This window comes from Euphorbia lathyris, chromosome 1 (genome assembly GCF_963576675.1).
Source record: "Euphorbia lathyris chromosome 1, ddEupLath1.1, whole genome shotgun sequence".
Lineage (NCBI taxonomy): Eukaryota > Viridiplantae > Streptophyta > Magnoliopsida > Malpighiales > Euphorbiaceae > Euphorbia > Euphorbia lathyris.
Window position 1 is genome coordinate 106,278,134 of NC_088910.1, and position 72,089 is coordinate 106,350,222.

General features: G+C 37.1%; 3 protein-coding genes across 5 annotated transcripts in view; all 3 read left to right on the forward strand.

The window, feature by feature from the left end:
* The first annotated feature begins 27,498 nt into the window (after positions 1-27,498).
* On the forward strand, positions 27,499-31,656 carry LOC136210514 (probable ribose-5-phosphate isomerase 4, chloroplastic). Of its 3 annotated transcripts, none has more exons than XM_066001798.1 (10): positions 27,499-27,791; positions 28,025-28,152; positions 28,315-28,384; positions 28,659-28,763; positions 28,924-29,019; positions 29,114-29,170; positions 29,965-30,082; positions 30,186-30,252; positions 30,831-30,960; positions 31,258-31,656. In XM_066001798.1, the coding sequence occupies exons 1-9, from the start codon at positions 27,618-27,620 to the stop codon at positions 30,916-30,918; spliced, it is 903 nt and encodes a 300-aa protein (XP_065857870.1). In that variant the 5' UTR covers positions 27,499-27,617; the 3' UTR covers positions 30,919-30,960; positions 31,258-31,656. The 3 variants fall into 3 exon arrangements, with proteins under 3 accessions (XP_065857870.1, XP_065857869.1, XP_065857867.1); XM_066001795.1 differs by having other exon boundaries at positions 27,500-27,791; positions 31,231-31,656; XM_066001797.1 differs by lacking the exon at positions 31,258-31,656 and having other exon boundaries at positions 30,831-31,057.
* A 12,207-nt stretch (positions 31,657-43,863) lies between these two features.
* LOC136210515 (beta-amyrin 28-monooxygenase-like) lies at positions 43,864-46,546 on the forward strand. The gene is made up of 3 exons (XM_066001799.1): positions 43,864-44,880; positions 45,796-45,980; positions 46,059-46,546. The coding sequence occupies exons 1-3, from the start codon at positions 43,953-43,955 to the stop codon at positions 46,368-46,370; spliced, it is 1,425 nt and encodes a 474-aa protein (XP_065857871.1). The 5' UTR covers positions 43,864-43,952; the 3' UTR covers positions 46,371-46,546.
* Positions 46,547-65,267: 18,721 nt separating this feature from the next.
* The window catches only part of LOC136210516 (protein transport protein SEC16B homolog), a 10,127-nt gene continuing 3,305 nt past the window's right edge, over positions 65,268-72,089 (forward strand). Inside the window, exons 1-7 of the mRNA XM_066001800.1 lie at positions 65,268-67,491; positions 67,707-68,036; positions 69,374-69,502; positions 69,580-69,702; positions 69,836-70,000; positions 70,436-70,561; positions 70,640-70,774. Coding sequence (XP_065857872.1) covers positions 65,740-67,491; positions 67,707-68,036; positions 69,374-69,502; positions 69,580-69,702; positions 69,836-70,000; positions 70,436-70,561; positions 70,640-70,774 — 2,760 coding nt within the window. The 5' untranslated portion in view covers positions 65,268-65,739. The remainder of the gene's footprint in view (positions 67,492-67,706; positions 68,037-69,373; positions 69,503-69,579; positions 69,703-69,835; positions 70,001-70,435; positions 70,562-70,639; positions 70,775-72,089) is intronic.

The following is a 72,089-nucleotide window of genomic DNA, read 5'->3' on the forward strand; positions in this document are numbered from 1 at the left end:
GGAAGAATCGACTCCTTAGTACCTCTTGATTCTTGGCCCAAGAGTGTACTTTGATCATTTTTCTCATTAGGCTAGTTGAAGGACCAGCCTGGTCAGAGGATTTAAGAGTTGGAGAGAAATAACTTTCGTTATAAGACATTTTTGAAGTTTTGAAGCTCTTTGGAAAATTTAGAAGCTTTCTTAGGGTTCAATGTATATGTGACGAGGGTAGTGGGTTAGTATTTACTATTTATAGATTTTATGGTTTAGGGTTCCGTTTGAATTTTATCCAGTTTTGCTCTGGGTTGTCCAATCGGCAGAAACCCTGACACTTATGACACTATTAAGACGTTATTCGACGCATGCGCAGTACAGGTGTCACTTCGCGTGTAGTGATATTAAATGCTAATAAGTGCTTTTACTTAGCGTTTGTTGATATAAACGTTTCATATTCTAAGTAGTCAATGCATTCTTTAAGGATGGTTTTTAGTTCAAGTTCGAAAACTAATTTACTCAGTGTGCAAGATTACTCAGTATTGTATATTCAGTCAGTTTCAATGACATACTCAGCAAACAATGAATCATTCAGCATGTAATTCATTTAGCATTCAATAATCATTTATGCACATAAATTTACTGAAGAGGATTAAACATACCAATTGCTTCTCTCAGTATGCTAAATTGCTCTCGTGCTAGAGGCTTTGTAAAGATATCAGCAAGCTGCTCGTCTGTTGGCACATAAGTCAGCTTGATTTCTTTCTTGAGTACATGATCTCTGATGAAGTGATGTCTTATGCTGACATGTTTCATCCTGCTGTGCTGGATTGGGTTCTTTGAGAGGTTAATTGCACTCTTGTTGTCGCATTTGACTTCAATTGTCTTTGTTTGAACACCATAATCTTCAAGCTGTTGCTTAATCCAAAGGACTTGAGCAACACAGCTTCCAGCAGCAATGTACTCAGCTTCAGTTGTGGACAGGTCTACTGACGCCTGCTTCTTGCTGAACCAAGATACAAGACAGCTTCCTAGGAATTGGCATCCTCCAGAGGTGCTTTTTCTTTCCAGCTTGTCTCGTCCATAGTCAGCGTCAGTGTATCCGATGAGTGTAAAGTCATGAGTATTTGGATACCACAGACCTGCATTTACTGAGCTTTGCAAATATCTAAGGATCCTTTTTACAGCTATGTAATGGGATTCCTTAGGGTTAGCTTGATATCTAGCACAATAACATACTGAGAACTGAATGTCCGGTCTACTTGCTGTTAAGTAAAGTAAAGAGCCAATCATACCTCGGTATAACTTGCTGTCTACTGACTTACCATTTTCATCGGCACAAAGGACAGTGTCAGTGCCCATAGGAGTGGATATTGGCTTACAATGTTCTAGTTCATATTTCTTCAATATCTCCTTGGCATATTTAGCTTGACTTATGAATATGCCATTCTTTCCTTGCTTAATTTGAAGTCCGAGGAAGAAGTTGAGTTCTCCCATCATTGACATTTCGAATTCAGTCTGCATTTGTTTGCTGAATTCCTTGCACATAGATTCATTAGTAGCACCAAATATAATATCATCCACATATATTTGTGCCAGCAGGGTATCTTTACCCTTTCTCTTAATGAATAAGGTTGTATCAGCTTGACCCCTGACGTAACCTCTAGTCAGTAAGAAGTTGGTCAGCCTCTCATACCAAGCACGTGGTGCTTGCTTGAGTCCGTACAGAGCCTTTTTGAGTTTGTAAACATGATTTGGGAACTTAGGGTCCTCAAACCCTGGAGGCTGATTTACATAGACCTCCTCGTCTATTACTCCATTAAGAAAGGCACTTTTGACATCCATTTGAAACAGTTTAAAGTTCATGTAAGATGCATATGCACATAAAATCCTAATAGCTTCTAGCCTTGCCACTGGGGCAAAGGTCTCACCGTAGTCTATACCTTCTTGCTGACTGTAGCCCTGAGCTACAAGTCTTGCCTTGTTTCTGACTACGTTTCCTTGCTCATCTAGCTTGTTCCTGAAGACCCATCTTGTTCCAATGGTCTTTTGGCTCCTAGGATGTGGCACTAGCTCCCATACATTATTCCTCCTGAACTGATTGAGTTCCTCTTGCATGGCATTCATCCAGAATTCGTCATCCTCAGCTTCGGCAAAGTTCTTCGGCTCAAGTACTGAGACAAAAGCTACATTGCCGAGATATTTCCTTAGTTGATTTCTTGTCATCAGCGTATTTCCAGCTGAGTCAAGAATTGCATTTTCTGAATGCCCTCTTGGGACTCTTATCTCCTTTGGTAGACTTATGTCTTGATCTAACTGTGTTTCAACATTCTCTGCAGAAGTAGATGGGTCAGTGAAAGTAATTTTAGGTTCACTCTTACTTTTGGTCAGCCGTTTTATGAAGGACTCAGTGGCTGGTTCTTGATCAGTAGGTGCTGAGTTTAGTTTATCTTCTGTCAGCGGCTGGTATCTTCCTGCAGGGTTAGTTTCATCGAATTGCACATGTATAGATTCTTCTAATACTTGAGTTCTCTTATTAAAAACTCTGTATGCTTTGCAGTTTGTTGAGTAGCCTAGAAAGATAGCCTCATCAGCTTTTGAATCAAATTTGGCTAAGCTATCTTTGGTATTTAAAATAAAACACCTACAGCCAAAGGCACGAAAGTATCCAATGTTGGGCTTTCGTCCTTTCCAAAGTTCATATGGGGTTTTCTTAAGTATAGGTCTAACTAAAGCCCTATTCAGAATATAGCATGCTGTGTTGACAGCTTCTCCCCAAAAATACTTTGGAAGCCTATGCTCATCCAGCATTGTCCTAGCAATCTCAACCAGAGTTCTGTTCTTCCTTTCAACAACCCCATTTTGCTGAGGCGTTCGAGGAGCAGAGAAATTGTGGTCAATGCCGCTGGCTTCACAGAATTCAACAAACTTTTGGTTCTTGAATTCTCCACCATTATCACTACGGATATGAGCTAATTTTAGGTCTTTCTCATTTTCAATTTTTCTAACCAAGTTTGAAAATGTCTCAAAAGTCTCATCCTTACTGGTCAGCAGGATAACCCATGTGTACCAAGAGAAATCATCTACAACAACCAAGGAAAACCTTCTTCCACCCAGACTCAGCGGCTGGACTGGACCAAAGAGATCCAAGTGTAGCATTTCTAACGGACGTTTAGTTGAGACAATGTTTTTACTTTGAAAAGATTGCTTGGTTTGTTTTCTAGCTTGGCAGGCATGGCATAATTGATCTCTTTGAAATTTAAGTTCAGGCAGTCCCTCAACCAATTGCTTTCTTGCTAATTTGGCTAGGAGGTCCATGCTTACATGACCAAGTCTCCTGTGCCATAGCCAGGAATTTTCTTCCTTTGTGACTAAGCATACAGTTTTTGAAAACTTCTTTTCGAGGTTTAGCATAAAGACATTGTCTATCCGAGGGGCAGTTAAAATTAACTCATTTGATTTTCCCTCATATATTTTACATCCAGTTTCGTCAAATATAACTTTTCTTCCATTATCACATAGCTGAGCTACGCTGAGTAAGTTATATTTGAGTCCGCTGACTAGAGAGACAGATTCAATAGTGGGATTACCTCCAACGGTGCCTGATCCTACTATTTTACCCTTTTTGTTGTCTCCAAAACTTACGCTTCCTCCTCGTTTACGTTCGAACGTGATGAATTGAGTTTCATCACCCGTCATTTGCCTTGAGCATGCGCTGTCAATATACCACATTTTTGACTTCTCGGCACATCTCAGGCTTACCTGCATTGTAATCAGTTTCCTTTAGGTACCCAATTCTTTTTGGGTCCTGACTTGTTAGGTTCAACAGGTAAAGCATCATATTTTATTTTATGGCGGCATACATGGACAGTATGGCCATTCTTTCCACAGAAGTCACAACTGACCTTCTGTTTAGGATTTTTTACTGACTTGTCAGCACCCCAGTGCTGAGCGTGCCAGCACACTTTAGTAGTGTGTCCTAACTTCCCACAAAAATCACATTGGACTTTTCGCTGGGGATTTCTTCTCTGCTGAGTACCTTGGTACTGTGTACCTTGATACTGAGTTCTCAGCGGAAAATTGTTTTTGTTTGGAACCTTTAATTGGTTCTGAATGGTTGTGACATCCTTCCTCAGTTTCTTTGAAACTGACTGGACTTCAGAGACAGACTCATGAATGATTTTCATATTTTCATGCAAAACTGAGTTGTCTTGAAGAAGGTATCTGAGGTCACTCAGTTTGACCTCTTCTACTTCATCACAACGCCGGCTGAGTGCTTTAATCTTCCTATTACACGTTTTAACAAGTGTATAGAGATCACTCAGGGCGTTACCCATTTCATTTCTGAGTTGAGAGAGTGAGATTACCTCATTAGATTGATCCTCATTATCTGACTCATCAGATTGGTCAGCATGCTCAGAAATGCATGGCTCAGTAAGTTCGTTAGCCATAAAGCATATCTTCGCTGACTCGGTGGCCTCAGTTTCTGTTGATGAAGATTCATCACTGTCACTCCAAATAGCCACCATTGCCTTCTTCCCACTTTTCTTGTCTTTCCTCAGCGTGGGGGAGTTTGACTTAATATGGCCATCTTGGTGGCACTCAAAGCATGTAATGGGCTTTGAGCTGTCCTTTCTGTATTTGCTGTCGCTTGAGTCAGCCTTATACTTATCAAACTTTTTGTAAGGCTTTTTGGAATATTTGTCGTTCTTCCTGAACAGCCTCTTCATCTTTCTTGTGAACATAGCCATCTCCTCATCATCAGTTGAACTCCCGTCAGTGGAGTCAGCCTTCATGACAAGTGACTTCTGCTTCTTGTCATCAGATTTTTCCTTCACCTCAAAGTTCTTCATTGATATCTCATGGGTAAGCAATGAACCGATGAGTTCGTCATATTTGTAGGTGGTTAAATCCTGAGCTTCCTCAACTGCTGTCTTCTTTGCTTGCCAGTCTTTTGGAAGACTCCTGAGTATCTTTTTGACTTGTTCTTCCTCAGTGAAGATTTTCCCAAGTATCTTGAGCTCATTAATGATGTTGGTGAACCTTGCGTTCATGTCTGAAATGCCCTCATCATTGTTCATCTCGAACAGCTCGTACAGTCTCATCTGCTGATTCACCTTGGATTCTTTTACTTTGTTTGTTCCCTCGTAGGTGACTTCCAGCTTTTTCCAGATCTCTTGTGCCGACTCACAACCTGAGATTTTGTTATATTCTGCAGCATCGAGCGCACAGTGAAGCATATTGATAGCCGAAGCATGGTTTTGAAACTTCTTAAGATCATCCTCTGTCCATTCAACCTCAGCTTTAACAACTGACTGGCCAGCAACAACTTTCACAGGTACAAACGGGCCTTGGACTATAGATAGCCAGGCACTCATGTTTGTAGCTTGAATGAAGTTTTTCATCCTATTCTTCCAAAAGGTATAGTTTGACCCAAAGAATAGGGGAGGCCTGGTAATGGACAACCCCTCAGGTAATATCTGAGTTGTCTGGTTTCCAGGGAGAAACCGAGTGCTGTTTTCGCCCATGGTATGGATCAACTCAAGGTTGTTAGACCTTTAGTAATGAGCTTTTAGGCTCTGATACCACTTGTTGGTCCCTTGTAAGGTTGCAAATATAGTTCCAAGGGGGGGTTAGGAACTATTTTACCTTCTTAAAATAATTTAGGCAGATTTCTTTTCTTTAAGAAAAGTTTATCTAACAGCGGCGCTTAGCACTCAGCAAGACACTGGCTTAGTCAACTAGTGACTAGGACAGCTTCGTTGCTTAAGTCAGGAAATAGCACTTAGAGTCTATTCCTGAACCTTCTCGTTGGTAGCGCACAACTCAGCTTGACCTCTTTTACTTGGTCAGTTTTAGTCTGTTTTAAGCAAGCAATGTAAATAAGGAGTTAAGGTTTAGAAATACTTCACTCAGCAGATTTATCCAGGTTCGGCTTCTTCTAAGCCTACGTCCTGTCCCCGGAACACTTCCGAGATTTCAAATCCTCTACTGAGCTCTTTAAAGGTAGAGCCTCAAACCTTTTACAATATCAGCAATTGAGTATGACAAGAGTACCTTCCTCTATACTTCTACTCAATCCTAATCTCTCCGCTGAGTACTTAAAACCGAGTACTCAGCCTCTCCTTTCTACTTCTAGAAATGATAAAGATTTTGTCCTAAACAACAATTGCTAGAACACCTTAGATGATTGAAAAGCAATCACTCTAGACTTTTACACAAATGAATAGACTTTGTAGTGTAAGAATTTTGCTTTGCTTTTGATGGAGAACTTTTATATACGTTTGGTCAGCGTAACGGCTTTTGCTCGAAGTTCTCTATGGAATGTGGATTCTGAATGGACTATTTATAGAGAGCTGTGAGAGCTTCTGGTTATTTCGAATTTCGAAATAACCGTTGGAGGGAAACGGCTACAAGTCGCTTTCACTGAGTCTGCCAGCAGTTCTCTTTAGCCAATCAGATTCCAGCGTCTTCTGTTCTTCGGTCAGTGTGTCAGTATGTTCCACCATTTTGGGTAACGTCAACCAGACAGCTTGTTGTGTCTTCTGATCTTTACTAAATGGGGAAATACTTTGTCTGGAAGCTGTCTTATAGTCAGCAGCTGTCTTGCGTGTTTTGTCGAGACAGCTCAGCAGCTTCATATCGAAGTTGTCTACGTGGATCTTCTCGATCCTTCTTTACTCAGCATGCGTTTCATCACTTCAACGGCGACGTTTTGGAGATACGCGGGCTGAGTGGTCTTTGGCTTGTTTGACTTGGGCCTTGATTTCCATATAGGGCTTGAGCCTTATGATCTTTATGTCTTATGATAAATTATAAACTCAATATTGAACAAACACATTAGTAACACTAAATCAAAGCATTTAAACTTAGTGTGTTGTAGAATATTTACTTTCACTTAATTAATTTTGTCAAATCAAAATCTTGTGGAAAGGTGTTTCAACAGTTAGCACCTACAAGGCTAGGTTGGTAGCGAAAGGATATCGTCAGAAACAAGGTGTTGATTATGACAAAACCTTCTCTCCTGTTGCTATGTCCAAATCAATCAGAATCATGCTTGCAATTGCCGCTCATTTTGATTATGAGATTTGGCAAATGGATGTGAAAACAGCTTTCCTAAATGGAAATCTGCTTGAGGATGTATACATGATGCAGCCTGAAGGTTTCATATCAAATGATGCAAATAAAGTTTGCAAACTTCAGAGATCCATTTATGGACTCAAGCAAGCATCTAGAAGCTGGAACAAGCGTTTTGACGAAACCATAAAACAATTTGGTTTCGAACAAAATTGCGAAGAAGCTTGCATTTACAAGAAAGCAAGTGGGAGCTCTATAGCATTTCTCATACTATATGTGGACGATATACTGTTAATGGGAAATGACATTGCTCTATTACAATCGGTGAAAGTATGGTTATCCGGTAACTTCTCAATGAAAGACCTTGGTGAAGCAGCCTATATACTTGGTATAAAGATCTACAGGGATAGATCGCGTAGACTGCTTCGTCTTTCACAGGCTACATACATTGAAAAGATGCTAAATCGGTTTAGCATGCTTGAATCGAAACGAGGTAACTTACCCATGGTACATGGAGTAAAGTTAAACAATCATCAATGTCCTAAAACTGATGATGACAAATGACGCATGGATGTAGTCCCGTATGCCAGCGCGATCGGTTCGATTATGTATGCTATGCTATGCACTAGACCTGACATAGCGTTCGCGTTATCTGTAATGAGTCGTTACCAAGGGAATCCGGGAGACGAGCATTGGATTGCCGTCAAGAACATTCTTAAGTACTTGAGAAGGACTAAAGATATGTTCCTAGTGTACGGAGAAGGAGATCTAAAAATTGAAGGATTTTCAGACGCTAGTCATCTCACAGATGAGAATGATTTTAAATCCCAATCAGGATACCTGTTTATCTTGAATGGGGGCGCGGTCAGTTGGAAAAGTTCCAAGCAGGGAAGCGTAGTTTTCTCTACGACTGAGTCAGAGTACATCGCTGCTGCGGAAGCAGCAAAGGAAGCAGTTTGGATTAGAAAGTTCATTACAGAACTAGGAGTGGTGCCTGACATTGTCAATCCCATTACTCTGTACTGTGATAACAATGGAGCCATTGCGCAAGCAAAGGAACCACGGTCTCATAATGCATCCAAGCACTACCTAAAGCGATACCACATCATAAGAGAGATTGTGGCTAGAGGAGATGTGAGAATAGAAAGAGTACCTACAGAGGACAACGTTGCAGATCCATTGACAAAGCCTTTAACCCAGAAAGTACATGATCGTCATTTAACTTCTACTGGGATAAGTTTTAGAAACAATTGGCTTTAGTCCAAGTGGGATTATGTTGGGGTTTAGTGTCCTATAGACAATTGTTGCAGGATACAAACTTAATGTAAATGAATTGTTCTTTATGTCATTTGTTTTAATGAGATATATGTTTTATAACTATATAAAGACAATCCCTTTTAAGCACTAAATAAAGTTTAATAAAAGGAAATCCGTAAGTTTGTTTAAAGTGATTATAAAGTGTTCATACAAGCATGAAGTGAGACAAAACTTTATAATAAACTAATAAACTTAAAACCACCCCAAGTCAAGTGATATGTTTAGGATTGATATATCACTGTTGAGACTTGTATGTAACAATGTCTTCTGTCCGACAGAAAGCTGATCTCACAAGCTTCATATATATAGATATCTGGACAGTTACATAGATCCGATGAAACGTCGTTCATTAGGATTGGGGATCCGATTTGAGATAACAGGATGGGTAGATTCATCCTTGTCGCCTGTTCATCTCATTGGTATTAATAGGTATAAGTAATCCTCAGACTCAAAGGAATGTTAATTGGTCATCCTGAATTACTGAATGTGAGACTTTGATCCTATGGTCCCACGATCCTTAACAGAGATGACTCTGGGGTGTGAACTGCAAAGGTTGGGTGTCACAGGAAGTAATGTCAGGGTAGTTATACATTGGATTGAGCATTTATCACTCCCGATTAATGGGAGATATATCCAAGGATCGCTTGTGGAAGACTCGACTCTAAATCCTTGCAAGGTGATAGCTTAAGAGTAGAAATACAGATTTCACTTAACCTATCTATTTGAGTTGACTCGGCCTGTACAAGTAAAACGAACGTCTCGCTATATGTGACTTGACATCACCCATAGTGATAAGATTCAGTTCAAGGATATAGTTGATAAAGGATCGAATTATACTGTAACTAATACGGAAGGGTTAACGACAGAATCAACCTGTCTTCTTAACGGACTCTGGGGGAATGATGACAGACTTGCATATAACATACTCAGTACTGTTATGGGTCCCGCCCATATTTAAAGTCCATTTATTATTAATTTTGGCTTCTTTGAGAAGCTATATTAATGTGTATTTATTGGAATGAGTTGTATTCATTTAATATAAGTGAAGGAAGAAGAAAAGACACACACAAAAGAGATTTTCGGATTTGGCCTTTCTCTCTTTAGGTCAGTTCACGTTTTTGTCGATTCCCGGAGATTGAATCGTCGGATCGTCACGATTTTTGGACAGAAGCTTCTAGACATATTGTTCCATGTTCCGACCATTGAGATTGCCGTTCGGAGGTCGGGAAGGTCTGTTCGGAGTTGGGGCAGATTGTAGACTGATTTCTTCTCTTTCTTGGTATTTGTCTACTTCTTGAAATCTGTTATTGTTTCATGATTGTTGGTGGGTTATATACCTTTTGTAAGACTTTATTGGGTTTGTTTTGCCCTCAATTTTATCATAATAAGAGAAGTAGGGTGGACTCCTCAAAGGTCCCGTGGTTTTTACTCTTCACACCGAAGAGGTTTTCCACGTATAAATCTTGTGTTGTTGATTGTGGTTTTGGATTTCCATTCTTGTGGTTATAGTTGCTATTTTGATTTGGACTTGGGTTGTGTTTTGGTTGATTGTTTGTTAGATTGATCTTTGTGGTGTTGTTATTGGTATTCCGCGTATTTGATTGTTGTTATTGGTAACCCGCATTTTGGGTCCTTCAAGTACATCATTCCGTTATGCAAGGATTAAATATAATTCTTGAAGAAATTAATTTAATAGTTGCATACGGCCAGAAGTAGTAAGAACCTAATGGATCACACATAAGACTTGGAACCAAAAGAGAGATGGATATGATTAATAGATGGAAGCCCAATTGAGCCCAGTAAGGCCCATTTATATAGAGGGGGGTCGAAATTTATATATAGTAAATAAGGAATTATTTTAATTCCATTAATCCTAATTTGATTAGGTTTGTGAATTAAATTAATTAAGAGATAATTAACTTAGGAGCTTTAATTAGATTAATATACTCCTATTATTATCCAATTAGGTTATTTATTATTATCCTAAATGTATTTGATATATTATAAAATAATAATTAAGAATCCTATTCCGAATGGAATTCCTATTAAGTAACCTATTCCTATCTAACTAGGGTTTAGATACAAGCGACTATATATACCCCCTCCCTATGAGAATTTCGACTAAGCTAATCCCCTCCCCTTATTGTGATTTTCGAAACCTACATTAAGTAAGAGAGAGTGAATTCGCATCCCCTAGTTCGTGGACAAGAATTCATACGGCTTCCGTCAATTGATTAATCTCATCCATCTCTTTTTCTCTTTGATCTTGTGTTGGTTAATTAGAGGCAATCTAATTTGGTTGCATCTCATAAGGGTTGATTCTAACTTAATCTCACCGTGTTCACGAAAGAAGGAAAAACAATCAAAAGGGAGAAATTCGTTTTTCTTCGCCTACATCAGGTCAGTTCACTATTTCGCGGATTCCCGGAGATTGAACCGTCGGATCGTCGCGATCTTTGGACAGTAGCTTCTAGACATATTCTTCCACGTTTCCACCGAAGGGATTGTCGTTAGGAGGTCTGGAAGGTCTATTTCGGATAGGGGCAGATTGGTAAACAGTTTACATCTCCTTTGAAGTCGTGGGCACTTCGTTTGCAAGGGTAGATTGATCATCGAAAGGTATTTCTTCTTATCCCTCTTTATATGAAATAACGATTAACGGATCCTATGGTTAAAAGGAAGTAGGCTAAAATTTTTATATTTCCGCTGCTATACCTTAGCCTTAATTTCCTTCACAACTTACCAGAGACTGGTAAACAAGATTTTTGGGGATGTTATTAGGGATAAGGTGGAAGTATATGTTAATTATATGATCGTTAAAAGAAAGTCAGTAGAAGACCATGTAGTGGATTTAGCTAAAGTTTTTGCTACATTACAAAAGCATAACTTGAAACTAAATCCCGAGAAGTGTACTTTTGGTGTATCATCAGGAAAGTTTTTGGGTTTCATGATTTCGCAGAGGGGAATCGAGGCAGATCCAGACAAAATTCAGGCGATTATCAACTTGGAGCCACCTAAAAAGATTAACGACGTTCAAAAGTTGAATGGAAAGATAAATGCTTTGGGACGCTTTATTTCTTGTTCGGCAAGAAGATGTATGTCGTTCTACAAAAGTTTAAATGGGATGAAGAATTTCAAGTGGACCAGCAAATGCCAGGCATCTTTTGAAAAGTTAAAAGAATTTTTGGCAACACCACCACTTCTGAGCAGGCCCTTGCCGAATGAAACATTATATATATATATTAGTGTTTCAGAGGAGGCAGTTGGCATGGTTCTGGTTAGAGAGGAGGGATCAGAGCAATTTCCTATTTATTATGTAAGTAGGGTTTTAAGGTCGGCTGAGGTTCGGTATCTGAAGGTAGAAAAATTAGCATTAGGGGTGGTATTTACGGCTCAAAAATTAAGGCACTATTTTCAGGGCCATTCCATTGTGGTACGAACAGATATGCCACTTCAGAAGGTTTTACAAAGCCCCGAAGCCTCGGGAAGAATTGCTGAATGGGCTCTAAAACTCACTGAGTTCGATATCCGGTACGAACCAAGAAAGGCTTTCAAGGCTCAGGCCCTGGAGGATTTTTTGGTAGAAATATCGGAGGATACGAATTTAATTCCTGATCAGGCGAAGATTTGGGAAATTTATGTTGATGGCAGTTCGAATAAGGACGGATCGGGAATTGGTGTTTATGTACGAGAACCTCAGGGAATTAGGTTATGGTATGCGACCTCTTTGAATTTTGCGGCTTCTAATAATGTGGCAGAGTACGAAGCTTTGTTGTAGGGATTTCAAATCTTGAACATTATCAAGCCGGATAGAGCAGTTTTGAAAAGTGATTCGCAATTAGTAGTTTGCCAGTTAATAGAAAATTTTGACACTCGCACTGAGTCAATGAAAAAATATTTGGTGTTGGTCAAACATTTGCTGGTGGAATGTAAGGCCGAAGGTCGAAGTCTTGAGGTACAAAGAATTCCAAGGGAAGAAAATGAGGAGGCAGAATACTTAGCGAAGCTTGCTTCGACCCCAGATGGGTCCAAAGGTTGTGCTTGTAAAGTTGAACGAATCCTTGCACCGAGTATCAATCAAGTTGAAGCCATAGCCATTGATGAGTCTTCTGAATGGTATTATCCTATCCTTACTTATTTGGTTACATGTGTTTTACCTGATGATAAGTTGGAGAGTGTAAAGATTCAGAGAAAGTCGGGAAGGTATTCGGTTATTGATGGCATTTTATACCGAAGGTCGTTCGACCGACCATGGTTAAAATGTGTTGGGTTCGGTGAAGGAAAGCTTATTCTGCAAGAAATTCATAAAGGAATATGCGGAGCACATGAAGGAAGCGATGTTTTGGCAAGAAAGGCACAGCTACATGGGTTTTATTGGCCTCAAATGGTTGCGGACGCTGTGGATTTGGTTAAAAAATGTGAGTAGTGTCAACAATTTGCACCAATCGTTCAATCACCAGAAGCGGCTATGAGGGTGATTTAGCCAGTATGGCCATTTGCAACTTGGGGAATTGATATTGTTGGAGCCTTTCCAAAAGCTAAAAATCAGAAGAAATTCTTGATGGTAGCGGTTGATCATTTCACAAAATGGGCAGAGGTCGGAGCAGTAGCTTCCATCACTTCAACACAAGTTCTAACTTTCGTGGAAAAAATGATTTTTTGCAGGTTCGGTGTCCCTCATACTATCATAACGGATGATGGCAAATAGTTCGATTATAAGGTATTTTGGGAATTTTGCAAATCTTTTCATATTAAACTTCGGTTCACTTCATTAACCCATCCATAGAGTAATGGGATGACTGAAGTAATGAACCGAACCATTGTCCACTGATTGAAGAAATGTTTGGGCAAGACGAAAGTTTCGTGGGTGGAAGAATTACAACACGTCCTATGGGCATATAAAACAACTCCACGGGCAGCAACGGGAGAAACACCTTTCTCTCTAACATATGGAGCTGAGGCCTTCGTCCCAGTAGAAATTGGGAGTCTAAGCCCAAGAGCAACGTATCATTCCGAAGAAGACAACGAAGTAAGAATGAGGATGAAACTTGACTATCTGAAGGAAAGAAGGGAGCAAGCAACTATTAAAACAACGGTTTATAAACAGAAAATCAAGGCAACCCATGACAAACGGGTTCGGTCTAGGCAGTTCTTCCAGGGAGATTTGGTAATGAGAAATGTCGAAGCTTTGCAATCTAGACAAGATAAAGGAGAGCTGGGGAGAAACTGAGAAGGTCCATTTCGGATTGAGGAATGTGTAGGTACTCATGCCTACAGGCTTTGGGAACTGAATGGAAAGTCTATTCCTAGAACCTGGAATGCAGTGACATTAAGAAAGTTTTATCAGTAAACCTATCGGAAAGATAGTTTGATTCAGGCTTCATTTAAATGTACTTATCTTTGTAAGTTCAATAAATATTGTCAAATCCTACCTTTTCAAGTAGTCGATTCAATAAGAATATTCTTTCTATTAATTTTAAGCATCCATAATTAGAGTTACTTAATGATTAAATCAGAAAAAGCTAATCCTATGCATGCTAAAAGGATTCTAGCAACAATCATTAAGCAAAAAACATTCTAATTAAGGGTAACAAAATTATAAAGAGTTTGAACGAAACAAAAATACAAGTACACATTAAAGATCATGAGGATTAGGAAATTCATCAGGATCGGGAACTTCGGGAACATCTTTATGATCCTCTAAAGGAAACACATTCACCTATAAGTCAAAATTAGCATCAAGATATATTTCACGAAGTTGGCGAAGAAAATGGACTCTGAACTTCATGGATAGACTAACTGCTAGATCTCGGGCTAGAGCAAGGACTTCAAGTATATCCTGATTCAATCTAGTAATTGATTGAGCAAAGAGAGCAGTATGGAGTAGTCGATCTTCTTTGAGCAATTCAATTCTAGCACGAAGTGCCGAATTGGATTCTCTGGCAAGGTTAATACCTTCCTTCAAAAGTTCAGTTCGTCCTTTCTTGGCATCCGTTTCCTCGTGTGCCTTGGAAAGTAGATGTTCCAAATTTCCACACTTTTCGGACAAGGTATCTAAATCAAGGTTGAGTTCGGCAACTTTATCCTGAGCAGTATTCCTTTCCTTCAGAACTCCATCATAATCTGCTTGAAGGGTTTGGAGATTGTGCAGTTGCTTTCGGATAAGCTCATCCCTTTGTCGAAGAAGATTATCGAGGTCATCTACATCTTTTGCTTTCTACAAGGCGAGTTTTTCCCTCTTCTCGGTAGTGGCTTTTTCCACCCTAGCTTCGTCCAGCTCTTTCTTCAAGACGAAGACCTCTGCACCTTGCTTTTGGTTAATTCGATGAAGTTCGCTATACTTTTCAGCAGTGGTCCAGTATTGGTCCACTAAAATAGTAGTAGCAGCTTGATCCTAGAAGGAAAGGAAAAGTTAAAGACTTAAAGTAAAAATAAGAAAGAGGAAAGAAAAGTAAAGGGAGTTACCAAAGCTTTTCTTTTCAAAACCTCTTCGCAGGCGGAGAGAACATTGATCTGTTCAAAGTACTCCGTGTCTTGGGGCATAACCGAAAGATGGGAAATGTCTCTAACCACCCCAAGAATATCAAGTGACACTTGATTCTCAAAAAGATTCTTCCAGAGCTGCGAAAAAGTTGATTTATTACAAAGGTTTATTTTTAGCAGGTAAGGAATGTGAAAAGAATGGATAGCTTACCTCAGGTCGATCATACCATTGAAATTCAAACAGTTCATTCAAATCAACAGTATCAGAAGTCTGATTTACTGTTCGGTAATTTATTCCTTTCACTTTTCTTGGCAGAGGGCTCATCGGTAGAGATAGAAATTTCCCTTTTTGTGGGTTTTGTTATCATACCTTCCAGAATGGCACTTTGCTCCATTTCCCTTTCGGTGAACCGCTCCAACCGAACGGTTTTTTCAGTATCAAAGACATCAGAATCAGTATCTGAACAAATACCTTCGTTTGAGGCAGGTTTTGGAGCCTGGAAAGAGGAATCAAAGTCCTTCTTCAAAAGTTAAGGTTGGAATTTTGAAGGCTGAAGGTTGACCTTCGGGGAGGGGGCAATTGGACTTGAATGATCAGGTAGTTGAGTAGAAATCACCATTTCTACTTCAGCTTCAACCTCCGGAATTTGGGGAGTAGCACCGAAGGAGGTCCAGGCTTCGGAGGAGCGGGTTTCTTCGCTTTATTGGAGGGTGCGGCTTCGACTGCCTTCGTAGGCTTAACCTTCACGGTTTGCGGAAGAGTTCTTATTGAAGTGGGAATAGGTGCATCCAAGATTAGAGGTTGATTTTCAGTGGCAGGAGGTAAATTTTTCTTAGCAGCTTCTTCTCATTTTTGCGCCTTCCTCATTCGATCTAATATGATCGCACGAGTAGACATGGTCAGAATAACCTGCAAGATAAAAATAAAAAGAGAATTAAGAATTGAATTGAGAAGATCACCTTCGGTGTCAATAAACATTGGAGTTTTGGGGTATATAATCTCGAATCGCCGAGAGTAAAAGCAAGTTTGGCCTCGGGTCTGAAGAACTTTCAGCATATCTATGTATTTCCAATCATATTGGTATTCTTCGATAAGAGGGCAAGAATTTTCTTCGGCAGCACATAGAGGTCGTTCGGGTTTCCACGATGTGGAAGAGGTGGGATTAGCATTCCATTTGGTGGAGAATGGATATCCACGAACAGCGTAGGGGTTTCTGTTGAGGTCCAGACCATTGGGTTCAATCCAAAACCATTTCGGTTTGAAATCCTTATGGCTCAAAACTTTGTCTTTAATAAAAGCTCCATGTCTGGTATGATATTTCCAGTATATCATATCATCGATCACCTTTTTTATAGGCTTCCAGTAAAAACGAAATAGGGGGCCAGTAAGATTCAAACCCAAAATCAAGACAAAACTCATTAAAACTTAGCAGCTCCAACCAGGCATTTGGGGTAATTTGGGAATGACTAAGATTAAATTCATTTAGTACGGAGACTACACCATCAACAAGGGGAAATGTCATTTCCCATTCTAAAAATTGAGAAAAAATTCCTAATTTCAAAGAAGATGGGGGGAAATTGGCTCTTTCATTAGGAGATGGGAGAGATAAAGTCATGGTGTTTAACCATTCATAACATTCTTTCAAAAGTGCTAGATCATTTTCGGTAAGGATGGATGGTTGGTCTGGAACCCTAGGGTTGATTTTTTGGATTTCTTAGGCATATCAGGACTTTCTTTATCCATCTCTTCTACATGAGGATTCAGAGGAAGAGGTAAGGTTTTAGGTTCACGAACCTTTTTCGTAACAGCTCTAGGTGCCATGGAAATAAAAAAAGGAGAAGAAGAACTTACAGTTAAATCACAGAGATGGAAGAGGAGAGCTTTTTTCTGTTTTTTCTTTCTCAAGCGATAAACGAAGAGTTCTTGACAATGGCGTTTCTTCAGTGTTTGTACGAGTTCTAAGATGGCGGCAGTAATGATGATAAGGCATCAAATTTGTCTTTTTCCAACACGGATGACGTAAGTAGAGTGGGTGCATTAATGACGAATCAGTAAAAGTAAATCCTAAAGGATATTTTTGAATTAAGTTTTTTTTGGGGGGGGACTCCTGATATGGTAAAATATATCGAATAGGCCTCCGGAAGGCCTATAATCTGTCCTTGGGGCCGGCCCAGTTAGGGTCCCCGAAAGGATCCAATAGCGGAATGAAGCTTTAGACCTCATAAACACGCTAAGCTCAATTAGAGAGGGAATTTAGGTTCCGGACTAAAAATATGCTGATACATGTACATGAGAGGAAGCTCAAAATGCTATAAATAGAGGTTGAACATAAGGAGAAAGGTACACATTATTTCTACATTACATTACTCATAATTTCCATCTTAAGCTCATTATTCCCATATTGACTTAAGCTTCGGAGAGGGTTCACCGGTTACTGGCTCCCTGTCTGACGGTGTTTTGTTTTACATGTTGTAAAGTGTGGTGATTCAATACTACGACATCACCAGGATTTATCCATTAAGTGATTGTGAGGTGGACCTTTGCACTCATTAGGCACACAATCCGATTTTCTATAAATACAAGGTACATTGCATACTAAAAGGTATTCAATTCATTTTTATTGCTCACTTAAGCTTTACATACTACTTAGTAATTGTTCCCTTCATTGACTTGGGCATTGGAACGGGATCGTCGATCCTCAGCCCTTCCCTGATTCTTTTTCTATCTCATTTCAAGCACTAAAAGGTTCCATCAAACTTAACTCAGATTGTATCACATTACCTAGATACAACAGAAAAGAGATCAATTGAGGGGCCGGAGACCTACTCTGATGCTAAAGTTAAAGGAGTATAGGAAAGGTGAGCACGAAGCAATCATGTTAGGTTCGTCTCCTTAAATATTAGTCATTATATTTCAATATTAAATTGTACCATAGCTTCTAGATAATTAACGAATTAATTGGGTACATGGATAGAGTTTAGTGGCTAATTCCATACTTTTAGAAGTAATTAAGAGTTTAAGTAAATTTAAAAAAAAGTTAGATTTTGCAGGATCAAAATGGATAGCTAAGTAAGCAGTCGTGGCCAGTGCAACCCTGTCGCCAACGATCTCTTCGTATAGGGGTGTTCATCGGTCGGTTCGGTCTGAAAATTGAACCGAACCGAAATAACCAAAAACCGAATAGCCTCAAAAATAAAAACCGAACATAACCAAATAATAATAAATAACTGAACTGAACCGGCCGAATTATTTCTGTTGGTTCGGTTCAGTTATTCGGTTTTCTTATATTAAAATTTTTCATTAACAATTATTTTTATGTAAGGTTAATATTACACCTTTAATGATGTTGTTCGGTATTTACTTATATGTACAACAATTTTTATTTTTCTTTTTGGATTAAAAGAAAAAAATAATAGAAAGAAAAAAAACATAGAAATTTTATGCAAAAATGAAATCAATCTTAATTTCAAATATGAATTAGTGTATAATTGTACTAAATTGGTAGACAAACATTAAATAGACCAATAATATAATCAGTTACAGGCAACCCAAAAACTATCATGCTTAATAAAGATTCTAATAATATAATTCTAAATCAAATATAACTTAGAATAATAAATATCATACACTAATTATATAATAAATATAATTTCTAATTATATTTAATTTATTTCGGTCTGTTCGGTTAATTCGGTAGTTTTGATTTAAAAATCGAACCGACCGAAATTACCGAAATATTATAAAAATAAAACCGAAACCGAACCTAATAGACCGAACATCGAACCGGAAAAACCGAAATTGATCGGTTCGGTCGGTTATTTCGGTTCGGTTCGATTTTTGAACACCCCTATCTTCGTAGAATCCATTCATCACATAGCCATCACCGACGATCAGGTTTTCATCCTAGCAGACGAAGACGCACAACTAAGCGGCTATCGAGCACCCATCATCCAATACATACTTCATGGGACATTGCCTTTTGACAAAGTAGAGGCCCTCTACACCATCCACAGATCATGGCCATACTCAATTCATCACGGAGCACTCTATAAAAAATCGATCACCCACCCCTGAATAAAATGCATGTTCCCAAAAAAAATGAGATCACTGCCTCCACAAAATCCATAAGGGTGTATGCGGCTCGCACCAGGATGGTAGAACCATAACACGCAAGGCCCGCCTTCAAGGGATATACTAGCCGACCATGGACAAAGACGCTTAAGCCGTCGTCCGCAAGGGCCACAACTTCCAGATATACGCGCACACACATATAGTGTCTGCAACCACCTTTAAAAGAATAATCTCTCCATGGCCTTTCGCGTTTTGGGGGGTCGACATCTTAGGACCATTCTTTAAAGTGACCGGACAAAGACAATACGTAGTAGTCGCAATTGACCATTTCACAAAAAGGGTAGCAGGACAGCTTCTCGCGACCATAATATCGGCCGATATCATCTATTTTCTCCACGGGCACATCCTCGACAAATTTGGGATCCCTCACTCTTTTCTCATGGACAACGGCAGACAATTCGACTGCGCCCCCTTTTGGGACTTCTGAGCCAGTTGGGGAATACAACAATGATTCACCTCTATAGCCCACCCCTAGAGTAACGGGCTCACAAAAGTCACGAATCACACCATCCTAAGGGGAATTAAGGCATGCCTCGATGCACAACGGTAAAGCTGGGTAGACCATCTCCCATCCACATTCTCACCCTACCGAACAACGCCACACTCGGCTGCACGACAAACACCTTTTTTCCTATGTTATGGCATCGAATCCATGCCCCCAACTGAGGTCATCACACGATCACCATGAGTCTAAAAAATACGATAAGGACACCAACATCAACGCCTTCTACCTCCATCTGGACTCCAGATGTCGGTCGGACCCGGACCCTCAGAGAAAACCCTTCAGGAAAGCACCCACACCCAAGGGTATTAGGGTCATTTACCTCCCACGCATGGAAAACCTATAAATATACCCAGAGCAGTTTAAACAATGGGTAACTCTTTCTCTCTCCAACTCTTGCACTTTCTCTCTTTTAAAGTGTAATTATACTAACTTAATCATCAAAGTATCTTAAGGGGGCCACTCAAGATAAAGGAAGAGCTTCTGGCCGGCTACATGATCGAATCCTCAACATCCCTTGAACTTTTTTAAGTGATCTATTGACCTCCTAAACTTGCTTAAAATATAAGTATTTTAACTTTTCCAAAAAAAAAAATCATTACTCCACCACGTGGATTTTAGGATATTAATAGACCACTTAAACAAGTTAAAGGGATAAATTGAACATTTTAAAAATATAAGAGGACAATTAATGTTTTTGGACAAGTATGGAGGATTAGGGATGTATTAAGCCGTGTATTTTTCATTTCAGCTCTATTTAAAATTATATTTTAACAATTCAAAAGTAATTTTTTTTATACATCACCGGGTTATTTTAAAAGTAAAACTTTAATTTCCAATTTTAGAAAATGCAATCTCAAATGTAAATGAAATGAAACTGAGTTATATACTTTATAAAATGATAAGGTATAACCTTATGGTTATTGGAGGGATTTAGTAAAACAATGTAATTTTAAAATGGGTAATTAATTTATTAGTCCCTATATTTTGACAAAACACACTGTTTAGTCCCTGTATTTTAAAAAACACATGGTAAGGTCCCTAACATTTTTCTCAATGAACTGTTTAGTCCTTCCGTCTGTTTGTTAGATTTTTTTTTTACCGTTTATGACTTCGGAAATGACTAAATTACCCTTTACTATTTACCTTCAAACTTTAGAAGAGGAAATCCAATTTAAAAGAAGAACCTATTTGTATGGAGAACAAGAAAAAAAAAGACCCAATGCTTACGAATTTGAACGATTAAGAAGAAAATCAAGAAGAAGAACACTAAAGTTGATTTCAGATGCATTAGAGTTTAAAGCAAAGGAAAAGAAGAACGCAAATCCAAATTGACTAACAAAATCTTCATGAGAGTCTAACGGCAGGGACTAAAAAGTTCATTGAGAAAAACGTTAGGGACTAAACAGTTCATCGCGAAAAAGGTTAGGGATTTTATCATGTGTTTTTGAAAATACAGGGACTAAACAGTGTGTTTTGTCAAAATATATGGACTAATAAATTAATTACCCTTTTAAAATTAACATTTACTACTGTAATTTCAAACCTTATTAATCTAAGATGATTTTTTTTCCTTCTTTTAACCTCAAGCATTTTCACCACTAATAAAAGCTTGAAATTGCATATTGTTATTTTGCTTGGGATAGAGAATTTTGATGCTAAATTATGCAGCCTAGAACTTGGAGGAGACCCTAGGAGATAAGCAAAAACTGGGCTCGAATTTAAGTTGACTTTGGGCCGAGAAAGACACTATTTTGGGGGCTTTGAGACTTATTTTAGTTTAGTGGTAGATTTGTGATTTCCCTTTTAATTTTTGAAAATTTTGGAACAAATTTTCTTCTAAGGACTTTATTTTTATTTGTTTGTGCCTTACAATTCTAGGGTATCTCTTGGATGTTTTGGAGAAGTATTGGGATTTTTGGAGAAAAATGTGTGATTTTGTAGACAGAGTATATTCCCTCACAATATTTCTGCTTCTGTTTATTTCCATTTTGCAGAGAAAATAATTTTTGGTGGAAAGCTTCATAATGGGCCAATTCAAATATGCTTAATTCTCGGGTCAAATACATAAATATCATAATTAAGCATAAAATTACAACTAAGTCATATCACCAAACTTAATTCTTATTATGTCATTATTTTCTATATATTAGATTTTACACCATAATTTAAAAATTCTAGACTCAAATTCATAAATCATAAACCCTAAAAGATATATTCAAGACTTCTAATTTATAAATTCTAATCTTTAAAGTACCGATTTTACTAATTTAACATAATCTAAAATTATGACTTGATATAATTGTAAATAGTTTTTAAAAGATGAATTTCTGTGTAATTTTCTCCTAATTCTCCTTAATTTCGATAGTTTGCTCTTTTGAAAATTAGACTGTATTGGACATGTTTATTGCTCGGTATCGCTTGGCAAAAGCTGTTAGATCTAGGACTGTTCGTGGTGAGTGGGCTTGTCCACCACCTTTTATCATTGATATTTTGTGTGATGATTTGAGTTAATAAAATTGGTAAATTTAAAAAAAAAAAAAAAGTTTGTCTAATCCTTTTTTTTTTGATGTCATGTACATGACAATCATAAATAATAATATTATTGTTTTATAAATTTTGATAGTTTAATTCTTTAAAGTTATCTTATACATCCCAGTCTAACTCTTTTAAATGGTTAATTGGTGAATTGACGGAACGTACATTTTTTTTAACTGTCAAGAATTTTTAGGCATGATATTATTAAAATTAGTGATTGATAAAACTGTAGATAAGTTTTAAATTTTGAATGTCCTTATAAATTTTCCTCTTTTTTTCAATCGGATTTGAGATCTATAAAATTAGCATGGACTGGGCCAATTTGGATCGTCTATTAATATTATATATATATATATATATTATAAAATAAGTTTATAAATTATATATATATATATTTAAAATTAAAATGATAATCTATATAATTTTTAAGTATAATTTTATTATATATATAAAGGTGAGTTTATATGAGTTGGATTTAAAATTTCATTTTCGAACCTGATAGAGAACAAGCTAATCTACTGGATCAGAATACTAATGGGCCCATGGAATTGAAGGTTTATATCCGTAAGAAGGTCCAAACATCAGCAAGAGAGGAAGAGAGATAAGGTAGGTTGTTTTTTCGTATATTCATCTGCCTTGGCAGGGCTCTGCTTTTCAGTAGAGAGGGGAGTGAGTTTCCCTGCGGATTGTAATCTCCCATTTCTTCCTTTCCATCTTATTATCAATATCAGTATATCCTTTCTTCCATTATTCTTGTGTTTCAAGGTTTACTTGTTAGTTCATATCAGAACCCGAATTCGTCTAAATTCATAACAGATTGGATTGATTTTGGGGTGAATATTGTCTTTTTAAATCTATTATGTCCAGTCCAACTCAATCCATAAACTAGCCTAGACTATGCATCAAGTTACTTTTTGTAGAGTAGATTACTCATAAGGTTTGCAACATAAGAAATTGAACTTCATTCTTGTATTATCGGTTACGCAACACAATGTCAAATTGCTTAGGGAGGAGATGTAATAAGTTTAGAAACTATAAGAGCAACTTGAGAGAGTTTTAGAGAGAGAATTCGGCAAGCTCAGACAACTAGCTTTAGGCACAACACCCCTTTTGATTAGTAGTGCTTTCTACGTATATGAGGATTTATGTCTTAACCTAATTACAAGAGCATTTAATTCTACCATCTCTCGTTGATTTAAGTTAATTTATATCGAGTTTGCTACATGTCCATAACTCATATAAAATAAAAGTGATAGACTTAGAGGAAACTGGATTAAGAACATAAGTAGTTGTAAGCAAGGTTTCTCCCTAATAAAAGATTGGTAAATTTTGTTCATCTACCGTAGACATAACTATATCAAGTAGAGTTCTATTTTTCCTCTCGCATCAACATTTTGTTGCAGAGTGCAATGAATTGACAACCGATGGTCAATTTGTTTTTGCCACATAAAACTTTAAATTCATCTTAAAAATATTTCGGATAACTATCAGTTCTCAAAAGTTTGATTTTTCTATCTAATTAATTTTCATCAAAGTTTATAAACATTTTAAAGTATTTTAAAGTTTTAGATTTACGTAGAGATGAAATTAAGGTGACCAAACCTAATATAGTCATCAATAATCATTTTTTTAGTAACTATAAATTTATCCATAATATATAAAATGGTGTATTTTTTTTTAAACAAGATCAATTTTAATCAATTTTAATCATATATAACAGAAAATTTAAACACTCTTGTTATTTAAATATGGGAAAATTATAAAACTGGGTCAAATGGGAGGCTCATTTACATATTTAACCCATTTACTTAACCTACTACATATCTAGACTGATTTTGTGTGACTTTCCCATAATACCCTCAATATTTACGCGCGGCTCACCCCATCCCGTCTGACTTCGCATATTCGACCATATACGAAGCCTGCGAACCTAATGTTTGGATTTACTTAATGAATTTAGTTCGCATATGCGAAGCCTGCGAAGCTGAAGTTTGTTTTGCTTGATGAATTTAGTTCGCATATGCGAATGCAGGATATGATTTGAAGCTAATTCGCGAAGTGGTATATAACAAAAAATGGCAAACAACAACGGATTTTAACATTAAAATCATAACATTATCAAAATTTACAAGAAGATTGCCACAATAACAACATTCAAATCATAACATTATCAAAATTTACAACAAGATTGCCACAATGAACTCTACTAACGAATTATTTCAAAGTGAACCTAACTAATCCAGTACCAATTTTGAAACGGATGAGTAATCTTGGTGTGCACCATGTGACACATCCATCCCAAAAGGTCTAGACTTCCATTTCTCATCCCAGAAGGTCTGGACTTCCAGACCTTTTGGGATGGACGTGTTCCACGGTGCACACCAAGATTATTCATCCGATTTAAAATTGGTACCGGATTAGTTAGGTTCACTTTGAAGATTGGCACCATGGGATGGACGTGTCCCATGGTGCACCCCAAGATTGACACAACCTCTCCTAACCAACCACTTTAGGAGTGAATGTGTCAATCTTGGGGAAGTTCATCCCTATACAGGAAGGAAAATCATCTCCCTGCAGCCCAGTACACCGCCTTCCAGAAAGGGATGTTACGTATTCAACCATCTATAGAAAAAATTAATCGTGTTAGGCAGGGAAAAAGATGATTTTAGCTTCGCAAAATGAAGATTAGTGAAGCATGCGAATGTAAATGTGCAGGGAAAGAGGTGATTTTACTTCGCATATTGATGCTTTCGCGAAGTCTGCGAGGTCTGAAATGTGACTATCTACGTCGCATATCGATGCTTTCGCGAAGTCTGCGAGGTCTGAAACGTGAGGATCTATTCGCAGACTTCGCGAACTAATCGATTCGCGAGGTAGATCCATACGTTTCAGACTCTTTCTCTTCGCAGATCTTCGTGAAATCATCGATTCACGAAGTAGATCATCACTTTTCCAGGCTCGTTCTCTTCGCAAAGCTTCGCGAAACCATCGATTGCGAATTGAATTCATGAAAAAACGCAGAAAAAAAACAGGTACTTACATTTTTCGCCCCTTTCACCCCAAAAAGCGACAATAATAATATGATAACATGGGAATGTTGAAACACCTTTCCACATAATTTTGATTTGACAAAATTGTTTAAGTATAATTGAAATACATATTCTAAACACACTAAGTTTAAATGCTTTGATTTATTATACTAATGTGTTTGTTCAATGTTGAGTTAAATTGTTTATAAGACACAAGAATTAAAAGGCCCAAGCCCAATACGGAAGTCAAGGCCCAAATCAAACAACTCAGTACAACTCGGCCCGCGTTTGTTAAAACGTTGTCGCTTTGGACAAAACGCAACTCAGCAAGAGAAGGATCTAGAAGACCTTCGGGAACAACTTCAAGATGAAGCTGCTGAGTAGTCTCGACAAAGCGTACAAGACATCAGCTGGCTAATGAAAACTTCCAGACAAAGTATTTCTACTTTGGGTAAAGTTCAGACGACACAGTATGCTGTCCAGTTGACTTTACCATAAAAGGAGAGACAGTCTGCTGAGCTGACCGAGGACAGAAGATACACAATTCTGATTGGCCGAGAGCTCTGAGCAAGTCAGGATGACAACGACAGGTAGCCGTTTCCCTCCAACGGTTATTTCGAAATTCGAAATAACCGATGCCCAGACGTCTCTATAAATAGTGCCATCAGAAGCTTCATTCAACACAGAACTTGATCAAGCCATTACGCTGACCAAATTTCTACACAAGTTCTGCAAGCAAAGAAGCAAAGCAAATCTTACACTACAATTCTTATATCTGTGTAAAAGTCTAGAGTGATTATTTCAATCGTCTAAAGTGTCTTAGCAAATCTTTGTATAGGACAAACACTTATCATTTCTAGAAGATAGAAAGGAGAGGCTGAGTACTCGGTTATAGTACTCAGCGTGAGATTAGGATTGAGTAGAGGTATAGAGGAAGGTACTCTTGTTATACTCAGTTGCTAAGATTGTAAAAGGTTTGAGGCTCTACCTTTAAAGAGCTCAGTAGAGGATTCGAAATCTCGGAACGTGTTCCGGGGACAGGACGTAGGCTTAGAAGAAGCCGAACCTGGATAAATCTGCTGAGTAAAGTATTTCTTACCTTTAACTCCTTATATATATTGCTTGCTTAAAATAACCAAAAACTGACCAAGTAAAGAGGTCAAGTTGAGTTGTGCGCGTTAAACGTCTGAGCTCAGGAATAGACTCTAAGTGCTATTTCCTGACTCAAGCTAAGAAACTGACCTAGTCACCAGTTGACTAAGCCAGTATCTTGCTGTTTACTCAGCGCCGCTGTTAAAACCTTTTTCCTTAGAAAAAGAAGTCTGCCCTAATTGCGAAAAAGTTTAAATAGTTCCTAACCCCCCCCCCCCCTTGGAACTATACTTGCAACCTTACAGGGGACCAACAGGGAAGAACGAAGGAAATAACGTAGAAAAACCATTTCTTTGATGGTAACAAGAAGAAAGAAACCAAGCAACGAACAGGAAAATGAAAAACCATGGCTTCGTTTTCTAGGGTTGGGAAGTTGCAGAATCAAGAGATGAAGAGAGGAAAAAGAGAAATTCATTGTGATTTTGACTAAATGGTGCAGATTTCGTGGAATTTAAAGGAAGAAAGGAAGATCAAAAGTCTTGAAATCATTAATGCAGGAACAACTTTTTGCATAACCAAGGAGATAAGGGGAGCGGCGGTTCGCGAGTGGTGGAAGTGGGAAGGTTAGGGGTATTATGGGAAAGTCACACAAAATCAATCTAGATATGTAGTAGGATGAGTAAATGGGTTAAATATGTAAATGGACCTCCCATTTGATCCAGTTTTGTAATTTTCCCTTTAAATATTTATTTTAAAATTGATTTTGTTTAACACAGTTAAGCATGAAATGGCAACATTTCATATTTGTTAAATCGCATTTTCAGATAAGGCTTAATACATCATTTGCCCCCTGAACTTGTCCAAAAAGCTTGATTGGCCCCCTGAATTTTCAAAGTGTCCCGATAGCCTTCTGAACTTGCATAAAATGTTCAGTTAGTCCCCTGAACTTGCATTAAATGTAATCAACTGATCACTCGGTTGCAAAAAATAAGTTAAATACGGAAGATATATTGCACGAGTCTTGAAAAAAGTAAAACGACCCAAATCGGAGTATACGGTGCTTAGAATAGAGAAGACAAGTTGTATAGTTGAGCAAGCAATAACTTCATTTTTAATCTATTTTTGAATTATATAATAACATTCTAAGATGCGTAGAATACATCTTCCGTATTTAACTTACTTTTTTGCGACCGATTGATCAATTGATTATATTTTACGCAAATTCAATGGGCTAACTGAATATTTTATGTAAGTTCAGGGAGCTAAGCTTTTTGGACAAGTTCAAGGGACAAATGATGTATTAAGCCTTCAGAAAACGATAGGATCTCATTTTTACTATGTATGAAGCATAAAACATAAAAGTCATGGAGGAGAACGAATTCTCTCTCATATTCTGTTTGTTTTTATGTGAACATTTTGATTTGAAAGAAGGAGAAAGGGATAACAGAAAAGGAATTAGGAAAGCCAACCAAGAATGGCAACCTTAACGTCAGAATTTGTAAATTCTACATCTCTTACTAACTTCAAACCAGCCTCAATTTCGATTTCAAGCTCAAGCTCCGGGAGACCAACAAGAATTTCTTTTCCACTTACTCGGGTTAAAGCTCTTGCTCAGACCTCTGCTTCGCTCGACACAGCCAGGCATACTGTGCGTGTGGATTCCCTCAAATTTCTTCTACTTTTGCCACTTGCTATATCATACTCTCATTTTGGGGTTTCCTTCTTTAATCTACACTTGGGATGCTACATTCCTGATTTCGGGATTTTAGATAAGGGTTTTGCTGGATTTAAGATTAGTCTCTCTTATATTGCACACTTAAACTTTTCTTCTTTATACATGGTTATTGATGGTGGTTAATTTCTGTAAAACTGATTTTCTAGGTCGATACGTACATAAAAAGTGGCATGGTTATTGGATTAGGGTGTGGACAAGCTTCTGGTATGGCAATACAGTATTTAGGTGGGCAACTTCGTGCAGGTGTTTTAAAAGATATAATAGGCATACCCATGTGAGTTTGCATTCTCCAATGATGATTTTCTCTACCTTATTATCTGGAATCATTCAAAAAGATAGTGTGCCGCTTGATAAACATTTCAAACCTTTCTTGTAAATATTTCAGGTTTTCTTGAATTCCTCCCATAATTGGATGGTTGGTTTCACATTTATGTAGGTCAATAGAAAGTGCAAATGCAGCAGCAAAGGCAGGCATCCCTTTGGATCAATACAAAGATGGTTCACAAGTGTGCTTAAATTTTGATTATATTTTGAAGTTTCTTGTATTTCAGCATTATAAGGTCTATGTATATTTTCATGTTTATGTGAAACAAGCAGCATGCTCACAGATTGCAAATAAATAATCTGGAACCAAATGCTAAATTGGATGGACAGGATTTTGGAGCTCTCTATAATCAGATAGGATGATTTTGTGGTTCTGTGCTATATTTATCTTTCCAGAAATAAAAGCATGTCCTTTAAAATTCTTTTGAACATAACCATCTTGTTGCCATTTTATAGATTGATTTTGCATTTCATGATGCTGATGTGGTAGAAGAAGAAACACTACTTGCTGTCGTTGGTCGTCAAAAATTGTTAGGTGTGGAGTCGATCATACAAGAAAAGGTGAGTCTGTTGTCATTGTATTTCATTTTCCTTGCTTCCATTGAGTTTCTAGGACTCCAAACCCTTGAATGGACTTTGGTAGTCAAATATTTCATGTATGAATATTCTGCATTGGTGTCTGAAATTAAGTTTTTTTTTTCCTTCTTATTCCTTCGTGCAGTCAATTCTAAATACTGCCAATAAGCTTGTTTTCATGATCACAGACAAAGAGTACAAAAGCAATCTAGACGGTTCCATTCCAGTGTTGGTTCACTCTGTAAGCAACACCATTTATACTGAAACTGTTCAGCAGCCAGAAAATAATCATGAGTAGCAGAATATCAGTTTCTAAATTCTTTTTCTCATTTCAGTTTAACTGGATGGAAAGTGCTGAAAAGATTGATGATCTGTTTATAGGTGATGCAGAGGTATGAATATCACATTGCCATTTGCACGATAAATGTTGGAGCCCCTGTTAATGCTGAGATACTTCTTTTATGAAAATTGATAACCATAATAAAAAAAAAAAAAGGGCGGCCCGGTCGCATTACGCGTCCCCGCTGAGCGAGGGTCCGGGGAGGGGTCCCACCATAATATATTTTGAAAATTAGAAAGGACCTTAGATATTTGCTGATATTAGTGGCATCCAGTCTAAGTAAAAAGTTCTGTTTATGAGGACCTAGTTGGAGAATAATGTCTGAACAATGTTGTATAAAACTAAATAAGAGACCTGATTTATTGAGGTTCAACCATCCAGTGTGATATGCAAAGAGACAGTTTTTTTTTTTTTTTTTATAGAAAATGCAATCTCATTAAACAACCAAAGGAGTACATTTTTCAGAACAAATGAGATTAACAAGAAAACTAGGAACTTCTTCTACAAGAATAACTGTCTCTTGAAGAGATTCACCCCATTTTGCCAAAAAGACTGTTGCTTGGTTGTGAATCTTGTAATTTTGTTTTGGTAAGATCCTTAGTGGAAGCAAACTGTTGCATTTCTTTCCGTATTTGTATTTGATCCAGTACTCTGTCCTTAGATGACTGTAGGTAAAGTGTCTGTCTAGAAAGCATAAATAGAGTTCCTTTGCACTTGCCTGCTTAACAACCTGTTGTAATTATTTTAACAAAATATCAAGTATATATACGGAACAGATGTTTCATTAAGCCATTTGAATTCTGACGCTCAATTTTTGTGCTTTATCCTTTTGTTGATAATTAAAAGGTATGGAGAAGATCATCTATGGGACAAGCAAGTCCAACAGGGGGTGACTTTCCCCTTATGACTAAAGAGGGCTATAACGTTCTTGACATCATCTTTACATCTCCTATAACACGTCTCGGTTGGTTTAATGATCATGAAATTTCATGTTTTAGTATCTTTATTCCATTGAGGTCGTCATTTGTGCTTACTGCGTTCTATGACACTTATAATTGTTCCTGCAGCTGAAGTAGCTGAAATCCTTGATAAAATTGATGGGGTCGTTGATCATGGAATCGTTTCCAAGTTCCCGTTAGTTTCAATGCTTCCTTTGGAATTCTTGAGTAATTTTGATATAATAATGTAGGATAGAATAGATCAAAGTTATAAAATAGCAGGCTGAAAAACTTACCAGGTTGGAGGTTCTTTCTAAGGTTTGATTGATAGATAATTTGGTAGTATTGATTGCAAATCCATCACTTGGGTTGAAAGAATTAGCATATGATGTTAATGTTGGTGTAGTGCTTAACATATATAATTGCTGAAATTTGTGGTTGCGACATGGATCAATGTCAAGTTCATTAAGAAATGCTACTACCTAGTGTAGACAACTAACCTGATAAGTTTGTAACTTCAAAGGCAAATACAAGGAATAATGGGTCAATTTTCCCCACAGTGACCTTTTAGTTTTTAATTTAGCCCCTCAACTTAGCATTTTCGGTCAAATTAGTCCATAATGGCATGTAAATTTTCGCCTTAATTCTGAAGCTTGCTTGGTAGTAGTGAGTCTGTATGTGTACAAGCTTTCTATAATTCTATTGTTTCCTCATAAAATAATAACTGTAATATGTAACTTATGTTGTTTATTGTATTGTTCGTTGAGAGCACAGGTGCACGACGGTGATTGCTTCGGATGATGGGATTCGCATTGTCAATATTCCTCCAACAGTTGCAGAGGCAGAGGGGGCTGTCTTGTGAATTACAACTTTGTAAACATGACCATTTGTATTTGTGAAGAGAGTAAGTAGATACAAATTTAATACTGGTGGATTCTCTTCTTTTGTATACTCTGTTTCTCTTCTTTTTAATTGAGTAGTTATAGCTGTTGGTTATAGTATACATATAATTTTCTGTTATGTTGAGCTGACAGTATACTAGCATATAATTAGTTGTTGTAATTGTATATAATTCTCAGATATAACACGTGAATGAATACAACAAAATCATTCTTCATTTTCACTTTTCTCTTCCTTCTCATTCTAGCTTGTTGATTCTTTGATCCTGTTGCAGTTAGTAAGCTGTTTATTATGGTATCAGAGCCGTGGTTTGCTCATTAATGCTGAGGAGGAGCTATTTGCATGCGTTGCAAGTATTTGATGAAGAAAAGCAAGATTCTGCTCGAAATCCAGGAATTGGTTCATCCACTAACATCGATGGACTCGTAGATTCTAAGATTGAGAAGTTAGATTCGTGATTACATCTAGAAATCGAGGTCAAGCCAAAAAATGGAGAATATATGAGGTTTTGAACGAGGAGATTCACATACTAGAGATTTTTCTCAAGTCTTGATGTATGCACAATATGATAATCCTAGATTTGTTTTGGTGAGCACTTCGTTAAATGCAAACAATGACTTGTCTTGAAGGAGAGGTATGATTCTCACTTTTGAAGTCAGAGATAAAATCAATTACATAACCAAAGATGATATTTTATGCCTGATAATTTTTCCCCTTAGTATGCAAAAAATGGAGGAAACGGGTAGCTTGGTTATTTCCTCCATTCTAAACTCGAATTGCTTGAGATTTGGTTTAGTCTTTCATCTATGCTAACTAGCTAGATTGTTTTGGTGTGATATTGAACATAATTTTGGGAAAAATAATGGACAATTCGTGTATCAAATTAAAAGAGAGTAAATCATTAGTTTAAGGTGAATCATCAGTTCTTTTGTCTTATAAACCTTTCTTAAAGCTGTTGCTACTTTCTGGGATTCTATTCTTATGTTCTCATATTTGGGCATCAAGAGCTTTGTCCGTTTTTTGAGGAATTTGAAGCTATAATATGTGCCATTCCATTTTGTATCCTAAAGTGTCCATCTCACAACTGCAACTCAAGTATCATTCTCATGGTATAATTGAGTATGCTCAGAATCTGTACTCGAAAATATGACAATTGGAGCAGGAGTACCTGTTTTGTCCTGCTGAGCCACTATTTGCTAATTTCTCCTTCTGGACTCTAGTAGTGGAGATTACCATATTCTAGGTATGGTTGAGCAGATGGAGAGAGATGTCAATCCTTTTCCTACTATTAATAGAGATACTGCTTGGGCTTGATAGCTAGTGTCGGGCACAGGACCAGTGCGTCTGGCAGGGAATCCTTTGCAATATTGTAGGTAAGCCAAAATCTTCTTTTTTCCCCCCACTTTTTTCTCCTGAATTGCGACTCGATTAATCGAGTCGGATCTCTCTTTTCTTCTCTAACTCTCCTTTTGCATGAATTTCCCCTCCCTCTTTATTCTCTAACATTCCTTTTGCCTAAGTTTCCCTTAACGGTTTTCAATTGCATAATATATATTTTTAGATTTGGATGCATGAGAAGCTTAAGATTGTGCCTGCTCCTACTACTTCTCTTTTGATAAGGAGATTCCCTGTGACTTTTATCAACCATAGTGGTTTATCCATAGTAGCGGTGATCGAGAGTGATATGAGTTTATTATGGGACAGACTCTGCATCCCCAAGGCTCAAGGTGGAATTGGCTTTCGTAAGCTTCACCAATTTAATTTGGCACTTAGCCAAGCAAGGTTGGCAGCTCCTGTCCTATCCTAACTCTCTTGTTGCTCAAGTCTATCAAGCTCGGTATTATCGTAATGGCTCATTTCTGGAGGGGGAGTTGAAAAACAATCCTAGTTATTCATGGATGAGTATCTTAGCTGCCAAACACTTAATTCTAGTGGGTGCAAGGTGAATGGTTGGGTCGGGCTCCAAGATTTGGTCAGGCCCCTGGCTACCCGACTGGAAAATTCTGTATGTTGAAAGTCCTATTCTGGAGGAGCAACTGCTAGAGTATGTCTCGGATTTAATGCAGCATCCAGGTAATAACTGGAACCCTTCGATCCTCAACAGAATACTTCACAGAGAGGGATCACAGTTTAATTAAGCAGATTCCGTTGAGCATCCGGGCTGTTACAGATGGATGGTACTGGTTATTCGACAAAAGAGGAAGGTTCTCGTCCGGAGCAGTTACCATTTTCTCCAGAGTCAATCTCATCCCATTTTGCCGACTACGGACTCAGTATGGAAGCGGATATGGCACCTGGGTGTTCCACCAAAAGTTAGGAATTTTATCTGGCGATGTTTGAGTAAGTGCCTGTTTACCCTTGCTGTAAACTCGGGACACATTCAATTACCGAACTCTTGCCTAGTGTGTACCTCCCATGAGGAAACTGACATCCACATTCTAGTGGAATGTCCTATCGCAAGACAGCCTTGGCAACTCTTAACCGTTGGAGATATCAACACCAATTTAGCACCTTACGGAATTCTGGCAGTTGCTGCTCAAACATAAAACAAGCAAAGAAGTGAACCAAGCTGCAAAGTTGTGCTGGTATCTCTAGTACAACCGGAATCAGCGAGTCTGGAATAAAAAATCTGAGTTAGCTGCTTGCATTTTCAATAAGGCCTCGACCATGCTTGCTCAACGGAAGGCAGCTGTCCCCATTCAACCTCGGGTATCTACGTCGAATGCGCAGTCGCCAGCCTGGTCTCCCCTATCAAACGGCAACCGAAAGTGTAATGTTGATGCTTTGATCTTCACCAATAACTCTCTTGCAGGGTTTGGTTTTATCATCAGAGACAATTGTGGCCAGTTTATCACTGCCAAGAATGGTTTCATCCCCTTCTCCTCGGATCGAACTACAGTGGAAGGGCTTAGCATCCGAGAGTCCCTAACTTGGCTTAAAGATAATACTTATCTAAACCTGCTAGTTGAATCTGACTCACAATAGTTCAAGCAATCAACGGTTCAGATGAGCATGATTCTCTGTTTAATATCATTATCTCATATTATAATTCCTAACTAATGTTTTTTTTTTGTGGGAAAAGATCTGCGAACCAGCTGCTCATATATCCTTGCTAAGGGCTATTAGTTCTATGACAGATCATAGGTTAATTTGCCTCCCTTTCTTATATCTCATTGGAGTTCAGTTTAATGAAATCATCTCTGTCAAAAATTTTTTTTGCTTCAGGTTGCTTTTTCACGATTGGAAGACTGAAGAGTTTCCTATTACGATTGGAGTGCATCAAGGTTCCGCACTAAGCCCATTTCTTTTTGCCATCGTTATGGATGAACTAACAAGTTCACTTCAAGATGGTATACCATGGTGCATGCTGTTTGCAGATGATATTGTGTTGGTTGATGAGACGAAAGAAGGAGTGGAGAGGAAGTTGGAACTATGGAGACAAACTCTAGAATCTAGAGGCTTTAAGTTGAGCCGAAGTAAGACAGAATATTTGGAGTGTAAGTTTAGCGGCCATAGGAGTAGGGAGGCAGGGTCGATCACCCTAGATGGGAAAGTTGTTCAGGCCTCGGATTGCTTCCGGTATTTAGGATCTATTATCCAAGTAGATGGAGATGTTGCTCATAGGATTAAAGCTGGTTGGTCGAAGTGGAAGAGTGCTACGGGTTTCCTTTGTGACCCCGGCATGCCTAATAGATTGAAGGGAAAATTCTACCGGACGGCAATTAGACCAGCATTGTTATATGGTACGGAGTGTTGGGCAGTGAAACACTGCCACATCCATAAGATGTCGGTGACGGAGATGCGTATGTTGAGATGGATGTGTGGTCATACGAGAAAGGATCGGGTGAGTAATGAAATAATTAGGACAAAAGTAGGGGTCACATCTATTGAGAATAAAATGAGAGAAAACCGACTAAGGTGGTTTGGCCATGTGAAACGTAGAGCGCTTGATGCGCCGGTTAGGAGAACCGAAGAGTGGCAAAGGGATATAGTGGTGAGGGATAGGGGAAGACCTAAGCAAACTTGGAGGAGGGTGATCGAGAGTGATATGAGTTTACTGGGAATTGAGGAAAATATGGTAGTGGATAGGACGGAGTGGAGGGAGCGAATTTGTGTCGCTGACACGACTTGATTTCACGGTTTTATATGATGGTTCATGTTAGCCGACCCCGAATCATTTCGGGACTAAGGCTTTGTTGTTGTTGTTGCTGCTTTTTCACGACTCACTAACTCCTAAGATCTTCTACCTTTCTTTCTCAATTTGTCAACTTCTTTTAACTCTTTGCTTCCACATTTCGAACACTAAAAAGGGCATATTAACCTTCTTCTTTTCTTTCTAGAATGTGTTAATTAATAAACTAATAAAACAAATAAATTAGGTTATGAAATATCTCTGATTACAAATTAGGTTTCTATGTGAAATGATATTTTTATCTTTCTCCTGAACAAAATATTGATACCGAGCTTGTCAATTTTCTAATGAGCTTACATGAAAAGATAATTCGACTTGGCTTGGTTGGTTTACAACTCTAAAATTAAAACATCAATGGAAAGAAACTTTGTTCCATCACTGTATTAATTCGGATATTTTTTAATTTAATATATTTTAATTACTTATAGTCGTAGGTTTTTGGTTACTTGTGGGTTGTATAGGGGGACAATTTTTGTAATGACATACTTGGCGCAACGGTAAACGTTGTTGTCGTGTGACTGAGAGGTCATGAGTTTGAGTCTTAGGAGCGGTCTCTTGCCAAAAAATTGGCAAGGGAAGGCTTGCTCCCAGTACATCCTTGTGGTGAGACCCCTCCCCGGACCCTCGCTTTAAGCAGGGACGCGTAGTGCACCGGGCCGCCCTTTTTCTTTTTTAATACTAAATGTAATGGGTTTGAGTGACTATATATATACTAGGGGAGAGGTATCATGTAATGGGTGAGATGAGTATGCAACAGGGGTGAGTGGTGAATGAAACATTATAACTGTCACGGGTTGTAGGTCTCGAGTTAGTATAAGAAACACTATAGAGGAGAGTGTCTAGTCATCCTAACATGTCACTAGGGTTGGTCAATGTTTTCTTCATCTTTAGTAGTGCCCTCTACTACAACTAATGGAGCTTTAAGGATATCATTGATCATCCGATCATGTATCCTTTATATGTTGTTTGTTGTTACATGTGAATGTTTTTTTTTTTTTTTGAAGCAAGAATCAATGAATTAATTAATGATTGAGGTTACATCCTTATGAATGAATTGCCAAATGGGAGCTGGACAGTCCTCTATAAACACCATAGAGTCCTGAAGGTCCTTAGCCCAATGAGCAATGAAATGTGCAACTTGATTTCCTGTTCTAGCTACAAATTGAATTGACGAAAATTGAAAAATTGAAAACCAAGTGGCAACGTCCTCATAAAGAAATTGCAATTCTGATGAAGGAAGTGTGTTTGATTGAAGGGTCTTTACTACCACCTGAGCATCCGTTTCAATGATAATCTTATTGAAGGAGCAATCTCTTGCTAGTAGCAGACCTTCCAGAATCGCCTGAAGCTCTGCTTCTTCAACCGAGTCGCAATATCTCAACGGTACCCCTGCTGAAGCCATCACCTCCCCTTTGTCATTCCTTGCAATTAATCCAGCTTTACACGCATGGCCATTTTCTCCAAATTTGGCATCACAATTTATTTTTATGACGCCGCTCGGGGGAGGATACCATACTCTTGTAATGCCCGAATTAATATGACTAGGAATGTTACCTTGTTGCGGGGTCGATGGTTCAGAGATGGCACAGTCGTCAATTTCCTTTAGGTAGTTGATCGCCTTCTGGATCATCACTTCAGTCTCGGGCCATATTTCCTCGTGTAGGAGCTTGTTCCGCCGAAACCACATCCACCACATTAGAGTAACAGCCAGCCGTTGCTCCGCGGGAGGGAGAGTATCTAGACATCGTTCCAGCCACATACCAATAGAATCCGCATAAATTTTATCCAGCCGCAGCGATATAGGAGCTTTTTTCCACACTGTTTTCGCAGCCTTACAAGAGATAAAAATGTGGATTAGTGATTCATTGGGCAAGGATCATACCTTACAGCAGTTGTGTACTAGGATTCCACGTCGTGCAAGCTCCGATAGGCATGGCAGCGCACCTTTGAGTAGTTTCCAGCAGAAGTGGAGGATTTTTGCTGGCAGTCGCAGCCCCCATAGCTTGCTAAACCAGTTTAGGCGAGCCTCAGACTGACCCGGGGTATCCTTTTTAGCAGCCCGCCGCTTCTCCGCAACATAATACGCACTGCGGACTGTGAATATCCCTTTGCGTTCTGCTCCCCAGTACCTCTCATCAGCAGGTAGTCTGTAGCTTAGGCGAATTTTCTCAATTTCGGTGCAGTCAGAGGGAATCAAAGTATTAGAAAGCTTCGCTTTATCCCATTCATGCTTCTCTCTGTCGATCAGATCAGCTACCATGACCATTCCCGGATTCTGCAATTTAACAATTGGTTTACGATGATTTAACCCCGGAACCCAGTTATCCTCCATTATTCTGATCGACTTTTCGTCTCCCACTCTCCACATCACACCTGCACGGATTATTTCCCGAGCCTGTAAAATTCCTCTCCAGAAGTAGCTCGGGCTTGTGCTCTGATTTGCTGTCAAAATGTCCGTATTCTAGAAGTATTTTGCTTTCAGAGTTCTAGAGCATAGGGATGTGGGTCTGTTGATGATTCTCCAGACTTGCTTAGCCAGTAAAGCTAGGTTGAAAGATTGCAACCATCGGAATCCAAGGCCTCCCTGTCCTTTTGCCTGACAGATAGCCTCCCAAGCTAGCCAATGGATTGACCGTTTACCCGTTTTGCCTCCCCACCAGAAATTACTAATTATTCCCTGAATCTCAGAACAAATTGATTCCGGAAGAAGGAAACAAGACATGATATACTGGGGAATGGCCTGAATTACCGCTTTGATTAAGACTTCTTTTCCTCCTGACGACAGAAATCTTTCTTCCCATCCCTGAAGTCTTTTCCTGATTCGGTCCTTTATTGAGCTGAATATCAATTTCTTCGATCTGCCAATGATTGTGGGAATTCCCAGGTATTTAGGGAAGGCTCCAGTTTCCCTCACCCCAAGGAGTGAACAGATTTGTTGTCTGCGTGCTTCAGGAACCCCATGACTGAAGAAGATTTCCGATTTGTTGAAATTGACAATCTGTCCAGATGCCTCCTCGTATTGCTTCAGGATTTCTCTGATTGTTTCTGCTTCAATTAGATTTGCTTTTCCGAAAACAATAGAATCATCAGCAAAAAATAAGTGTGATATAATAGGGATTGTTCTGCTTATCTTGATGCCGTGAAGCTGTCGTTGATCAATAGCAGATCTGATATTTGCGGAAAGGGCCTCGGCACATAGCAGAAAAAGATACGGTGAGATAGGATCTCCCTGTCGGAGTCCCCTAGCCGGCATAATTGAGCTCGTCGGGTGTCCATTAAGCAGAAACGACATAGACACCGTAGAGACACACATAGTGATCAGCTTAATGAAGTGCAAAGGGAAACCCATTTTCTGTAACACCTGCCTAAGAAATGACCATTCTACCCTGTCATAGGCCTTGCTCATATCAATTTTGAGGGCAAAATTCCCTTTAGAGCCTTTCAATTTCGTTTTCATGCTATGAAACACTTCGAATGCAATTATAGCATTGTCAGTAATATGCCTGCCTGCAACAAAAGCCGATTGTGTATCATTGATAAGGTCGGGGAGAACCTATTTTAGCCTGTTTGCAATGGTTTTGGATGCAATCTTGTATAGAACATTACATAGTGCGATGGGTCGGAGATCTTTCATACTGATTGGATTCTTGACTTTGGGAATTAGCACGATGTGAGTATGGTTCAGCTCAGATGGCATCTCGCCATTTTCTAGGATTTTTAGAATGAAATTGCTCACCTCCTTGCCAATTATGTCCCAATACGACTGAAAGAAGGCCGCTGACATGCCGTCAGGCCCCGGGGATTTATTGGGATGCATCTGTTTTAACGCCATGAAAATCTCCTCCGGTGTGAATGGTTCCTGTAGCAAATTGATTTGATCATCAGTTAGGCGAGAGTCCACTTTCTCTGCAACGGCTTCCCCTATCATCGGCGTTGATGTTGAAAACAGATTGTCAAAGTAATCCAGAACCACTTCTTCAATTTTATCCCTGCCCTCTACCACCTGCCCCCCTGCATTCTGAATTTTATGTAGTGTATTGTTCCGCCGTCTTGCATTGCATTTTGCGTGGAAAAATCCTGTATTTCGGTCCCCTGCTTTCAACCATTCAATTATGGCTCTCTGTTTCCACTTCAGTTCCTCCAGCAGAAGCAGTTCAGATAGTTGTTTGGTGAGAGCCGCTTCTTTGGGTTTGCTATTAGGATCAACCGTATTCTGCAGCTGGTCAAGAGATGCCGAAACTTCACGAATCTGGCGTCGGATGTCACTGAAATGTGTTCTGTCCCATTTCTGAAGATTGGTTGCCACATCCTCAATCCGTTGCTGGACATTACAATCAGTTCCTGCGTTCCAGCTTTGTTTAATTAATTCTCTGCATTTCGAGAATTTCTGCCATCCTAGTTCGAACCGAAATCGCCTTGCGGAACGGTCCCTGCAATGCCTCCTTTCCGTTGTATCCAATAAAATTGGATTGTGGTCTGATGATAATCGTGGGAGGTGTTGAACCGTGTTCGTGGTGAATCGGAGTAACCATAAATCACTTCCCAGGAACCGATCAAGCCTTTCCCATATTGCGTCGTCCCCCGAGCGTCGATTATACCATGTAAAGCCTGAATCCGCAGAGCTCATATCATGTAAATTACAATTAGCTACACATACTCGGAAAGCCTCCATCTCTTCATTATCTCTTATCCGCCCCCCAAGCTTCTCATCTGTCCACATAATCTCGTTAAAGTCTCCAAAACTGATCAGCGGAAATGAATCCTGATTCCCCAGGTGTTGTAAGAGGTTCCATGTTAGGTGTTTATTCTGCCTCTCAGGCCATCCATAAATCCCTAATCCTCTCCACAGAACCATGTTATCCTGATGAACAAAAAAATAGACACAATGTTGAGAGAATCGTCTGATTTCAAGTTCAATCTCCTTTTTCCAAGCCAATATCAGCCCCCCGCTCTTCCATATAGCCGATATAACAAAAATATTGTAATCCAGAAAATAATGACTCAGATAACTCTTTCCTTTTTCCCTTATCCGAGTCTCTATCAGGAAAAGGATGTCTGGGTTGTGCTCCCTCATTAATTTTTTGAGGGCTCTGAACGTCCAGGGATTACCCAGACCCTGAACGTTCCAGCTTAAGATTTTCATTGTTGGGGGTGGGTCTCCTCAGAGTCCCCCACCCTTGGCTTTGTTGTGAAGTCAATACACTGCTTCTTCTGTTCTGTAGCTTCTTTCATCATCACATCTTCCTCTAGTCTCCTTTTGAGGTGTTCAGTTCTGATTCCTTCAGCCTTGTCAGCCGCAGCTTTCTGCCTTTCCCTGTTAATTTTTACTGTTCGTAGTTTTGGCTTGGCTATCTGTTTCTCAGCCAGGAACATTGGGTCCTTTAGTTTGCCTTGTTCCTTAGACACATCTGTGGCAGTCCTCCTCTCCACACTGCTGGCACTTGTAGCTGATGTAGTTCCTTCAGTTTCAAGAACCAATTTTTTGCGAGTCTGAGTATTTCCGACGGAGTTCGAATCAGCCCTTTGATCCGCAGTACTACCTCCTTCCGCGCAAGAATTTGTTTATCTGATACTGTCCCTAGCTCCCACAGGGTTCGAGCTCTGCATCTTCATCGGCGATGCCCTTAAGGAAGGGCCATGGGGCCAATCCTCCACTTCTGTAAGTTCCTCAGGCATCTCCTCACAGTCGTCATGTGTATGTCCTAGGATTCCGCACTAGTAGCAGTAGTTTGGGAGCTTTTCGTATTTGAAAAAAACCCATATGGCTTCCCCTTTACTATTTCTGATTCTAATCCTTCTTAGAAGCGGCTTACTGATGTCAATGTTGATCCGGGCTCGAACATACTTACCTATGTTCTTAACTTCAGCATCATTCACTTGCATGATAGTTCCCACTCTGCTTCCGATATTCTGAACCATAGATTGGTTTCTTTGGTTAAGGGGAAGGTCATAAATCCTAACCCACATAGAGCAGTGAGTTAGGGGTATTTCTGATGGCTTCTCATGACCATGAACTCCCGCCAATAGGATTAGGTTGCGTTCAAAAGACCATGGTCCCTCTCTCAAGATTCGATCTCTGTCACGTCGAGATTTGAACTCACAGGCGAAGCGTCCGTCTTCACCTTCCTCAATCAGGAATCTACTGGTATGCCATTGTCCCCTCAACGCTGATGTCAAAATTCGGACATTCAGAGGCTTTGACGATAGGGTGCGCCCTGTGATGCACCATTTCTCTGTTTGTGTCTCTGGTTCCACATTATCGATGATTTCCCCTTCCCCATCATTTAAGGTGACCTTTCCTATCAGCTCCTCTATGTTTGCATCCATCGGATTATGCTTCAGAGGCAGGAGAAGAAGAATTGTTTACCTGTTATAATCGGAGCTGTTTGATCGGCAGAGCTTCCAGACTAGAGCGGCTACCGGAGACCACGAAGGCGGCGGTGGGACTAACACCCTAGTCGGCTAGGGGTAGCGGCAGGGTCCACTAGGGCGTAAAATATTGTTACATGTGAATGTTATGAGTTACTTTTATGTTAGTTATTTGGATACTTGTATATTATTAGTACGAAATACGACATATCTCTCATTCACATATATAGAATACCTATTATAAATATTGTAAAGTATGTATTTTTTATGGTTACTTTATTTTTAACAAAATAATCATTATTTTATTTGTTTTCACAATTGTATCTAATAACGAGAGCAAACAAATTAAGTATAACCTCAGCAAATAAAATTATATTAACGGACTTATCAGCGTCATATAATATCAAAGAGTTAGGGCTTGACAGGTTGCAATATTGGAGTATATTATTGTTCGGCAGTCTAAGAAAGTGACAGCAAAACTCATATCTGATCTTGTTGTTGGTATGCATAGTTGATGTCACGTAATAAAATGACCAACCAAACACTCAAACCAAGTTATAAATTAATAAATTATTTTGTTCTTTAATTAGTGGCTTCGTCCATTTTATTACTTTTTTTATATATATATATATATATAATAGCCCATCGGAATTAGTCTACCAACAAATAAAGCAATAAGAAAGTGAACATTTTTTAATCAGTAAAAGAGTCAAATAAATATAATTTATAAGCATCGTGGGGAATGATTTCCAGAATCAATTATTAAACTGATCTCCGTCCTACACTTAGTGCAACATACCAACCTCCCTAACTAATAATACTAAGTCAATAACCAAAAGATATTAATTCAAAATTAATCTAATTAAACTTCTGCCGAACTTGGATAAATTACATTCATGACCCTTAAACTTTGCATTTATTTCCATTACAGTCTTTAAATTTCAAACTAGACACTATAGTTGGTTCACACTTCTTTTACGGTTGAGCAAGTCAGTCAAAATGACACTTGATGATCTCAAAATTGAAAAAATACAAAAATCAAAATTGTTTAAAATTATATTTTTTATGATACTATTGTTTTTAATTTTCAAAATAACTATTCAGTACTTTCTCTTTCAACAACTACTTTATATCGGGTTAAATGCACTATTAGCCAATAAATTTATATGGTTGTTTTAAAATGGTCACTCAATTTCAATTTGTCTCAATAAAAATCACCTAACTTTGCGTTTTGTCTCAATTAGGTTACTACGGTGATTTTAATAATTAAAAGTCATCAGAATAATGACATGGGTGACACGCCAACATGAGTCAACACATATCTCGGATCGAAACGACACATGCAGGGCCGGCCCGGGGTGCGCCGGACTAGGGCCCATGGCTGGAGGGGGCCCAATTTATTTATTTTTTTGCCTTTATATGCATATATGAATTTTTTTTAAATATAAATAGTGATAAAATTATATATGAGGGCCTATTTCTTTCCGAAACTCCATTGATAAAAAAAAAATTAAAAGACCTATTTTGTTATGTATAAATTTTTTATTATTAAAGGGACCCTTATTACTTATTTTGCCTAGGACCCCTAAATTATCAAGACCGGCCCTGGACACATGATATCCACATATGCGCCACCTAACTACCACATTTCGATTATTTTTATGAGAAAAAAACAAAATTTAGTTTTTTTTTTATAAAAATAACTGGCACATGGCTGCCACATGTCGTTTCAGTCAAAAATCTGAGTTGACTCATTCTGACGTGTCAACTATGTCATAATTCTGATGTCTTTTAACTGGAAAATTATTAGAAGCATCTGGTTCTCCATGTCAAATAGATGACCTTTTATACATATTATGTTATGTGTAATATGAACTCACACATATTATAAGAGACTCCACTATTTTAGTTATTAAATGTAATCACAATACACATGTCCAAATGTAAATTGAGGGTCCTCCAAGTGACAATGAAGACCTTATGCTTAATATAAGAGCTCATTTACCGAAATCATCGGAGGAACCTAATTGAGACAAATTGAAATTGAGTAATCATTTTGAGACAATCATATAAATTCAGTGACCAATAATGCAGTTGACACTTTTTATCTCTTAATTATACAATAATTACATGACATCCACTTTAAAAAAAAAATTCAAAAATTAATTTTTTTTAAAATATCATTTTCATTATCTTCTATCTAGTGATAATTTGAAGTTAAAAGACTATTATATTAATAAAATACAAAATTTGTTGATGTTCACAGGTCATATAGTAAAAACAAAATTTTAGATGCCATATGAATCCGGTGTGAAATTATATAAAAACAAAAGTTAATGTCCCTCGTTAATTAATTGGGAGGTTTCTATATAAGCAAATGAAAGCACGAGTTCAGGACCCAATCCTAAACAAAACAGCTAGCCATAGCCATAGCCATGTTCATCATAATCATCTCTTTAGCTGTCCTTTTTCTTGGTATTATTATGTTCATGCTGATATCCAGATCATCACGGAGTAATCACAAACTTCCACCGGGCAGCATGGGATTGCCGATCATCGGAGAATCACTCCAATTCCTGTTTGGCAACCCAGAAAATTTCGTCTTCAAGAGAATGGAAAAGTACTCCCCTGACATATTCAAAACCAAAATCCTCGGTGAAAAAACAGTGGTGATCTGCGGCCCAAGCGGACACAAATTCCTCTTCTCCAACGAAAAAAAACTCTTCACCGCATTCCGTCCACATTCAATGCAGAAACTCTTCCGTTTATACAGAGCAAACGCGCCACCTCCGACCGCCGCCGAGGCCAAAATCCTCAAATCCCCAGGCTTCTTAAAACCAGAAGCACTCGTTAGATATTTGGGGAAAATGGACACGATGACGCAACAACACATGGTTAACTTCTGGGAAGGCAAAGATTCGTTGAAGGTTTATCCTCTGGCTAAGACACTCACTCTATCGTTGGCTTGCCGGTTTTTTTTGGGCACCGATGATCCTGAACGGATGGCTAGATTGGTGAGCAATTTTGATGATGTGACGGTGGGGATGCACTCGTTAACTGTGAATATTCCGGGGACTATTTTTTATAGGGCTAAGAAAGCAGCTCTTGCGATTCAGAAAGAGCTGATTGATGTTGTTAAAGAGAAGAAAGAAGCAATTGCGGCATCTTCTGGACCGATGCAAGATATTCTTTCTCATATGATTGTCGCGACTGATCCTTCCGGTAAGTTTATGCCGGAGGCTGAGATTGCCGGGAAGATGATGGGGTTGCTAACTGCTGGGTATAGTACTGTTGCTACAGCTATGACTTTCTTCATGAGATATGTTGGTCAAAGACCTGATATTTACCACAAGATTCTTGCCGGTAAATATGCTATTCACTTTTATCCTTTTATTATATTATTATTATTATTATTAGTAGGGGAAATTACCAAAACAGCCTCAACCTATGTTACACGGACTCGGACGACACGGGTGCGTATCCGAGTATCCGGTACGGCAAGTTAATTTTTTTTGGACAAGGAGACTATGCCCTAAATTTAGACATGGGTACAGGGGTACGTGAATAATTTTATATATATATTCCAAAAAAACCCCAAAATTTAACATAGGAAGAAGGTTTATCTAAGAGTTGCATAAGTGCATATTTCAGTTTGTTTATGGAGGAGCTTTTATATCACAGAAAGGAAGAAGCAATTAATTAGAGATAGGATGCAAGATGAAGAGTTGAGAAGAGAGGCCGAAAGCTTTTCATTCTATTTTGGATTATTAGGGTTGTTTTTTATTCCCAATTAATTAGGCGGGATTTTCTTTTCATTGGTTTTGCACTCCACAACGACGTCGTTTTGACATGCAGAACTAATTAAAAAAACTGGATCTAGATTAAACGATTTGAGTCCAATTTTTTTTATAAGGTACCCAACCCATTAGGGCCGGGCACCTTCTTCTTCATTGACACAAATGAATAAGATGAAGAAGATACAGTGCGCAGACCTTCTTCCTCAACCGGAGATGGAGGGTTGTTCAGAGCATGCCGTATCCGAGAGTTCACTCACGAATCCGACACGGATTTTGTACCCGGATCTGTGTCATGTCGACACCGGTACGATGGCATTTTTGCCGAGTCCATGTAGCATAGGCCTCAGCAATACACTTTTAATTTATACGTTTGTCAAATGATGCAATTAAAACTCTTGCTAACAGAAATTGAGGCATCACAATGTTTGTTAATTTATAATGCTGAAATATGAAAGTGATATTTGAATCGAAATATATGCAGAGCAAAGGGAGGTTGGAAATGGTAAAAAAGGAGATGTATTGCAATGGGAAGATATACAGAAAATGAAGTATTCTTGGAATGTTGTAAATGAAGTCATGAGACTCACACCTCCTCTTCTAGGAACCTTCAGAGAGGCTATTACTGATTTCACTTATGCTGGTTACACCATTCCCAAAGGGTGGAAGGTAGTTTCACTTTTTTTTTTTAATTTTAGTTTTAATTACTATAAAAACAAAATGTTAATCTGAATATATATAATGCAGGTGTATTGGACAGTTAGTACAACAAATAAGAATCCAAAGTATTTCAAAGAGCCAGAGGAATTTGATCCATCAAGATACGAAGATGAGAACGCAATTCCACCATTTACATTCGTACCCTTCGGAGGTGGACCTAGAATGTGCCCCGGAAAAGAGTATGCTAGATTTGCTATTCTCACTTTCATTCACAATGTCACCACCAGATTTCAATGGGATTTGGAATTCCCCGATGAACTCATCTTTGGCGATATGATGCCTGCCCCTCAGAAAGGTCTTCCTATTCGCCTTTCAACGGTTGATGTGACATCATTTTAATGAAGAGACCAGTATTGATTACAGTCTACTGTAAAATTTCTCCCTTTAGTAAATCACTCCCATCACTTTCTTTTCATCTACTATATCTACTCAGTGTGTGATTATGTTAATTTGTCTTTCTTAATTTGACTTTTTTTTCTATATGAAAATTACTTTATTTAACATATCCAATCAAATCTCTCTCTCAATAACATAAAATAGTTAAAGATTCATGACCTACTACCAGAATCAATTTTTAATCATGTTGGATATTTCGGGTGGGTCACCCTTGATGGGATCCGACCCGATTGAATGAAAAGACTTGACTTTTCATCATGAGTTTTCATTCTCTTTATAAAGAAAAAGAAACGTTCTTTTTTCAAGATTAGTTACTGTAAAACTAAAAAACAGAAAGACCTTCTCTTATTTCTCAGATTTTTTTTGTGTGATTGCAAATGAGAGTTTCTACTTAACAATCTTATGAGAGGTATTTATACTTTGAAACTAATCTTCATAGTTCATCATTCGATTGATGTAATTATAATGTTTATTTCGTGTTTTATGATCTTGGACTTTATTAATTGTGTGTTAATATCTTAATAATTCAATAAAACCTTTAAGAGAACCAACGACTAATTGCAACAACTTGTATTACTCAGCTCACAATCCACTAAAATTTCTATAGCCTAACTATTCAAAGCTTTGTGTATTTTTATTGGAACAAATCTGATACTGATATTTTAGGCTTTATTTTTGCCCACTGAATCATAAATATTCTTTAAGGAAAATTGCTATCTAAAAGAAAAAAAAATGCAGCAGTGGTCTATCTATAAATAATGGAGCTTATTTCATTCACCTGCAACATGAGCTTAAAACCTAACACATATACTGAAATTGCAGCAAATCTCACAATTGGCTTTTATAACACCTATGTATAATAGTAGACATTAAGGAGGGGCAACTCCAATATGTAAAAGGTCCCAAGTAGCTCTCGTATTTCAATTTTTTTACAAATCAAAATTTTATGTAATTAATTCTTAATTGTACCAATGTTAAAGTTTCGAATCCTATTATTTAGGAGTTGTTATTTGTTTTATTGTTAATAAAACTCCTAGTCTTTATGTTGGACCTATTCTTAAGGCTAATGGAGTTTGTTTCATTTTCTTTTTTTGATGTACGTGATACTTATCTTTATCTTTTTCTGTTTTTGTAATGCTTTAAAGAGCATCTGCTATTGCTGAATTTATTAAGTTGAATATTCCAAATATCACACTTCTGGTTTTGTTTAACATTTGGTATCAGAGCCTGCATCTAGGCCCTGATAGTGAGTTTCAGTTTGAGTGAAACACAGAGAGTTTCAGTTTGAGTGAAACACAGAGAGTTTCAGTTTGAGTGAAACACAAAGTGAGAGAGAAAGCGTTCACAGCGTTCGTAAGAAAAGAAAAAGAGAGATGGCTGAGAGTAGCAGCACAAATGGAAAATTTGTGCAACCTGCGATTCCCAAATTCGATGGGTACTACGAACACTGGGAAAAATTGATGGAAAATTTCCTTCGTTCAAAGGAATATTGGAGCCTAATCAAAGAGGGGATTGATTCGGTTCCTGCGGGAACTCAGGCGAATGAAGCACATATGAAGGCAATAGAGGAGCAGCAGTTGAAATACATAAAGATTAAAAATTATCTCTATCAAGCTATCGATAGAGAAATTATGGAGACTATCCTCAACGATGATACCTTAAAGCAGATATGGGACTCCATGAGGCAGAAATTCAAGGGTTCCACAAGGGTGAAGAGAGCTCAGTTGTAGACGTTGAAGACATAATTTGAAGTTCTCAGAATGAAGGAAGGAGAGACAGTTAATACATATTTTGGGCGTCCATTGCCAACTTCATGAAAGCGTGTGGAGAGATCGTGCAGGAGAGGGAAATAACGGGGAAGATTCTCAAATCCTTGGTGCTGAAATTTAATTACGTTGTTTGCTCTATTGAAGAGTCAAATAATGTTGACACTCTAACAGTCGATGAACTTTAAAGTAGTCTGCTTATTCATGAGCAGAGAATGAAAAATGTTGATGGGGAAGAACAAGTATTGCTAAAAGTGACTCATGAAAAGAGAGCAGAAAGACGAAGGGGCAGAGGAAGAGGAGAAATTAGAGGAGGTAGAGGAAGGGGAAGATATGGGTTCAACAAAGATTCTGTTGAATGTTATCAATGTCACAATTTTGGTCACTTTCAATATGAATGTCCCACTTTGGGGAAACATTCCAACTATGCAAAAGTAGATGAAAATGAGGAGATGTTGTTGATGGCTTATGTTGATGGAGTTGGAGCATAAAGGGAAGACATTTGGTTTCTAGATTCTGCATGCAGTAATCACATGTGTGGCGACAAAGCTTTATTCTCTTAATTTCAAGAAATTCAGCAACAAACTATGAAGCTAGGGAATAATACCTGCAAGTTTCTGGTAAGGGAAGTATCCGAATGGAGGTAAATAATGTCAACTTTGTTGTTGGTGGTGTCTTTTTTGTTCCTGAGCTCAAAAACAATCTTCTGAGCATAGGACACCTTCAGGAGAGAGGTCATTCGATTCTCATAGAAACTGGAATGTGCAAAATCTTCCATCGTTAGAGAGGTTTGACCATTCAAACTAAAATGATGGTGAATCAAATGTTTATCTTGGTGGTTAAAACGTTACACATGTCTTCTCATCTAAAACAAGAGGTTTGTTTCAACACAAACGTTGAGGATCTCACACACTTATGGCACTGCAGATTGGGACACATCAACAACACAAGTCTCAAAACTATGATGCAAAAGAAGATGGTCCATGGTGCTCCTGATCTAACACTCTCGAATGAAGCATGTGTTGATTGTTTGAAAGGAAAACAGCACAAAAAGCCCATTCCAAAAAGAAGCACATGGAGGGCAACTTACAGGTTAGAACTTATTCATGTTGATTTTTGTGGTCCAATTTCACCTATTTCTAACAGTGAAATGAAATATGTGTTATGCTTGATTGATGATTATAGCCGAAAAGCCTGGTCATATTTTCTTCGTGCAAAATCAGAAACTTTTGTTGTGTTTAAATTGTTCAAAACCCTTGTTGAGAAAGAAACAGATCTTATGATCAAATGTCTACGAATAGATCGAGGAGGGGAGTTCACCTCTCTTGAGTTCAACCATTTTTGCAAAGAAAATGGAATCAGAAGGCAATTAACAATGGCATATACATCGTAGCAAAACGGAGTTGCAGAACGACAGAATCGAACAGTAATGAATTGCGTGGGGAGCATGATGTCAGAAAAAGGAATTCATAAATCCTTTTGGCCTAAAGCAGTGAAGTGGGCAATCTATGTGCTCAATCATTTGTCCCACCATAGCTGTCGAGGATGCAACACCAAAAGAAGTATGGAGCGGAGTGAAGCCATCAATTGAACATCTCAAAATATTTGGATGTGTATGTCATGTACATGTCCCCGATGCCAAGAGAACCAAGCTAGACAACAAAAGCATAAGTGGTGTATTTTTAGGGGTCAGTGATGAATCTAGAGGATACATGATATATGATCCTATGGCAAAGAAGGTGATAATCAACAAGGATGTAGTGTTTGAAGAAAAGAAAATGTGGGATTGGGACAAAAGTTATGAGCAGCAAATACTTATTGAACTCGAGTGGGGAGAAGAAGAAGCTGCTAAAAATGAAGATGAAATGGCTGGAAATCGTACAAATAATGATGTCTTAGAAGAAGAAGATGTTGTTGTAACCGAACATGATGAAATTGCAGTTGATGATGAAATTACAGCAAATCCGAATTCTTTGACTTCAAATTCCAGCTCTAGTTCTTCTTCAAATTCTGATACGAAAGCAAAAATCCAGAGACCACCCACTTGGATGAATGATTATACAAGTGGGGATGGACTCTTTGAAAGTGAAGAAATTGAAGCTAACTTTGTTTTGAGTGCAGGTGCAGATCCTGTACATTTTGAAGAGGATGTGAAGAATGAACATTGGAGAAAAGCTATGGAAATTGAAATTAAAAGCATAGAGAAGAATGGCACTTGGGTTCTCACTAATCTACCTAAAGGAGCAAAACAGATTGGAGTTAAATGGGTCTACAAGATGTAACTGAATGAGCATGGAGAAGTGGATAAATTTAAAGCGTGACTAGTCATAAAAGGATATGTGCAATAATATGGTATTGATTATACTAAACTTTTTGCACCTGTAGCTCGTATGGACACTGTCATAATCATTCTTGCTTTAGCAGCTCAGAAAGAATGGAAGGTATACCGACTAGATGTTAAATCAACATTCCTTCATGGAGAACTAATGGAGGATGTTTATGTGGAGCAGCATAGAGGATTTGAAAAGAAAGATGAACTAGATAAAGTGTATAAGCTGAGGAAGGCCCTTTATGGACTAAAACAAGCCCCTCGAGCTTGGTTTAGTCGTATTGAAGCATATTTCTTAAGGGAGGGATTTGAGAAATGTTCCAGTGAACAAACTTTGTTTGTAAAAATCGACACCCGAGGTAAACTTCTGATTGTAACTTTATATGTTGATGATTTAATATATACTGGGAATGATGAAGCAACGATGAAAGAGTTTAAGGAATCGATGATGAAAGAGTTCGGCATGACGGGTTTAGGGAAGATGAGATATTTTCTGGGTGTTGAGGTGCAACAACTGAAGGATGGCATCTTCATTAGTCAAAGAAAGTATGCAGGAAATGTGCTCAAACGATTTCGAATGGAGGAATGCAATGTTGTCTCAAATCTTATAGTTCCAGGTTGCACAATCTCGAAGGATGAATATGGAGTTATGGTTGATAACACTCTCTACAAGCAATTACTTGGAAGTTTGATTTATTTAACATCAACCTGTCCTGATTTAATGCATGCAGTGAGCTTAATTAGTAAATACATGTCTCAACCAATAGAGGTTCATCTCATGGCTTTTATCAAAGAAAGGGAAGTAGCTTGTTAACTGCTTCCACTGACATTAATTATGCAAGATGTTTGGAGGATAGGAAGAGTACTAGTGGATATGCTTTTATGATGAGTTCAAGGGCAATAGCTTAGTCGTCTAAAAAGCAACCAATTGTGACATTATCAACAACAGAGGCTGAATATGTAGCAACAACAACGTGTTCCTGTCATGCGATGTGGATGAAGATGATTCTCAAAAAACTCGGCTGCAATGGTGATCAGTGTACAACCATATTCTGTGATAAAAGCTCAATAATAAAGCTCTCAAAAAATATGGTAATGCACAATAGGAGTAAACACATTGCAGTCTGATTTCATTTCTTAAGGGACTTGTGTAATGAAGGTGCAGTTCGTTTAATTCATTGTGGCTCACATGATCAAGTCGTAGATATTCTAACAAAACCTCTCAAATCAGAACAATTCCAGAAGCTCAGAAGCTTACTTGGAGTATGTGAAATGCCAGAAATAAAATAAGAAGTGTTCTTAGTTTAAGGGAGGGTGTTAAAGTTTGGAATCATATTATTTAGGAGTTGTTATTTGTTTTATTGTTAATAAAACTCCTAGTCTTTAGGTTGGACCTATTCTTAAGGCTAGTGGAGTTTGTTTCTTTTCTGTTTTGTTGTACATAATACTTATCTTTCTCTCTTTCTGTTTTTGTAATGCTTTAAATAGCATATGCTATCGCTGAATCTATTAAGTTGAATATTCCAAATATCACACTTCTGATTTTGTTTAACAGAAAAACCAAATAAGGATCAATTTTTAGGATAATTTGAAGATAATGAAACAGTTAACAAGAATAACAAATTTAGCCCCACATACAAAACATTGCAATATTAAACCTAACGTTTATTAGACGGTTTAGTGTCAAGGTTCAATTAATGAAAGATGAGTTTTTTTTCCTTGTGCAATTTCATGTTCTGACTACCCTCCAGTCTCAGTCTCCAGCGTTCTAACCACTCAATAAGGTTTGAAATTTCACATCTTATATTAATGAAGAAACTCATCTTCCATTAACTAGGGTTGAAATTTAACTATATGGTAAATTTTAGGCTTAAAATTATATTTTTTTTTTTTACATAAAGACCAAATTCGCTCTCTCTCAATAACCACATAGCTAAAATTCTAATCTATCTCTGTTATTATTAAGAGATAAACTGTGAAATAAATTTTGAAAGGCCCCTTTTACGTTACTATTGTTAAGTAACGGTGATTGAAATAAAAAAAGACAATATATGTTATTGTTGTCAGACTTTCGATTTCATTTTAGCAGGTTGCATTTTTTATATATATTAAATTCAAATACAGAATAATAATTATTTATGAGAATAATTTTTAACAATTAAGATTCTAATATTATTATATTGTAATTAAAAAAATAAATAAATAATTGAATCATAAGTCTCCCTAAATAGGAGGTCCTAGGCCGACTGTCGCCCCTAACATTAAGCGTAAACACCATTTACAACATTTGAAATAATAAAAGATACTATTATAAGCTATCGATTATAATGCAAAAAATAGTGAAATACGATATTACCTCTAACTACTCTAGTTTAGACATGAGTGTATTAAGTAAGGCGGTTCATGTGCCTGGGCAGGAGGGACGCATGTCTAGATCCAAGGGATGGAGGGCCCAATAATAATATTTTTTTAAAAAAATAATAAAACAAAAATTAAATCTTAGAAGATGCAACAATTAGTCCCTCCGGGGACATCCGATAAAATTGGAACGATACAGAGAAGATGCAACAATTACGGATATAATCTTAGGGCTAAATAATTCGCAGCACACATCTAGGCATAATGGAGTAAGGGGCCCATAAATAATTTTTTTATAACAAAATATTGAAATTAAAATCTCAAAAGATGTCATCACAATAAATATAAGGGAAAAATACAAAAATAAATCTTATGGTTTAGGTCATTTTTAAACATACACTATGTGGTTTAAAAGTTGGCGAACAAGTACTTTGAGATTGATTTTGTTAGCAAACACAGTCAAAATTGACTAACGATGTTAAAAAAAAAGTCAAAAGTCAAAGAGAAAATAGTTGATTTTGTCTTTATATTTATTTATTTTATAAATTAACCTATTATTATCTACTTATTACAAACAAAACCCAAAATTAAAAATAAAAATCAAATATACCATCTTCTCTGTATCTCTCTAATCCTATCTTTTTCTTCTTTTCTCTATTCTTTTTTAATTTCTCTCTCACCACCACCATCGCTCCCCATGGATGTCGTATATGAGCGATACATCAGGATGTTCGCATTCTCCATTCAATTTTGAATAATCAATGTCAATGAACATACACAAAAAGAATGAGAAGAATAAAGGCAGTGCGAGAGACGAATGCAATTTATGGTCTATAAAGGGTTCAAACAGTTTGTATAATTAATAGAGATAGGAACTACCATTTGATATTGCTTGAATCACTATGTATACGTTACAATGGTCTCCACTCTGTCTAGAGACGTTTGCAAACTTTATGTGCGTATGTTGAACAGTGGCTCTTTGGTATCCAAAGCCTTGTGCATTCCAAACTTCCAATGATAAAGCATGTATAAATCTAAGTGACAGGCAAATAACAACTACTTCCTAGGACAATTATTCAAATTTAGCTCCTACTTCCTTTAAAATTGAATGTATTTAAGGTCCAAGAACTTTCCCAGTTAGTTCAGGAATAACATAGTCAGCTCTCCAACAAAACCGGAAATCTATGCGAGGGAATAATCCAAGTGATGTCTTGTTCCGTATGCAAGAGATACCATCGCCCTCGAAACAAGTTGTAAGCTTCCATTTCCATCCAGTAGCATACAACTGAAAATTATGGCCTAAACCAACCTGTATTTTAACGGATAGAGGAACAATAAAAAAGTTGTGTACATCTAGGTCCAATAAGATAATTCCAATTCATCTAACACATTCAAAATTGTTGTGAAGTTCTATATAGATAATACCATTGAGAAAAAAAGAATGAGAACAGACTTGCAGATTCAGAAATTTAGTTAAGGGAGTCTTCTTGGAAAGAATGCGAACATCCTGATATATCGACTCATATAGGACATCCGTGGTGATGAGAGAGAATAAGAAAAAGAAAAGATTAAAGATATATGGAGAAGATGGTATATTTGATTTTTATTTTTAATTTTGGGTTTTGTTTGTAATAATTAGATAATTGGGTTAATTTATAAAATAAATAAAGATAAAGATAAAATCAACTCTTTTCCCTTTGACTTTTTTTTAACACCGTTAGTCAATTTTGATTGTGTTTGCTAACGAAATAAACCTCAAGATACATGTTTGCCAACTTTTGAAGCACATAGTGTATGTTTGAAAATGACCTAAACCACAAAGTTTATTTTTATACTTTTCCCTAAATATAATTCATAAACAGTTACAACATGTAAATTTATGACTATATTTTCTTATAATATTTTTTCGCATGTTGATGCGGATGGTTTTTTTTCAGAAATGTAAGTGTTGCAAATGCTTTGACCAAAATTGTTGATGTCAGCATTTGAAATTCTTGAGTTTGTCAAATCAGTAGATTATTATTCAAATATTTCAATTACGTTTCAGATCCTCTTACCTATGTTAGTGACTGTTGTATCTGCTCAAAGAATTTTTTCGGAGTTCAAATTATTGAAAAACTATTTGAGATCATCAACGTCACAAGAAATATTAAATGATTTAACAATTTTATGTATTGAGAGAAATATATTAGAGAATTTTGATCTAGACATTAGTTTTAGTGATTATGCATCTAGAAATGGTTGTAGATAATGTTTTGTATAAGCAAATGTTTTTTTATTTGAAATTTGATATTTTTATTAGATCCCTTGTTAACTGTAATAAAAAGCTGTCATTTATAAATATTTTTTCTTTTACGTAATTGATTTTTTACTTGTACTTATTTACTATAACTCTTTTTTGGTACTTCACCCCTATGTTTGGTATTAAGAATGAGTAACAATATGGAATGTTTAACCGTTTAGAAATACTACTAAGGTAGCAACCCCAAAATGTGGCCAGGTATCTAGCATATAATTTACCTTAAGCAGTGAAAATTAACTCTTTAGAACCTTGAATTAATAAGAAATTATCAATACATCCATTTCAGATTCTGCTTCAAAGTTTATGGTATTTTTTTTAGGGATAAGTATAAAAAAAATGCATGTGGTTTACCTATTTTGCAAACGCGAACCTGTGGTTTTTTTTTACAAACAGAGGTATGTGTTAAACGTCGTTAGCAAACAGAGGCCAAATTGACTAACGGTGTTAAAATTCAAAGAGAAAAGAGTTAATTTGGTCCTTATATTTATTTATTTTATAAATTAACCCCCCTAATTACCTAATTATCACAAATAAACCCCAAAATCAAAAATATAAATAAAAAATACCATATTCTTCATCTCTTTTTAATTTTTTATTTTCCTTATTCTTTCTCTCTCTCCTCCTCCCCCTCCCCCTCCTTTCTTCTTCCTTAATAAAAAAAGGCTGAAACCATAAGGTGCACCTAACATCACAAATCCAGTGATAAAACATCAGTAGCCATACCCACTAAAATCAAACATACACTAATAACCGTTTTAATCGATTGTGAAAAAAGAAAAAAAAAAGGTAACGACTACAAGCTGCAAGAAGAGCTGATTCAAAGAAAAAAAAACAAAATTGAACTGACATAACATAGAATTAGAAATCCAAAGAATACAGAATGAAGTTACCGATGAGCAAAACCAGAAATTGTGAAAAACCCTAAAATTTTGAAACATTGACTACAGTTGAAGAATTGATAATTGACTGTAAAGCAGCAGTGAATACGTGAATTGAAAGAGAAAGATCCATACCAGGTTGGATGTGGAGCAGAGGAAGAGAAGCAAAACGACACCGGTTAGATGGAGAGAGAAATATGCAATTCCTAGGTTGAATTTCGGATGTGCACAGGCCAAGAGTAAGAGTTCGAATGAAAATAGAAAGCAGACATTAGGTTTTATTTACAAAAGTATTGGGTCGGTTTTAAATAAATCTGATGACAAGGAAGAAGAAGAAGAAGAAGAAGAAGAAGAAGAAGAAGAAGAAGAAGAAGAAGAAGAGAGAGAGAGAGAAGAAGGAAAATAAAAAATTAAAAAGAGATGGAGAAGATGGTAATTTTTTTTTATTTTTTTTTTTTGAGGTTTATTTGTGATAATTAGATAATTAGGGGGGTTAATTTATAAAATAAATAAATATAATGACCAAATTAACTCTTTTCTCTTTGAATTTTAACACCGTTAGTCAATTTGACCTCTGGTTGCTAACGGCGTTTAACACATACATCTGTTTGTAAAAAAGAAAACCACAGGTTAGCGTTTGCAAAATAGGTAAACCACATGCATTTTTTTTGTACTTATCCCTTTTTTTATTCATATTTTGCAATTATACATTCATAATTAGCAAGTTAGCAACAATAAAATCATATCAATAATAAAACCATTCATTAGTATAATCTCTAATTTTCTCCATTCTTACTGCCCTAAAATCATAGGTAATGAACATATAACAATTTGGACCTTCTACTCACCAATCAACTTGCAGTTTTTACACCAATAAAGGGATTATTCACAAATACATCCAAATATAAATATGGTTTTTTAGTTACCTCTTATAACACAGATTACCGATGGGTTGTTGTCGTGAAATAAATCGAAATGTGATCTCGTATTATCGATCACACAACTCATTGATGAGAAAAATGGACTAATAACGGTAACAACAATAATGCGGAATTAACCTTCGCTATTAATCCTTTCTCGACTTGAATGAATCTATGAGGAAACTAATTAGTAGAGCAACAATCAAACACAACGAAGCAATAATAGTAGTAAAATGGCAGCCACACAAACATAATGAACAAGCACAATTTTTACGTGGAAACCCCCCCAATGAAAGGAGTAAAAACCTCGGGGATCGTAGTCCGCTTAAACCTTCCACTATATCAAATAATAATGGATAATACACAAGTTCATCCCTAGATAACACTAGAGACATACACAATCAACATACAATCTTGGAATTTTCCCTCAAGAAGTATGGAATCAATCACAACACAAAAGAAAAGAAGAACCTCAAATAAGTCACAAATCTGTCTACAATCTTCCCTGGTACGAACTGATCTTCCAAGTCTCCGAACGACGATCCCTCCAGTGAAAACAAATAAACAAGTGTTAGGAAGCTCCTGTCCAAAATTCACGACGATCCAACGGTTCAATCTCCGGCTATGTGGAATTTTGTGTGGCTGGGCGGAATGGAAGAAGAACATATTTTCTCTTTCTCCTTTCTTTGTGGTGACCACAAATTAGAGTTACAAAAACTCTCTTAAACTTACCCTTATATACTCCTAGAGTAAAAGCATGGGCCTAAGTCCAATTGGGCTCCTCATGGGTCAGAAAAGCCCAACACTTATATGCCAAAGTTGTCCAAGAGGAGAAGTGATTATTCCACGAACCAAGTGCACATGAGAGAGATAAGGATGGTAACACATGTGGAGAATATAAACAATTTCCTCTTTGTCACTCAAGTTATTAAAATACATGTCATTCCTAATAATACTTCTCATACTCACTTCTTATTTATTCTTTTATTACTAAAATTATTATCTATTGCTATGTTTATTAATGGGGAAAGGAGATGGTCTCCTCAATAATAAATTATTACTAAAAAATAAAATAAGAAGGGGAGAGAGACTCCCTAATAATGAAGAGGAAAATTAGACTCTTAAAGTTGGATTTTGCTACAAACTCCTCAAAGTTTAACTTAAGAGCCTAACAAAGGAGTCTCTTCGAGATAATACTTTTAGAGCATCTCCAACATCCTCTTAATTTAGCTCTTAAGTTAAAATTTGAGGACGGAGAATTAAAAATAAGCTCAAACAGTCTCTTAGTGGCTCTTCAAATCACTAAGAGCCTCTCTATCATCTCTATTAATAAAGAGTCTCTCTCCACCTCTTAATGTCTTCTTAATTTATTTTTTATTAATAATTTATTATTGATTAGTCTTCCTCCTTACACTATCGGTAAATATAACAACAAATAATAATCTTAATAATAAAATAATAAATAAGAGGTAAATATAAGGAGTATCATTGAATATGATATATTTTAGTTACTCTTAAATCATTAAGAGTTAATTATTTATATTATTTTTAGAGAGTGTACTAAGAGTCTATTGGAGATGCTTTTAGGTGTCGTTTGGTTCGTGGAATAGAATAAAATGGAATAAAATAGTTATTCCATATGAATAGAACAAAAGGGAATAGAATAGAGATTCCTTAAGAATATTTATTACTATGTTTGGTTGATGAAATGTGATAAACATGAATAGTTAAGTTTGTAGCTCAAATGACAATATTACTCTCAAGTGTAATTTCTCGTTTATTTTAAATTTTTTAATTATTATCATCAACTATTCAACTATTTAATATATATTATAAGATAAAAACAGAAAACAAGCAAAATGTGAAATGTGAATTTTAACAATTACCACCAGTTTTTCATGTTTTTTCAATTGTTTGCATTTTTACCATTTTTCATGTTTTTTCAATTTTTCGTATTTTTAATGTTTTTCACATTTTTTTCAAATTCTTACTATTTTTTCATCTTTTTCCGTTTTTACCATTTTTCATAATTTTGTATTTTTTTTTTGCATTTTTACTGTTTTCACGTTTTTATCATTTTCAATTTTTTTTACGTTTTTCACATTTTACCTTTTTCACGTTTTTCTATTTATACCATTTTCTTATATTTTTCGCGTTTTTCATGTTTTTTTTTTCGTTTTTCACATTTTTATCGCTTTTCACGTAAAATGTGAAATAAATGATCAATATATATGAAAAGGGTAATTTTGGAATCAAATAAAATATTAGTTATAGAATAACTATTCCTAACTTAAATTTTAAGGAATCCATATTCTACCAATTGTGGAATACAAATTCCATAAAAAAAAAAAAACAGAACCAAATTGTGGAATATGGATTATCTGAGAATAACTATTCTATTCTTCCATATTTCATGAACCAAATATGTCATTAGGGTTAGAGTTAGAGTTATATAAGTATGTGATTATTTATTTATAGCCTTTAATTATGGCAAACCTAAGCATCAGTGCTGGTCTTGACAATTTAGGGGCTCTAGGCAAAACAAACAGTAAGGGCCCCTTTAATATAAAATTTACTAATTGATTTTTATTCATATCATTGCATAAATTGTTCGGGATTTTTTTGGGTCTGTGGTGAGGGTGCCAGCATAGCTGGGATGTTCGCCGCTTACCCTTCCCCGCTAACCAATCTTTAATAAAATAAAAAAGTATATAAATTAATTTTTAATTTTTAAATTTAATCAATTTAAGGTAATAAAATAATTTTTTTTTAATTTAATCAAATTAAAAAATAGTTATTCTAAAAAAAAATTACAAATGTGGGAATCAAACCCATACCCTCTTTAGTTGGAAGACAATGTGTCACACCCAACCCTAAACGACCTCAATCGGCATCGGACGTGAAATCACACACCTAATAATTATCATATATACTAATATCAAAATATAAATTCTAGAAATTTAGTCACGGACGTGACACAATGCATTACCAATATGCTAGTTTGAATATATTTATAATAGTTGAAACATAAGCAATTTAATTACAAAGCTTTTTTTTGGGCCCCCTTCGGCCTTGGGCCCTAGGCCGGTGCACCCCGGGCCTAGGCCCTGCTAAGCATCCATATGAGTTATGTGCAAATAATTTTTGATCAGAATATATTTCTGTTTCGCCTTTTGTTTCCTGTAAACGACCGTGCCAGAGATTTTGTGAGAAAATCTCAAAATTTGTCAAATCTAACTTTTTTTTAAGCAAATCTAACTTATCGGACTAGACAATTGTGTTAAAACCGAAAAACTTAAAAGCCTCAATTCACAATTAATTAAAAAGAAAAGATTAATTGAAATAACAATGCACAAAAATGAAATGAAATTAATTAGAAATAAGTTGGTAATTGAAAATGAAATAAAGAATTGTACTGGAACTGAATAAAACTTACAAGAATTTAACATAAGAACAAAGGGAAATTTTCGGAAAAATACGAAAAAACTTACTAAATGAACATTGAGTCTTATTTTTAGGTGTAGTTGTGTGTAGGTCTATTTTCTGATGCTGAGTCTTCTATTTATACTATAGAAGTAAGTCCATAACTATCTGTAACTCCATTTCCCACGTCCAAAAGAGTGCTCCATGATCCAAAAGTGCTCTCAGCCGCACCCACGTCCAAATTTCCTGCCAAATTTTTACACTAATTCTATATGTACCAATTTACATAATTAATTAAATAATTACTGATTAATTAACACAATTAATCAGAAATACGGTCGATCCTAAATTATGGACTCTTAGTGAAATAAGAGATAAATGACATTTAATTAAAACAATGTACTTAAAAATTTGTGCCCATTTTAAACCTAAAATATCATATTATTTGGTTTCCTTTGAGTATTATAACTAAATTTAATATATATATATATATGTATATATAATTATGAACAAATTTTGTGTCCTTTTGGTTTTGGGCGGCCGCATTCATAACCTTTGCCTAAGACAAACCCTAATTAGAAATCACTTAATTAACTATTAATCAATTAATTTGTAGAATTATAAATTTGGATTAGAATTTTTGATAATTTATCAAATCGGCCCGATTCTGAACGTTACCCAATTTATATATATACTTATAATTATTATGAGTAGAATATTTTTATGGCTCATGTTCTCTCCATATCAATAATAACTTGAACATTATGAGCTTTGATCCAACTACTTTAATGAAGCTTTTACTAAAGTGTATATATGTACTTATAATTATGACTTTTATGTTAATGCATTAATTGAGTTAAATCCAGTTGGACTTTTTTTTTGGTAGTTGAATTTTTTGTTAACCAAATCAGTTAGTTTCTTTGTATTTAATAAAACAAATCTTACTTAAACTTGATTCATAAAATAAAGTAATAGTATAAATTAATTTTATTTAAAATGAACAAAGTGAAAACAAAATAGATAAAAGAACAAAATAACCGCTAGATACTAAAAGGTAACAAGACGTAATACATGAGACCATATCATATATTATAACTTGAAAACATTTCCTAAAAAAAACTTGAAAATATTATATATTATAATAACAATTATATACAATAACAAAAGGTAATTTGAAAACTTTGATTATTTTTAATTTTAAAAGATTTATCTTATATTTCAATCCATCATATTTTTAATCATTTATTGATGAGGGCATCTTGTCCCTGGACGCGGGGCGTGAGAGAGGACACGCGGGGCGTGTTGTCCAGCACGCGGGGCGTGGATCGAACCTTCAAAGAGAACCAGTTCCAGGAGCTCATGTACGCGGGGCGTGCCTCCTAATACGCGGGGCGTGTCTCCCCAGGCGCGGGGCGTGCAAGACCACTTTCGGAGCATTCAAACTCAGAGACGCTTTCACGCGGGGCGTAGTACGTGACACGCGGGGCGTGTTTCAGCTGAAGAATACTTCCTCCCCAAGTTCTCCATACTTGGGACCACTCCCTATTTACAACTCTACCACTCCTTATTTACAAGCATGCCACCCCTTTACCATTAGCCCTACTTTACCCTTTATATTTGTATTGTAATTAGTAGATAGTTTACCCTTTTTGTAATTTGGCAATTAGGTTTTTGAGATGCTATAAATTCATCTCTTTCTCTTTGTAATAGACAACTTTTATGAAATACAATTTATCATCTTCTTCCTTGTAAAGTTTGTTAAGGTTTTATACCTTCAACAATGGGGATTTCACTATTCATATGGATTTAGTCCATGAATTAGGATCCACTCCTTCTAGTTTAGCTAGATAAGTTGTTAGCTTTTGTGAGTTTACGGTTTAAAACTCTCAGTGGATTCCGCGCTGCATCATTTGGTATCAGAGCCGATCGTTTTTCTTGAACGGAGACTTCTTTCGACTATGGTTCAACCAAAGTTATCCCAAAAATATGTAACCACCGTCAACCAGGGGTTGGAAAATCTCATAGCCATGGTGAGAAGGCATCAAGCAAGTGATAATGAGGATTTTCGGGTGATGAAGGGGCTAATGAGAGAGATGACGACATCCGTCGAGAGTCTCAAGCAAGAACACCGAAAACCTTCTCAACCTACCATGGAGGTCCCTCCTAAAAATCCATCACTAATCTTTTCTCCATCACATGTGGTAAAGGTAACTCCTAAGCTTCCAATCTCTAATATTGAAGTTTTGGATATTCCTATTGCTATGGAAGATGTTGGTGATGTTGTTTGTGGGGATGAAATGGATTTAAATTCTTCTTGTGAAATTATTGATAATGAACTTGTGGAGGAGGATTTAGAGTCGTTTGTGGATGAGGAGAGGTTGTTTGTAGGTGAGGTTCTTGGGAAAACCCATGTTGCAAGGGATGCTCCTTTGGTGTTTGATGAAACGCCCCTTGAACATAACTTCAATGGTATGCTTGGTGGAGGTGAGGAAATCACACTATGTGTGAAGGTTGATGGTTATGGTGATGGGAGAGATGTTGGTGGTTCAACCATGTTGGGTGGTTGCATGTCTTGTGAGCCAAGCGGCTTAGCACGTGAAGTAGTCGGCTTGAGCTATAGAGAGAAGCACGTGGGAACGATAGGTCGTGGGAAGAGACGGATTGGGGACGAAGAGGGAAGTGAAATTGTGTATGGTCAAGAAGAAGATGATCTAGGAGAGGAGATTGATGGAGAAGGAAACTTCGAAATTGAGCTACTTAATGATGATGAACTTGACTATTATGAGCGAGAGTTCCGGAAGGGGATGGAGGAAAGTGGAGATGTGGGACCAACGTCCGAAGATGTGGGGTATGTGTCTTTCAACGGACAACCCCGAGACAATCTACCTTTAGGGAAGATACCACGTGACATTGCATGGGATCCCGGAGGTCGTATGTTATGTCTTCCTCGTGATCGCTTGAGCTTCAAGGAAATGGATCAAGAGTACATTGTGACGCCTCTAGGAAGGAATGAGATTCTTAGCACATGCACATTAGGAATGAGCCGAGCCTCCCACTTAGTAAATTCGGAACCTGTTATTTTGTCCTTGATTGAGATGCATGTGTTGGGATATATACTATGTTTGTTGAGGGGACATCAACCCTATGAGGAGTCAACGAGGAGTGATTTTATGGTGAAGAGAGTGAGCTTCAAAGAGTATTTGGTGAACGGGAATGGCCGTCCGGATGATGTTGAGAGAATGGAAGGAATTCAAGCGTGGCGGGATAGTAGCCAAGTTAGTGGAGAGGCGACTCGAGAAGCCGCGAGATTGTTAACCCAAGACAAAGGAGGGATCAATACAAGTGCTCTTGGGATCACTACGAAGTGGGATGACAAGTGTCGTCGGGACATCCCCTTTGATGTCGGCTATGAGCGGATTGAAGTTGTGATTAATGTCCATGTTCGTGAAGTGGAGAAAGAGGAGATCCGGGGTTGGTCGGTTAGACATGTCGTGGGAGTGTGGAGGAGCTTCCAAGACATTGGGACGGATTGGTTTGATCAACTTCGTCGAGATATTCCGTTCGATGTCGGTCGGATATTGAGGCGAGTCTTATGGGGGATGAGCACCGAGGGCAAGACCCGAGTTGAGGTGTGGGAAGAGTGCATAACGAGAGGAAGAAGCCGACAATATATGGAGTGGCTAACCCCTACCGAGCACAAGTCTTGTTCTATAGTTGAGTTGGGGTCCTGAAGAAGAGGAGAATGATGAGGGCATCTTGTCCCTGGACGCGGGGCGTGAGAGAGGACACGCGGGGCGTGTTGTCCAGCACGCGGGGCGTGGATCGAACCTTCAAAGAGAACCAGTTCCAGGAGCTCATGTACGCGGGGCGTGCCTCCTAATACGCGGGGCGTGCCTCCTCATACGCGGGACGTGTCTCCCCAGGCGCGGGGCGTGCAAGACCACTTTCGGAGCATTCAAACTCAGAGACGCTTTCACGCGGGGCGTAGTACGTGACACGCGGGGCGTGTTTCAGCTGAAGAATACTTCCTCCCCAAGTTCTCCATACTTGGGACCACTCCCTATTTACAACTCTACCACTCCTTATTTACAAGCATGCCACCCCTTTACCATTAACCCTACTTTACCCTTTATATTTGTATTGTAATTAGTAGATAGTTTACCCTTTTTGTAATTTGGCAATTAGGTTTTTGAGATGCTATAAATTCATATCTTTCTCTTTGTAATAGACAACTTTTATGAAATACAATTTATCATCTTCTTCCTTGTGAAGTTTGTTAAGGTTTTATACCTTCAACAATGAGGATTTCACTATTCCTATGGATTTAGTCCATGAATTAGGATCCACTCCTTCTAGTTTAGCTAGATAAGTTGTTAGCCTTTGTGAGTTTACGGTTTAAAACTCTCAGTGGATTCCGCGCTGCATCATTTATTTCCTTTTATTATATTAAAAGTTTGTTTGGTTTAATATGACAAAAAAAAAAAAAATCAAATATGTAATGTGTTAAAAGAAAATATCACAGAATCAATTCATTAAAATCACAATTACAAAAAAAAACCTCAAATATTTTTTTTTTGTCATTATAATTTATTTTGAGTGGAGAGGTTCATCTCATCAAGAAAAGGTATTAAAGAAAGGCAAAATTTTGACAATTTTATTTCTTATAAAAAATTCATATATGCTTGGCAAAATTAAGAAAAATAATTATTTTATAAAATTAGAGTATAATTAATTTATTGGCACAAAAACTTAAAATTTGAGAAAAGGAGAGAGGAAGAAAAATGAGGAGAGCATGTGTAATTAAGTCAAATCTAATGGTGGTGGCAAAGTAATTATTCTTAAATAAAAAAACAAGAATAAACAAAACCAGAAAAAAACAAAGTTCCCCTGGTTTGGTGGGTGGTGCGGAAACGAGCGCTTTCTCATTCTCCCTCCCTCGCTCGCTCGCTCGCTGCATCTTTCTCGTTTTTATTCCTGCTACTGCTAATCCTTACCTGGATCTGTAAGTTATTTAACTAATTGTTCTTTCTATTTCCATATATAACTGGTTTTTTCGATCCTTCGAATCAAATGCAATAATTTCCACCCAATTCGTGGTTTAATTTTTGTATATTTCATCTCTGTTTACGCTTCTGCAACTTCAGAGATATATCATAAACCCTAGATCTCGCTGTATTCGCCTTTGATTTAGGGTTCCGATTTTGGATCTCGAGGTTTTTGTTATATGACAGCTCCAATTTCGAGGTTTTGGAGGAGGAGAACTGTGAATTGAGGATAATTTGAGGGTTTTTAGTTAATAATTGCGTAGATCGTTAGGTTTAGAAGTATTATTTTCCATGGCTTCCAATCCTCCATTTCACATGATGGAGGATCAGACGGATGAAGATTTCTTTGATAAGTTAGTGGACGATGATTTCGGGCCTACCAGTTCCGACACTTTTAAAAAGCTTGCCGAGGGAAGCGATTCTGATGAAGCCAAAGCGTTTTCAAATCTGAGTATTGAGGATACAAGCGTGGATGATGGAGTTGAGGTGAAAGGCCAGAGTGAATTAGCATCCGGTGTCTATACAGAGGAAAGTAATGCATTGGATTCATCATACTCATTGGGACCCAGTGATGTCATCAAGGCAAATAATGATGTTATTGTATCTCAAGTTGCACCAGATCCTGTAGTGAGTAAAACTATTGAATCCTCGAAATCAGGCGTTAAGGAGGTAGGCTGGAGTTCATTTTATGCTGATTCTGTACCGAATGGAAATCATGGATTTGGTTCATATTCGGATTTTTTTAACGATTTGGATGATACTCCTGAGGCCTTTCCTGATTTGGATAATACTCCTCCTGAGGCTTTTCCTTCTTTGGATGATACTCGCGAGGCTTTTCCTGGGAAGGCCATTGAAAGTGAGCCTTTTCCTGGGAAGGCCATTGAAAGTGCCAATGTAGAGAACAAGGATGGTGTTGGATTGCATAATTCAGTTAGTCATGTGGAATATCAAGCTGGTGCACTAAGCTTTGAGGAATCTGTTGATGAGACTGCAAATGGGCAGGATCTGAACAGCAGCCAGTATTGGGAGAGTATGTATCCTGGGTGGAAGTATGATGCCAATACTGGGCAGTGGTATCAAGTGGATGATTTTGGTACAGCAGCATCTCTGCAGGAGAGTTTCAATGCAAATGCAGGGAATGCATTGGCCGCGGTTTCTGATGGGAAATCAGAACTGAATTATTTGCAGCAGACTTCACAATCTTTGGTGGGAACTGTGGCTGAGACTAGCACATCTCAGAGTGTATCTACTTGGAATCAGGTACCTCAGGAGACTGATAATGGTTACCCTGAACATATGATTTTTGATCCTCAATATCCTGGCTGGTATTATGATACAATTGCGCAAGAATGGCGCTCCCTGGAAAGTTATACATCATCTACTCAATCAACAACTATTCAAAATAATGATCAACAGAAGCAAAATGAATTTGCTATTAATGATGCATATTCACAACATAATAACAGCGTTTATGGTGGACATGAGCAAGCTGACAAGCATGGATCACAAGTCTATGATAGCCAGGGTCAGCATGGTATGTGGGGTGAGACTTATAGTAACTACAATCAGCAAAATTTGTGGCAACCTGACAGTGTTGCTAGGAGTGATACTGCATCAAATTTTGTTGTGAACCAGCAATCACAGAATTCTTATGTTTCAAATCTGTCCATGACCAATCATGTGGATCAGCAGAAATCTTATAATTCTCTGGGCACAGTTCCATCATATGACAAAATGAGTCAGGGTCATGTGGAGGCTAATGGTTTTATGCCTAATGGGAGTTTCGTTCAGCAGTTTAATCAGGGAAATGTAAAGCAGAATGAACAAATGAACGTGTTGAATGATTTTTATGGCAGTCAAAAACAAGTAAATGTTGCCCAGCAATCATATCAGAGCAGCCAGCAGTTTAATTATGCACCCAACACAGGGAGATCATCGGCTGGCCGTCCTCCACATGCATTAGTTACATTTGGATTTGGTGGGAAGCTCATAGTAATGAAAGATACCAGTTCAAGTTCTCTTGGAAACTCATCATTTGGTCAGGTGAGGCCACTGAAATAATCTTTTTGGTAATTTTCATTCCCCTTTATGATGCATATGGTTGCAAGAATATACAGAGAATATAAGTTCTTGAAAAGTTGATATTTGTGCTGATATCTTGAGGGAAAAGAAAAAAAAAAGGCAGTCATTTTACTGATTCTTTTGAACAATCTAAAAGCTTAATTGTGATATTTTTTTTTTGTTATTTTATAATAAAGGAACTTCCAAGTGGCTCAATATCTGTTCTGAATATGCTGGAGATTCTCTCGGGCAGTACCAACAATGTTCAAAGTGTTGGAGGAAGTAAAGAGTTACACAGTTATTTTCATGCTCTTTGCCAAGAGACCTTTCCAGGTCCATTGATGGGAGGGAATGTTGGAAGTAAAGAGTTACACAAGTGGATAGATGAGAGGATTTCCAATTGTGAATCATGTGACATGGATTATAGAAAAGCTGAAGTACTCAAATTGCTACTCTCTTTACTTAAAATAGCATGCCAACATTATGGAAAACTTCGATCTCCTTTTGGCACTGATGCTTTGTCGAAGGTAAATCACTATGTTCTTTTTCAGTAACTGCCATTGGAAATTGATTTTGATTGCATTTATTGACTACCAGGTACCAATGTCTATTTCAGAACATTCCTACTTAGGCAAAGGCTATATTTTATGAAGTGGGAAAAATGTTGTTTACGTTTTTATATTTTGTAAGTGCTTTTCATGTTACCTTGCTGATGTGCATAATAAGTGGCCAACTTCCAGGTTCATAAGAGTTCACGTATCTTCTTAACGTAGAAGTTGTTTGGTAGTAGTACAACAAGCTGTTATGCTCCATTCTACTGCAAGGTGTTGAAAGAAATACTTCTTGACACTATTTTCAACTTCATTAGGTTCTTGTTTAGAAATATAGGTGGATTTTTGTTTTAAAAAATATTAATTATTTCCTTAATTGTTGCATTGTTTGGTATCAATTAAGGAAAATACATGTGGACCAAAAAATGACTATAGACAAAATAATGAGATATGTATGGATGTCCAAGTACATTTGATTCCCTTTCTACACCAAACACAACCTGAACATCTAAGATTCTTTCACTTGTAGAGATCGTTTGGAAGGGGGAGTATATTTTAAGAGAGAGAGAGAGGGGTAAGCTCCATCCTTCTTATCTAAATCGGAAAGATGCTTATGTCTCATATAGGGTGTAAGGATAATGCAGTGAAGTATTGGAAATTTAGAATTATAACAGTTGAAAGTTGGAATTAGTTTTTTATTCTTATAGCTTCAAAATTTAACCTCACTTCCTTTCATTCCTGTCCAATATTCCATCACATTAGAGCTTCTTTCTTCTGTCCCGAACAAGAAGAGGAAAAAAATTTGTATTAGCCTTTTTCCATCCCTATACTTTATTAACGTTTTTCCTTGCCCAATGTGTATATAAACCTTCCGTCTTTATATGATGTTTATCTAGGAAAAGATGAGGTGCATTGTAATAAACACATTCAAGTTACAAGTACAAGAAGATTAAATGACCTTTAAAGTAGACCTGGCTGAAGAACACTTAAAGAGCATATGGTAGGGTATTGAAGCCCTGAAGTAGAAAGGAGGAGGTTGTTCCATGCAAAAAAGAAAGGGAATCTGACCTTTGTTTTGCCTAAGGCGATAGTGCAGTCTCCTTCAGTATATTTATGTGAAGCATTTTGTTACTATCTCTAGTGATAACTAGTAACACTTCATTTATTTATTTATTTATTTTTTCTTTTGAATGAATATAAATTGCTTAGCTTCATCTATACATGTCATCCATTTTTTTTCCAATACGATATCATATTAGGAAAAGCTGGATGTAAATATAATTTATTTCTTGTCGTGTTGTTATTTTTACTAGGAGAGTGATGCTCCAGAATCAGCAGTTGCAAAGCTTTTTGCGTCTGCCAATAGGAATGGCACACAGTTCACGGACTACAGTGCTTTAAGCCAATGCTTGCAGGGTTTGCCATCTGAAGGACAAATTCGGGTATCAATGTCATGCACTTTGCTGTCTTGAAATATCATCCTACAAGGTTCTAATTTTTTTTTTCTGTTGTATTTTAGGCAACAGCGTCTGAGGTACAAAAACTTCTGGTTTCTGGTAGAAAGAGAGAGGCTTTACAATGTGCCCAAGAAGGCCAGTTGTGGGGACCTGCACTTGTGCTTGCAACACAGCTTGGTGATCAGGTTTTTACCTGTTGCACTTTACTGGCTTTGATTTATTCGGTTGCTACATGTTTAAGGAACACTTACAGATATTTGCTGCTGTGTGTGTGTGTTCGCATTTGTCTGTTGGGTGTGCTGGTGGGATAAATGGCAGTTCTATGTTGATACTGTCAAGCAAATGGCACTTCGCCAGCTGGTGGCAGGATCTCCCTTGCGGACATTATGCCTGCTAATTGCAGGGCAACCAGCAGATGTGTTTTCTACTGAGACCCCGATTACTAGTGGCCCTACTAGTGCTATGTCTCAGCAGCCAATCCAGGTGATATTTTATGCCTGTATCTTTTTACTATATACTGTATTAAGCATTTACTATCTGTACTATGCTTTGGATTTTGACATGAAAAGTAAACTGTTTTTGGCATTATATAATTGAGTTGGAAGTGTTCTGCTATAAAGAACAAAATTTCCTATTAGAATCAAAAGGGATAGGGCTTGTTTTTTGGAGTTATACTGATAAATTCTGCTGATCTGCCACCATTTATATCCAAGTTCCTGTACAAAAGCTGTATATAGTCATCTTTAATTCAATTGAAAGTGTTTTAAGAACTTGTGTACCTTGATACAGCTGTGATTTTTCTTTGACTTCACAATTAGTTTTCCATGTAAAAGCGTCTGCCCGCTGTAAGAAAAAACATATATGGTTGTCTTTGAATATATGTAGAATTAATTATGAATATTTGACAATGAAATGCAGTTTGGGGCAAATTGCATGCTTGATGATTGGGAGGAAAATTTGGCTGTAATAACTGCAAACAGAACAAAAGATGATGAGCTTGTGATTATACATCTTGGAGATTGCTTATGGAAGGAAAGAAGTGAGGTATTTATCTTCTTTTCTTATTTATTTGCCAGCTTCTATCCACAATTTCTCACTGAACCTCTCTCGGATTTAATTCAGATTGCTGCTGCACACATCTGCTATTTAGTGGCAGAAGCCAATTTTGAATCATATTCAGACAGTGCCAGACTCTGTCTTATCGGAGCTGATCACTGGAAGCATCCTCGAACTTATGTTAGTCCAGAAGCTATTCAGGTGATTCTTGGGCCTTGTTTAGATTGGGAAAGATAAACCTATTTTCCTGAAAACTTTTCCAAAAAAATTGGAAAGCAGTAACTATTGACACTTAACAAATTTTCCAAACGAAAAATTGGAGAACAGTTTCCTTTGTTTTTCAAATTTTGGTTGGAATCAGCGTCATTTTTTTTAAATGTATTTTAACTTCTTTTTTGTTTTAACATCATATTATTTAATAGTAAACAAAAGACTTTATAACATCATATTCTTGAGATTATTTTAATTTTAATCTTACTCATTTATTACTTATAATCCATAAATTTTGTATGAATACATAGTTAATTTCTCACAAGTACTAGGATTATCATTAAATTATTTTATAAAAAATCTATTTCTTTTTCTTTAGTTAATTCTATATTTATGCTATATTGTATTTTGTCAACATGTAGATACCAAGTTTAACTGCAAAACATTATTATTTTTTATTTAATCACTTCCACATCTAATTTTGTTTGTTCTTCTGATTCATTGAAATTGTTTCATTCAGCATTTTTTAAATAATTTATATTCAATCCTTGTATTTTATTTATTTCTAGAGCTAATCACACTTTTCAAATTTTATACATAAAGAAGATAGAGCATAGGCATATTGTATAGTAAAAATGGATTAAAATCTCTTAAAAAGAATGGTACAGTTGGAGAAGTCATTGCAGATCAATTATTAATTCTAGTATTTTTGTTCAGTTTTACATTTATGTTAGTTTTTAATACTCTTTAACTTAAATTTGAAATTAATTTGATCGCTTTGTTGAATTGAAAGTTATTGATTAGCTATAACTTAATATGTTTACATTGAACTAAATTAACTGTGCAACTTTTATAAAATTGATCTCATATACTAAATAATTCAAAAATAAAATAAAATAATAATAATCAATTCAATATTTAAAAAACTTGGAAAAGACAAGAGAATTGGAGAAATAACACGGGAAGTGTTTTCCAAAACTAAACAACACCTTAGTTACTCCTTATTCTTTTTTTTTTGGTTCATTTGGATGAATGCATGCAAGCACATCCATATATATTGGTAATTATATCTGTTCTGTCTGTTTGTTTATGTGGTAATGGCTTCTTATAATACATTATCTTTATGCAAATTTTTGGGTTCTGACCGGGTGAATACATAAAAGGGCGGCCTGGTGCACTACGCGTCGCTTGGGGAGGGGTCCCACTACAAGGGTGTACTGTGGGCAAGCCTTCCCCTTCCAATTTTTTAGCAAAAGGCCGCTCCTAAGACTCGAACCCGTGCAACAACGTTTATGGTTGCGCCAAG

Coding starts and splice junctions, on each gene's coding strand:
- LOC136210514 (XM_066001798.1), top strand. CDS start 27,618: ATGGCAACCTTAACGTCAGAATTTGTAAATTCTACATCTCTTACTAAC. Junction 28,764..28,923: donor AGTCGATCATACAAGAAAAG/GTGAGTCTGTTG, acceptor TCCTTCGTGCAG/TCAATTCTAAATACTGCCAA. Junction 29,171..29,964: donor TGTTTATAGGTGATGCAGAG/GTATGAATATCA, acceptor GATAATTAAAAG/GTATGGAGAAGATCATCTAT.
- LOC136210515 (XM_066001799.1), top strand. CDS start 43,953: ATGTTCATCATAATCATCTCTTTAGCTGTCCTTTTTCTTGGTATTATT. Junction 44,881..45,795: donor TTACCACAAGATTCTTGCCG/GTAAATATGCTA, acceptor AAATATATGCAG/AGCAAAGGGAGGTTGGAAAT. Junction 45,981..46,058: donor CCATTCCCAAAGGGTGGAAG/GTAGTTTCACTT, acceptor TATATAATGCAG/GTGTATTGGACAGTTAGTAC.